Below are 72,089 nucleotides of genomic sequence, written 5' to 3' on the forward strand. Positions count from 1 at the left end.
ACCCTTGGAGAATTGGTAATATATGTACCATTTTTAAAGAAAACATTAGTGAGCAGGCAAAACACATTTATTTTATTTCTTATGGGATTCATCTTCAACTGTAGGTCATAACAGAATGGCACAATCATAAAACAAAACATGGAAACAAATAAAAAAATGAAATTATCCTTGTTTAAAAGTCTGCATACCCTTAGTTCTTAATACTGTGTATTGTCCCCTTAAGCATCAATGACAGCATGCAGTCTTTTGTAATAGTTGTCTATGAGGCCCCGAAATCTTGCAGGTGGCATAGATACCCATTCGTCTTGGCAAAATGCCTCCAGGTAATGCAAAGTATTTGGTCGTCTTGCATGAACAGCACGTTTGAGATCTCTCCAGAGTAGCTCGATGATATTAAGGTCAGGAGACTGTGATGGCCACTCCAGAGCCTTCACCTTTTTGTGCTGTAACCACTGGAGGGTCAACTTGGCCTTGTGCTTAGGGTAATTGTCATGCTGGAGAGTAAAAGAGCGTCCAATGCGCAGCTTTCATGAAGACGAATGCTAATCCTCTGCGAGCATTTTCTGATAACATGCTACATTCATCTTGTCATCAATTTTCACAAGATTCCCCGTTTCTTTAGAGCTCACCCCCCCCAACACATCAGTGTGCCACCATCATGCTTTACAGTGGGTATGGTATTATTATTATAATTTATTTGTATAGCGCCGCCAAATTCCGTAGCGCTGGTTCTTTTCGCTATAGGACTTGTTGACCCATCTCCAAACATAGTGCTTATGGTTGTGACCATAAAGCTCTATTTTGGTCTCGTCACTCAAAATTACAGTGTGCCAGAAGCTGTGAGGCATGTCAAGGTGTTGTCAGGCATATTGTAATCCGGGCTTTTTTGTGGTATTGGCACAGTAAAGGCTTCTTTCTAGAAACTCGACCATGCAGTTAATTTTTGATTAAGTATCCTTGTATTGTGCTCCTTGAAACAACCACACCACATTTTTCATGAGCAGCCTGTATTTATCCTGAGGTTACCTGTGGGATTTTTCTTTGTATCCCAAAACATTCTTCTGGCAGTTGTGACTGAAATCTTTCTTGGTCTGCCTGACCTTGGCCTGGTATCAAGAGATCCCCGAATTTTCTACTTTTTAAAGGAATAGTCTAGTCAAAATTAAACTTTCAAGATTCAGATAGAGCATGATTTCTAATTTACTCCAATTATCAGTTTCTTCATTCTCTTGGTATCTTTATTTTATTGTAAGCTTAGAAGCCGGCCCATTTTTTATTCATCACCTGGGTAGTGCTTGCTGATTGGTGGCTACATTTAGACACCATTTAGAAAGTGCTACCCAGGTGCTAAACCAAAAATGGGCCAGCTCCTATGCTTACATTCTTGCTTTTTCAAATAAAGATACCAAGAAAACATAGAAACATTGATAATAGGAGTAAATTAGAAAGTTTCTTAAAATTGCCTGCTCTATCTGAATCATGAATGTTTAATTTTGACTTGACTATTCCTTTAATAAATGATTGAACAGTAGTGATGTCGCGAACTTAAAATTTTCAGTTCGCGAACGGCGGACTCGAAATTCCGCAACTGTTCGCGAACGGGTGAACCGGGCAAACCGCCATTGACTTCAATAGGCAGGCAAATTTTAAAACCCACAGGGACTCTTTCTGGCCACAATAGTGATCGAAAAGTTGTTTCAAGGGGACTAACACCTGGACTGTGGCATGCCGGAGGGGGATCCATGACAAAACTCCCAAGGAAAATTACACAGTTGATGCAGAGTCTGGTTTTAAGCCATAAAGGGCATAAATCACCTAACATTCCTAAATTGTTTGGAATAACGTGCTTTAAAAAATCAGGTATGATGGTATGATTACGCGCGCTTCACAGTGACAGACCAAACTCCCAATTTTAACGCCCCGCAAACAACCACAAACAGTCCATTTGCACAACCACGAGATAGATTTGATAGATAGATAGATAGATAGATAGATACATAGATTACATAGATCAATAGATGCAATATACATTTGATAGATATGATTGATAGTTAGATAGATTTGATAGATAAATAGATAGATTTGATAGATATCTAATTTCCCAGACAGAGAAATACACGACGTGTGGTCTGGGACCCATGGTAAGGTTCCCAGAGGCAGTTGCAGCGCCAGGGGAGGTGTATATGGCATGGATTTTAGGAACCGGGAGATGGAAAAAGATGCTTGTTCAGTCCTCCTACTTCAAATTTGGGGCACTGCGCATGCAATCTACTGTGGCACCAGATATGAGTGGTGTGTTAAGTAGTACTATTCTGATCAGTTTAATACCTGTTACTCCCCTATCGGGGGAGGTGTATATGGCATGGATTTTAGGAACCGGGAGATGGAAAAAGATGCTTGGTCTGTCCTCCAACTTCAAATTTGGGGCAGTGCGCGTACAATCGTGGCTGGACTTTTAGCAGATGGCAATTTGGCTGACGGACATTTGTCTGACGGACATTTGGCTGAAACACAAGTGGCTGTCACAAAACAGTCCGGCCACAAGATAGATTTGATAGATAGATACATAGATTACATAGATAAATAGATGCAATATACATTTGATAGATACAATTGATAGTTAGATAGTTTTGATAGATAAATAGATAGATTTGATAGATATATAATTTCCCAGACAGAGAATTACAAGACGTGCAGTCTGCGACCCATGGTAAGGTTCCCAGAGGCAGTTGCGGTGCCAGGGGAGGTGTATATGGCATGGCTTTTAGGAACTGGGAGATGGAAAAAGATGCTTGGTCGGTCCTCCTACTTCAAATTTGGCACAGTGCGCGGGCAATCGTGGCCGGACTTTTAGCCGACGGCCATTTGGCCGACGGACATTTGTCCAACTGATATTTGGCTGAAACACAAGTGGCTGTCACAAAACAGTCTGACCACGAGTTAGATTTGATAGATACATAGATTACATAGATCAATAGATGCAATATACATTTGATAGATACGATTGATAGTTAGATAGATTTGATAGATAGATAAATAGATAGATTTGATAGATATATAATTTCCCAGACAGAGAATTACAAGACGTGTGGTCAGGGACCCATGGTAAGGTTCCCAGAGGCAGTTGCGGTGCCAGGGAAGGTGTATATGGCATGGACTTTAGGAACCGGGAGATGGAAAAAGATGCTTGGTCGGTCCTCCTACTTCAAATTTGGGGCACTGCACGTGCAATCTACTGTGGCACCAAATATTAGTGGTGTGTTAAGTAGTACTATTCTGATCAGTTTAATACCTGTTACTCCCCCTATCAGGGGAGGTGTATATGGCATGGATTTTAGGAACCGGGAGATGGAAAAAGATGCTTGGTCGGTTCTCCTACTTCAAATTTGGGGCACTGCGCATGCAATCTACTGTGGCACCAGATATGAGTGGTGTGTTAAGTAGTACTATTCTGATCAGCTAATACCTGTTACTCCCCCTATCGGGGGAGGTGTATATGGCATGGATTTTAGGAACCGGGAGATGGAAAAAGATGCTTGGTCGGTCCTCCTACTTAAAAATTTGGGGCACTACGCGTGCAATCTACTGTGGCACCAGATATGAGTGGTGTGTTAAGTAGTACTATTCTGATCAGTTTAATACCTGTTACTCCCCCTATCCGGGGAGGTGTATATGGCATGGATTTTAGGATCACAGAGATGGAAAAAGATGCTTGGTTGGTTCTCCTACTTCAAATTTGGGGCAGTGCGCGTGCAATCGTGGCCGGACTTTTAGCCGACGGCCATTTGTCCAATGGATATTTGTCCGACGGACATTTGGAGAAACACAAGTGGCTGTCACAAAACAGTCCAGCCACAAGATAGATAGATTTGATAGATAGATAGATACATAGATTACATAGATCAAAAGATGCAATATACATTTGATAGATACGATTAATAGTTAGATAGATTTGATAGATAAATAGATAGATTTGATAGATATATAATTTCCCAGACAGAGAATTACAAGACGTGTGGTCTGGGACCCATAGTAAGGTTCCCAGAGGCAGTTGCAGCGCCAGGGGAGGTGTATATGGCATGGATTTTAGGAACTGGGAGATGGAAAAAGATGCTTGGTCGGTTCTCCTACTTCAAATTTGGGGCACTGCGCATGCAATCTACTGTGGCACCAGATATGAGTGGTGTGTTAAGTAGTACTATTCTGATCAGCTAATACCTGTTACTCCCCCTATCGGGGGAGGTGTATATGGCATGGATTTTAGGAACCGGGAGATGGAAAAAGATGCTTGGTCGGTCCTCCTACTTAAAAATTTGGGGCACTACGCGTGCAATCTACTGTGGCACCAGATATGAGTGGTGTGTTAAGTAGTACTATTCTGACCTATCCGGGGAGGTGTATATGGCATGGATTTTAGGATCACGGAGATGGAAAAAGATGCTTGGTTGGTCCTCCTACTTCAAATTTGGGGCAGTGCGCGTGCAATCGTGGCCGGACTTTTAGCCGACGGCCATTTGTCTGATGGATATTTGTCCAACGGACATTTGGCGAAACACAAGTGGCTGTCACAAAACAGTCCGGCCACGAGATAGATAAATTTTATAGATAGATAGATAGATGCATAGATTACATAGATCAATAGATGCAATATACATTTGATAGATACGATTGATAGTTAGATAGATTTGATAGATAAATAGATAGATTTGATAGAGATATAATTTCCCAGACAGAGAATTACAAGACGTGCGGTCTGGGACCCATAGTAAGGTTCCCAGAGGCAGTTGCGGCGCCAGGGGAGGTGTATATGGCATGGATTTTAGGAACTGGGAGATGAAAAAAGATGCTTGGTCGGTCCTCCTACTTCAAATTTGGGGCACTGAGCGTGCAATCTACTGTGGCACCAGATATGAGTGGTGTGTTAAGTAGTACTATTCTGATCAGTTTAATAACTGTTACTCCCCCTATCGGGGAGGTGTATATGGCATGGATTTTAGGAACCGGGAGATGGAAAAAGATGCTTGGTCGGTCCTCCTACTTAAAAATTTGGGGCACTACGCGTGCAATCTACTGTGGCACCAGATATGAGTGGTGTGTTAAGTAGTACTATTCTGATCAGTTTAATACCTGTTACTCCCCCTATCCGGGGAGGTGTATATGGCATGGATTTTAGGATCACGGAGATGGAAAAAGATGCTTGGTTGGTCCTCCTACTTCAAATTTGGGGCAGTGCGCGTGCAATCGTGGCCGGACTTTTAGCCGACGGCCATTTGTCCGATGGATATTTGTCCAACGGACATTTGGCGAAACACAAGTGGCTGTCACAAAACAGTCCGGCCACGAGATAGATAGATTTTATAGATAGATAGATAGATGCATAGATTACATAGATCAATAGATGCAATATACATTTGATAGATACGATTGATAGTTAGATAGATTTGATAGATAAATAGATAGATTTGATAGATATATAATTTCCCAGACAGAGAATTACAAGACGTGCGGTCTGGGACCCATAGTAAGGTTCCCAGAGGCAGTTGCGGCGCCAGGGGAGGTGTATATGGCATGGATTTTAGGAACTGGGAGATGAAAAAAGATGCTTGGTCGGTCCTTCTACTTCAAATTTGGGGCACTGAGCGTGCAATCTACTGTGGCACCAGATATGAGTGGTGTGTTAAGTAGAACTATTCTGATCAGTTTAATAACTGTTACTCCCCCTATCGGGGGAGGTGTATATGGCATGGATTTTAGGAACCGGGAGATGGAAAAAGATGTTTTGTTTGTCCTCCTTCTTCAAATTTGGGGCACTGCGCGTGCAATCTACTGTGGAACCAGATATGAGTGGTGTGTTAAGTAGTACTATTCTGATAAGTTTAATACCTGTTACTCCTCCTATCTGGGGAGGTGTATATGGCATGGATTTTAGGAACCGGGAGATGGAAAAAAATGCTTGGTCGGTCCTTCTACTTCAAATTTGGGGCACTGCGCGTGCAATCGTGGCCAGTCTTTTAGCCGACGGACATTTGTCCAACGTGCATTTGGCCGAAACACAAGTGGCTGTCACAAAATCGTCCGGCCATGAGATTACATTTGATAGATATGATTGATAGTTAGATAGATTTGATAGATAAATAGATAGATTTGATAGATATATAATTTCACAGACAGAGAATTACAAGACGTGCGGTCTGGGACCCATGGTAATGTTCCCAGAGGCAGTTGCGGCGCCAGGTGAGGTGTATATGGCATGGCTTTTAGGAACCTGGAGATGGAAAAAGATGCTTGGCCGGTCCTCCTACATCAAATTTGGCACAGTGCGCGTGCAATCGTGGCCGGACTTTTAGCCGACGGCCATTTGATAGATTTGATAGATACATAGATTACATAGATCAATAGATGCAATATATATTTGATAGATACGATTGATAGATTTGATAGATAGATAAATAGATAGATTTGATAGATATATAATTTCTCAGACAGAGAATTACAAGACGTGCGGTCAGGGACCCATGGTAAGGTTCCCAGAGGCAGTTGCGGCACCAGGGGAGGTGTATATGGAATGGATTTTAGGAACCGGGAGATGGAAAAAGATGCTTGGTCGGTCCTTCTACTTCAAATTTGTGGAACTGCGCGTGCAATCTACTGTGGCACCAAATATGAGTGGTGTGTTAAGTAGTACTATTCTGATCAGTTTAATACCTGTTACTCCCCCTATCAGGGGAGGTGTATATGGCATGGATTTTAGGAACCGGGAGATGGAAAAAGATGCTTGGTCGGTTCTCCTACTTCAAATTTGGGGCACTGCGCATGCAATCTACTGTGGCACCAGATATGAGTGGTGTGTTAAGTAGTACTATTCTGATCAGCTAATACCTGTTACTCCCCCTATCAGGGGAGGTGTATATGGCATGGATTTTAGGAACCGGGAGATGGAAAAAGATGCTTGGTCGGCCCTCTTACTTAAAAATTTGGGGCACTGCGCGTGCAATCTACTGTGGCACCAGATATGAGTGGTGTGTTAAGTAGTACTATTCTGATCAGTTTAATACCTGTTACTCCCACTATCCGGGGAGGTGTATATGGCATGGATTTTAGGATCAGGGAGATGGAAAAAGATGCTTGGTCGGTCCTCCTACTTCAAATTTGGGGCAGTGCGCATGCAATCGTGGCCGGAATTTTAGCCGACGGCCATTTTTCCGATGGACATTTGGCCCGAAACACAAGTGGCTGTCACAAAACAGTCTGGCCACGAGATAGATTTGATAGATAGATACATAGATTACATAGATCAATACATGCAATGTACATTTGATTTATACGATTGATAGTTAGACAGATTTGATAGATAAATAGATAGATTTGATAGATATATAATTTCCCAGACAGAGAATTACAAGATGTGCAGTCTGGGACCCATGGTAAGGTTCCCAGAGGCAGTTGCGGCGCCAGGGGACGTGTATATGGAATGGATTTTAGGAACCGGTATATGGAAAAAGATGCTTGGTTGGTCCTCCTACTTCAAATTTGGGGCAGTGCGCGTGCAATCGTGGCCGGACTTTTAGCCGACGGCCATTTGTCCGATGGATATTTGTCCGACGGACATTTGGAGAAACACAAATGGGTGTCACAAAACAGTCCGGCCACGAGATAGATAGATTTGATAGATAGATAGATACATAGATTACATAGATCAATAGATGCAATATACATTTGATAGATACGATTGATAGTTAGATAGATTTGATAGATAAATAGATAGATTTGATAGATATATAATTTCCCAGACAGAAAATTACAAGACGTGCGGTTTGGGACCCATAGTAAGGTTCCTAGAGGCAGTTGCGGCGCCAGGGGAGGTGTATATGGCATGGATTTTAGGAACTGGGAGATGGAAAAAGATGCTTGGTCGGTCCTCCTACTTCAAATTTGGGGCACTGAGCGTGCAATCTACTGTGGCACCAGATATGAGTGGTGTGTTAAGTAGTACTATTCTGATCAGTTTAATAACTGTTACTCCCCCTATCGGGGGAGGTGTATATGGCATGGATTTTAGGAACCGGGAGATGGAAAAAGATGCTTTGTCGGTCCTCCTTCTTCAAATTTGGGGCACTGCGCTTGCAATCTACTGTGGCACCAGATATGAGTGGTGTGTTAAGTAGTACTATTCTGATCAGTTTAATACCTGTTACTCCCCCTATCTGGGGAGGTGTATATGGCATGGATTTTAGGAACCGGGAGATGGAAAAAGATGCTTTGTCGGTCCTCCTTCTTCAAATTTGGGGCACTGCGCTTGCAATCTACTGTGGCACCAGATATGAGTGGTGTGTTAAGTAGTACTATTCTGATCAGTTTAATACCTGTTACTCCCCCTATCTGGGGAGGTGTATATGGCATGGATTTTAGGAACCGGGAGATGGAAAAAGATGCTTGGTCGGTCCTCCTTCTTCAAATTTGGGGCACTGCGCTTGCAATCTACTGTGGCACCAGATATGAGTGGTGTGTTAAGTAGTACTATTCTGATCAGTTTAATACCTGTTACTCCCCCTATCTGGGGAGGTGTATATGGCATGGATTTTAGGAACCGGGAGATGGAAAAAAATGCTTCGTCGGTCCTCCTACTTCAAATTTGGGGCACTGGGCGTGCAATTGTGGCCAGTCTTTTAGCCGACGGACATTTGTCCGACGTACATTTGGCCGAAACACAAGTGGCTGTCACAAAACCATCCGGCCACGAGATAGATAGATTTGATAGATAGATACATAGATTACATAGATCAATAGATGCAATATACATTTGATAGATATGATTGATAGTTAGATAGATTTGATAGATAAATAGATAAATTTGATAGATATATAATTTCACAGCAGAGAATTACAAGACGTGTGGTCTGGGACCCACGGTAAGGTTACTTCCTTTTGCACAATCGAGTACAGGTTGGGGATTGCCTTTTGTGCAAATAAATTTCGGCTGGGTACCTTCCACTGCGGTGTCCCCTATCAGGGGATGTGTATATGGCATGGATTTTATGAACCGGGAGATGGAAAAAGATGCTTGGTCGGTCCTACTACTTCAAATTTGGGGCACTGTGCGTGCAATCTAATGTGCCACCAGATAGGAGTGGTGTTTTAAGTAGTACTATTCCTATCAGTTAAATCCTGTTAAGTGCCTTTTTTTTAGTTTTGTTTTTGAAGCCACAGTGCAGCACCAGAGGCCAGAAAAATTTGGCATATACACATGCCTGAAAAATTAGGTATTGTTGCAGCCGCTGCTGTAGCAGCGGCCAGAAAAATTGATGTTTGTTTCCCAGGCAGAAAGTTCCCTAAAACATTACGGCTTGAACCCTAGTTAGTGGCGGATAAGTCACGCAAGTCATCCGGCATTTGAAGATAAAATACAACAGTGTGTGGACCATTTTTAGCCCAAGGCAGCTCATGTCATCAGGCCTTCTTTACTCAAATGTATCGCCTAATGTCAGTCCCTTCGGAATCCTTCTCTCATTCATCTTAATAAAGGTGAGGTAATCTAGACTTTTTTGACCTAGGCGACTTCTCTTCTCAGTGACAATACCTCCTGCTGCACTGAAGGTCCTTTCTGACAGGACACTTGAAGCAGGGCAGGCCAGAAGTTCTATTGCAAATTGTGATAGCTCAGGCCACAGGTCAAGCCTGCACACCCAGTAGTCAAGGGGTTCATTGCTCCTCAGAGTGTCGAGATCTGCAGTTAAGGCGAGGTAGTCTGCTACCTGTCGGTCAAGTCATTCTCTGAGGGTGGACCCCGAAGGGCTGTAGCGATGCGTAGGACTTAAAAAACTCTGCATGTCCTCCATCAACAACACATCTGTAAAGCGTCCTGTCCTTGCCGACGTGGTCGTGGGAGTCGGAGGATTACTTTCAGCTCTTCCCCTGTTCCCGTTGTGCTGTGACATCACCCTTATATGCTGTGTAAAGCATACTTTTTAATTTATTTTGGAAATGCTGCATCCTTTCTGACTTGTTGTTATTCGTTAACATTTCTGGCACGTTATGCTTATACCAGGGGTCTAGTAGCATGGACACCCAGTACAGGTCGTTCTCCTTCAGCTTTTTTATACGAGGGTCCCTCAACATGTATGACAGCATGAAAGACCCCATTTTCACAAGGTTGGATGCCGAGCTACTCATGTCCCGTTCCTCGTCCTAAGTGATGTCACTGAAGGTATCTTCTTCCCCACAGCCACGTACAGCACCACGGGTACCAGATAGGTGACAACGAGCACCCTGGGATGCCTGTAGTGGTTGGTCTTCCTCCTTCTCCTCAAAGCCACATTCCTCCTCTGACTCCTCTTCCTCACAATCCTCTTTCAGCGTTGCCACAGGTCCAGCAAGCGATGCTGATAAAGCTGTTTCTGGTGGTGATGGTGACCACAACTCTTCCTCTTCACGCTCATCTATGGCTTGATCCAGCACTCTTCGCAGGGCACGCTCCAGGAAGAAAACAAATGGTATGATGTCGCTGATGGTGCTTTCGGTGCGACTGACTAGGTTTGTCACCTCCTCAAAAGGACGCATGAGCCTACAGGCATTGCAGAGCCTGTCCTAGCACCCCGGTCATATAAATACTTGTTAACGGCTTTTTCTTGTTGGAGCAGGCGGTCGAACATTAGGAGTGTTGAATTCCAACGTGTCAGGCTGTCGCAAATCAAGCGCCTCACTGGCATGTTGTTTCGCCACTGGATATCGGAAAAGTGCACCATGGCCATGTAGGAACGCCTCAAATGGCCACACACCTTCCTGGCCTGCTTCAGGACGTCCTGTAAGCCTGGGTACTTATGCACAAAGCGCTGTACGATCAGATTACACACATGTGCCATGCACAGCACATGTGTCAACTTGCCCAATTTCAATGCCGCCATCAAATTACTTCCGTTGTCAGAAACCACTCAGAAACCACTTTGCCGATCTCCAGTTGGTGGGGAGTGAGACACTGATCCACCTGTGCGTTTAGGGTGGACAGGGGTGCTGGTCCGTTGTGACTCTCTGCTTTCAGGCAAGTCAACCCCAAAACGGCATGACACTGCTGTATCCGGGATGTGGAATAGTACCTGCGGAGCTGGGTGGATGCCATTGATGTGGCGCAAGACGCACCAGCAGAAGAGGACTCAGCTGAGGAGGTTATGGAAGAGGATGGAGTAGGAAGAGTAGAGGAGGTGGCAGCAGGCCTGCCTGCAAGTTGTGGCGGTTTCACCAACTCCTCTTCTGCAGAGCCACGCATTCCATGCTTGGCAGCCGTCAGCAGGTTTACCCAATGCGCAGTGTAGGTGATATACCTGCCCTGACCAAGCTTTGCAGACCAGCTATCAGTGGTCATATGGACCCTTGCCCCAACACTGTATGCCAGACATGCCATTACTTCCTTTCACACAATCGAGCACAGGTTGGGGATTGCCTTTTGTGAAAAGAAATTTTGGCCGGGTACCTTCCACTGCGGTGTCCCAATAGCTACAAATTTTTTAATGCCTCAGACTCCACCATCTTGTATGGTAAAAGCTGGCGGGCTAAGAGTTCAGACAAGCCAGCTGTCAGACGCCGGCCAAGGGGGTGACTTTGTGACATTGGCTTCTTACGCTCAAACATGTCCTTGACAGACACCTGACTGTGGGGATATGAGCAGGAACTGCTCCGGAAGAGAGACGGAGTGGCAAATGGTTGAGAGGGGGCAAGGAGGACAGCAGTGGTTGACGTGGCTGAAGATGCTGGACCAGGAGGAGGATGGCGGTTTTGAGTTTGTGTGCCACTTCTACTCATGTGTTGATCCCATAGGCGTTTATGATGTGCGATCATGTGCCTTCGCATAGCAGTTGTACCTAGATGGGTGTTGCCCTTCCCACAACTCAGTTTCTTTTGGCACAGGTTGCAAATGGCATTGTTGTTGTCAGAGGCAGACACACAAAAAAAATGCCACACTGCTGAGATCTGCGATGACGGCATTCTGGTGGTGGCAACAGCATGCGTTGATTGGCATGTTGTCTGGCTGACCCTGGGTGCCGATGCATGCTGTCTGACTGTGCCACTAGCTCCTTGCAATGAACTCCCCCTGCTTCCAACTCGTCTCCTCCTCCTCCTCTCTGTCTCCCCATCTGAACTTTCCCCCTGTTCTTCTTCTCTTCTAGCGGGCACCCACGTGACATCCACGGACGCATCGTCATCATCAACCGCTTCACTTGTATCTAACAAATCATCAAAGGAAGCAGCAGGGGGTACAACATCATCATCATCACACCATATGTCCATGTGTGTAATTCTGCCTGACTGAGACATATCACTGTTATCTACATCCTCTGTCAATGATGGTTGCGCATCACTCATTTCTTCCAACTGATGTGTAAAAAACTCCTCTGACACATCAAGTGAAGCGGCTGTGGTGCTAGTGTTGGTGGTGACGGCAGGCGGGTGAGTGGTGGTAACTTAAGAGGTTCCCGAATATAATCTGGAGGAGGGTGGTGCATCAAGGTTTTTAGCGGAAGCTATAGAAGATGGGGTGTCCTGTGTTAAAAAGTCAACTATGTCCTCCTCAGAATTTTTCGAGTTCATGGGACGTGGCCTCTGAACACTGGGCATTATTCTACGGCCAAAGGGAATCACAGCACCACGACGGCACCTGTCGGGTGGCCTGCCTCTGCCTGTCATTTTTATTTAAATGTACACTTAAACTATTATTAAACAAGATATGAGTGGTGGCACTGGGCAAGTGGGCACAGCATACGCTGTGAGCCTGACACAAAAAAGCAGACTGATGTTTCACAGTCCAAAAAGTTTTTATTTTTTTAAATGTACACTTACACTACTATTAAACAAGATATGAGTGGTGCCACTGGGCAAGTGGGCACAGTATACGCTGTGAGCCTGGCACACACGCTGGCAGGCAACTGCAATTAGATTACACTAGCAGACTGATGTTTCACAGTCAAAAAAGTTTTTTTTTAATTTACACTACTGTTACAACAGATATGAGTGCTGGCACTAGTTGGCAAGTGGGCCTGGCACACACACTGGCAGGCAGGCAACTAGAATTCGATTACACTAGCAGACTGATGTTTCACTGTCAATTTTTTTTTTTAAATTTACACTACTGTTACAACAGATATGAGTGGTGGCACTGGGCAAGTGGTCCTGGCACACACGCTAGCAGGCAGGCAACTGCAATTAGATTACACTAGCAGACTGATTTTTCACAGTCAAAAAAGTTTTTTTTTAATTTACACTACTGTTACAACAGATATGAGTGCTGGCACTAGTTGGCAAGTGGGCCTGGCACACACGCTGGCAGGCAGGCAACTAGAATTCGATTACACTAGCAGACTGATGTTTCACAGTCAATTTTTTTTTTTTAATTTACACTACTGTTACAACAGATATGAGTGGTGGCACTAGTTGGCAAGTGGGCCTGGCACACACGCTGGCAGGCAGGCAACTACAATTAGATTACACTAGCAGACTGATGTTTCACAGTCAAAAAAGTTTTTTTTTTTTTTAAATTACACTACTGTTACAACAGATATGATTGGTGGCACTTAGTAAGTGGGCCTGGCACACACGCTGGCAGGCAGGCAACTGCAGATAGATTACACTAGCAGGCTGATGTTTCACAGTATATAAAAAAAATTTTAAAAAATTTACACTACTGTTACAACAGATATGAGTGGTGGCACTAGTTGGCAAGTGGGCCTGGCACACATGCTGGCTGGCAGGCAGGCAGGCAATAGCTACTAGATTACACTAGCAGACTGATGTTTCACAGTCAAAAACATTTTTATTTTTTAAATTTACACTACTGTAACAACAGAAATCAGTGGTGGCACTTAGCAAGTGGGCCTGGCACACACGCTGGCAGAGAGGCAACTGCAATTAGATTACACTAGCAGACTGATGTTTCACAGTCAAAAAAGTTTTTTTTTTTAAAGATTTAAACTACTATTACAACAGATATCAGTGGTGGCACTTAGCAAGTGGGCCTTGCACACACACTGGCAGACAGGCAACAGCAATTAGATTACACTAGCAGACTGATGTTTCACAGTCAAAATGTTTTTATACATTTTTGTTTACACTACTGTTACAACAGATATGAGTGGTGGCACTAGTTGGCAAGTGGGCCTGGCACACATGCTGGCAGGCAGGCAACTGCTATTAGATTACACTAGCAGACTGATGTTTCACAGTCACAAATAATTTTTAAAAAAATTTACACTACTGTTACAACAGATATGAGTGGTGGCACTAGTTGGCAAGTGGGCCTGGCACACACGCTGGCAGGCAGGCAACTACAATTAGATTACACTAGCAGACTGATGTTTAACAGTCAAAAAAGTTTTTTTAAAAAAAATTTACACTACTGTTACAACAGATATGAGTGGTGGCACTTAGCAAGTGGGCCTGGCACACACACTGGCAGGCAGGCAACTGCAGTTAGATTACACTAGCAGACTGATGTTTCACAGTATATAAAGTTTTTTTTTTACAACATTTACACTACTGTTACAACAGATATGAGTGGTGGCACTAGTTGGCAAGTGGGCTTGGCCCACACACTGGCAGGCAGGCAACTGCTATTAGATTACACTAGCAGACTGATGTTTCACAGTCAAAAAAGTTTTTTTTTACAAAATTTACACTACTGTTAAAACAGATATGAGTGGTGGCACTAGTTGGCAAGTGGGCCGGCACACATGCTGGCAGGCAGGCAGGCAGGCAGGCAACTGCAATTAGATTACACTAGCAGACTGATGTTTCACAGTCAAAAAAGTTTTTTTAAAAAAAAATTACACTACTGTTACAACAGATATCAGTGGTTGCACTTAGCAAGTGGGCCTGGCACACACGCTGGCAGGCAGGCAACTGCAATTAGATTACATTAGCAGACTGATGTTTCACAGTCAAAAAAGTTTTTTTTTTTTTAAATTTACACTACTGTTACAACAGATATGAGTGGTGGAACTAGTTGGCAAGTGGGCCTGCCACACACACTGGCAGGCAGGCAACTGCTATTAGATTACACTAGCAGACTAATGCTTCACAGTCAAAAAAGTTTTTTTTTACAAAATTTACACTACTGTTACAACAGATATGAGTGGTGGAATTAGTTGGCAAGTGGGCCTGCCACACATGCTGGCAGGCAGGCAACTGCTATTAGATTACACTAGCAGACTAATGCTTCACAGTCAAAAAAGTTTTTTTTTACAAAATTTACACTACTGTTACAACAGATATGAGTGGTGGAACTAGTTGGCAAGTGGGCCTGGCACGCATGCTGACAGGCAGGCAACTGCAATTAGATTACACTAGCAGACTGATGTTTCACAGTCAAAAAAGTTTTTTTAAAAAAAATTTACACTACTGTTACAACAGATATGAGTGGTGGCACTAGTTGGCAAGTGGGCCTGGCACACACACTGGCAGGCAGGCAACTGCAATTGGATTACACTAGCAGACTGATGTTTCACTGTAAATTTTTTTGTTTTTTTTAAATTTACACTACTGTTACAACAGATATGAGTGCTGGCACTTAGCAAGTGGGCCTGGCACACACGCTGGCAGGCAGGCAACTGCAATTAGATTACACTAGCAGACTGATGTTTCACAGTCAAAAAAGTTTTTTTTTACAAAATTTACACTACTGTTACAACAGATATGAGTGGTGGCACTAGTTGGCAAGTGGGCCTGGCACACACGCTGGCAGGCAGGCAACTGCAATTAGATTATACTAGCAGACTGATGTTTCACAGTCAAAAAAGTTTTTTTTAATAAAATTCAAACTACTGTTACAACAGATATGAGTGGTGGCACTGCAGGCAGGCAACTGCAATTAGATTACATTAGCAGACTGATGTTTCACAGTCAAAAAAGTTTTTTTTTTTTAAATTTACACTACTGTTACAACAGATATGAGTGGTGGAACTAGTTGGCAAGTGGGCCTGCCACACACACTGGCAGGCAGGCAACTGCTATTAGATTACACTAGCAGACTAATGCTTCACAGTCAAAAAAGTTTTTTTTTACAAAATTTACACTACTGTTACAACAGATATGAGTGGTGGAACTAGTTGGCAAGTGGGCCTGGCACGCATGCTGACAGGCAGGCAACTGCAATTAGATTACACTAGCAGACTGATGTTTCACAGTCAAAAAAGTTTTTTTTAAAAACATTTACACTACTGTTACAACAGATATGAGTGGTGGCACTAGTTGGCAAGTGGGCCTGGCACACACACTGGCAGGCAGGCAACTGCAATTGGATTACACTAGCAGACTGATGTTTCACTGTAAATTTTTTTGTTTTTTTAAAATTTACACTACTGTTACAACAGATATGAGTGCTGGCACTTAGCAAGTGGGCCTGGCACACACGCTGGCAGGCAGGCAACTGCAATTAGATTACACTAGCAGACTGATGTTTCACAGTCAAAAAAGTTTTTTTTTACAAAATTTACACTACTGTTACAACAGATATGAGTGGTGGCACTAGTTGGCAAGTGGGCCTGGCACACACGCTGGCAGGCAGGCAACTGCAATTAGATTACACTAGCAGACTGATGTTTCACAGTCAAAAAAGTTTTTTTTTTTACAAAATTTACACTACTGTTGCAACAGATATGAGTGGTGGCACTAGTTGGCAAGTGGGCCTGGCACACACGGTGGCAGGCAGGCAACTGCAATTAGATTATACTAGCAGACTGATGTTTCACAGTCAAAAAAGTTTTTTTTAATAAAATTCAAACTACTGTTACAACAGATATGAGTGGTGGCACTGCAGGCAGGCAACTGCTATTAGATTACACTAGCAGACTGATGTTTCACCATCAAAAAAGTTTTTTTAACAAAATTTACACTACTGTTAGAACAGGTATGAGTGGTGGCACTGCAGGCAGGCAACTGCAATTAGATTACACTAGCAGACTGATGTTTCACAGTCAAAATTACACAGGTAAAAAAAAAAAAAAAGATGTTCTAGCCCTAAAAAGGGCCTTTTTGGGGTGCTGTCCTTATAGCAGAGATTAGATGAGTCCTTCAGGACTGTAGTAGACACTGAATACACTAGCCTAGCTATCAATTTCCATATAAAATCAGCAGCAGCTACACTATCCCTCCTCTCACTAAGAATGCAGGATCAGAATGAATCTAAAATGGCTGCTGTCCAGGAGCTGGGAGGGTCTGGGAGGGAGTGTCTGCTACTGATTGGCTGAAATGTGTCTGAAGACTGTGAGATACAGGGTCAAAGTTTACTCAATGTTGACGAATAGGGGGCGGATCGAACATTGCATATCTTCGCCCGCCGCGGCTAATGCAAACAAGCTATGTTCGCCGGGAACTATTCGCCGGCGAACTATTCGCTACATCACTAGTGTTAGGGTTAAGGTTAGACTTAGACTTAGGGTTATGTTAGGGTTAGGGTTAGGTTCAGGGGTTAATATATTTATGCAAAGTTAGTGATGTGGGAGGTCAGAGGTTTAGGGGTTAATAATTTAAGTATATTTCATTGTCGGGGGCTTGCGGTTTAGTGGTTAATAGGTTTATTATAGCGGCGGTGTGGGAGGACGGCAGATTAGGGGTTAATAATCTTGAAATAGTGTTTGCGATGCGGGAGGGCGGTGATTTAGGGGTTAATAGGTTTATTTTAGTGGCGACGATGTTGGGGAATGGCGGAATAGGGGTTAATAAATTCATTTAGTGGCAGCGATGTCGGGAGCGGCAGATTAGGGGTCAATAAATTTATTATAGTGTTTTTGGTTTTTGATGTGGGAGGGCCTCGGTTTAGGGCTTAATAGGTAGTTTATGGGTGTTTAGTGTACTTTGTAACACTTTAGTTATGAGTTTTATGTTACAGATTTGTAGCGTAAAACTCATAACTACTGACTTTAGATGGCGGTACAGATCTTATGGTTTTAGGGTGTTCCGCTCACTTTTTGGCCTCCCAGGCAAACTTGTAATACCGGTGCTATGGGAGTTCCATTGAAAAAGGACTTTTTTTAAAGTGCGGTACTGACGCTGCGTGACGGCCAAAAAGGTGTGCGGTACACCTATACCAACCAGACTTGTAATAGCAGCGTTAGGGAAAAAGCAGCGTTATGAAGCATAACAATGCTTTTTCACTCATAACGCAAAACTCGTAATCTAGCGGAATATTAAACATCTTAAGTTATTTACTAATGTGAACTGAACATGCACAAAAAAAGTATCTTGATAAATAATGTTTTCAGAGGTCAAAGATGTTGAATTTGCAATTTAGTAGTATATATGATTTCAAATGAAGAATTTTAAAGGGACACAAAAGTCAGAAATGAACTTTAATGATTCATATAAAGCAAACTTTTTTAAGAGCATTATTCAATTGACTTCTATTATCGAATGTAGGCAAAGCAATGCTCTACTGGGTTCTAATTGTGATTGATGGCTACAAACATATTCCTCTTATGTCATTGGCTCACCATATTTGTTCACCTAAGTCCCAGAAGTACATTGCTGCATTGGGGCTGAATTTAACCAAATATTTACACCAATAAAAATTAGCTGAATCAATAACTAGGGATGGGCGAATGTTTTTCAACATTCAAAAATTTAAATAAATTTTAACACGTTTCTGCGTTTCAACTTTCAAATGTTTGCACAACATTATAACATTCGTTTTATGTAGTAGTTTTTATAATGTTTTCTTTAAATGTAATATTCAATTTAAATTGTTCTTTTAATTTGATTTGAATAATGCAATACTCATATTCGGAAATTCAAATCTACTGTATATATTTGTAATAGTATTTATAATGTTTTCTTTAAATTTAATATTCAAATTTAAAAAATTAGAATCTATATATTTGTAATAGTATTTCTAATTTGAAATTTTTTTATCTTTATGTTTGTATTAGTATTTTTAATGTTCTCTTTAAATGTAATATTCAAATTATGCAATATTCAAAATAGAAACATTCAAATTGACATATTTGTATCTATTATGTATCAATTTACTAAATTCCCCACCACATGAACTATTGAACTTCTGAATAGTATTTGTTAAATCAAATGTTACATTCCAAATTTCGAATGTGGATACTCAATTTCATTATGAACATTCGAAAACAAATGTAACATTCGATTACCGAATTTTAATGGATTTTAATTCTTATCAACAATTGATTGTCCAAAACGAATGTCCACAAGACTATTCGTTTGACCAAACGAATTACACTTTCAGCACATTCGCCGATCTCTATCAATAACCCCACAAACACACATGTTCACTATAGAAACAATGCCCATGTTCAAATGCATACATACATATCTGTATGTTTTTGGTGCTCAACATGATAATTGCACACATATCACGTATTAGCATCATTACACATTATTAAAAAGGATCAATCAACATACAGGACCTTCAGCCTGTGATGGAATCACTAAACACCTGAAATAATCATTTTGTTTGACATTAAACATGCCAATTGGTTTTTAGATTATGACATCAGAAGATAAACAATGCAGATAATGATTTTGTATTAGTCTTGGATGTAACACGGTTGAGCTACAGAAGTATTAACACCTGAAGCATTTTGTGATTGCGATCACTGGAAAAACACTATCACATTATCTACTAAAAAGAAGGGCGAGAATGTGATCAAACCTATTGTTTTATTATATAAAGTAAACTACCTTGTATTAGCTAAGAAAGAACAGATTTTTTTTTAAATGAAACAACATGTGAACATCTGTTAAAAATCTTCTTACATAATTTACTCTTCTCATAAATTAGCAATCGCCTCCCACAGTTTCATCGGCCATATATCATTGATTGGCCCAAAATGTATGATTGTCACGAACCCAAACTTAAAGTTAATGTAAATTTTGATGCTAAAGTGCCCGGTTTTTAAAAATTCAATTAAAAACAGTGGCACTTTAATTCATAAAAATTTACATTTCACTTGTGAAAAAATACTTACCTTTTAAATTTGACAGCCGCTCCAGCTTCCCCCGGTTGTCGCAAGCCATTTCTGACATCAGAAATGATGGATCGGTCATCCTCCAATCACTGCTTCCCCCCAGCGGAATCAGTGTCTGATTCAACGTCGTGATTGGAGGAAGCCGGATTCCTCATTTTAGACCCAGGAAGAGGCTTTGCGACGGGCGGAGGAAGCTGGAGCGGCTGTCAATATTAAAAGGTAAGTATTTTTCCACAACACGAGTGAAATGTAAATTTTGATTAATTAAATTTTTAATTTTTAAAAACTGGGCACTTTAGCATCAAAATTTACATTCACTTTAAGTTTAAGAAAAAGAGAACATTTTGCTGCTGGCCTGAAGGGGATGGAAAAACTTTAGGAGGGCTTCCGATCAAGTAATTTTAAAGGGACACCAAATTCAAAAAGCTTAATGATTCAGATAGACATGCAATTAAAAAAACAAAAACTTTCCATTATCATAACATGCAAATTTATTTTATATGTACACTTTCCGAGGCTCCAGCTCCTACTGAGCATGAGTAAAAGTGCATAGTATATATGTATATGAATTTTGTGGTTGGCTCATTGCTTTTACATGGTTAACTTAACATTTGCCAGAAAACATTATTTTAAATTTAAAGTACCATTGTTCAAATCTACTGTATTAAAAAGTCCATTAAGGACCATTTAGTTTGTTTTTTAAATAATTACTTTTTTAATTTGGAAATTAGATGATTTGGGGTTATTTGAAATGGGGAGAGAGTATTGAAGAAGGAGGTACTTAAAAAAGTTAATATTTTTATCCATAAATCCTTTTTTCTACTTATTGAACAATATTTTGTCTATATTAAACAGTTAGGGCCAGATTATGAGTGGAGCACTATTTAGCACTTTCGCTAGAGTGCTAATTGTGTTAGAAGTATTTTTTTTACATGTGTCAGTTTGCGCTGGTATTACGAGTTTAAAGTAAAACGTGCTAACCCAACGCACACAAAAAGCCGAACTTAGAATATCACATGCGCAATAACCTATTCCCCCATAGAAATCATTGGAGAAAAAAGTGGAAAAAACGTGATCGCATATTCTCACATGTGCGCTAACTCGACATGAAAATATAAATATTTCACATTCCAATGTTGTTCACATAGCTGAATATGTTCTATAAATATTTATATATTTATCTAATGGTATTTTGGTACAATATATATATCTATAACTATATAAAAAAATAAATATATATATATATATATATATATAACCGGCAACGTGCCCTCCAAACCTCACTGGGAATAGCCTTGGGTGCAGCAAACAAAGTATGCAGTACTGAAGAAAAAAGCGCACTCCACTTTAATATGTGAACGTTTTCGAGCTGAGTCAGCTCGTCCTCAGACTGACAAGAAATCATCAGTTTCACTTATCACCACCGTGACTTTATACCCAGTGTAACCAAACAAACACGCTCTACACATTAGACACACCCCCTGGGGGAGGGGTAGTCAGCCGTGTCAATGTAGTATCGTATTGGTGTAACCCAAAAGTGACATATATATAGCATATAAAAAAAACATCTAAGTAAGCAATATGCATACTAACTCTAATGCGAAAAAACCACAAATGCAGCAAACAGGCACAAGGGGAAACAGGATACAAAATATAATGGGCATATATGTAATAGGCAAATCTGACCGGGTAACCATGGTAACAAACAACAAACCCGTGAGCAACTACAAGCTGTAAAGCACACAGCATTTAAATGCACTCAAACGAAGTCGGAACCATAAGGTGAAAGCAGTCAGACCTGACAACACATGCCCAATGAGACAGTAGGCAAATTATAGTCAAATTCTAAGCCAAAAACGACTGGTATCGGACCCGGTAACCATGGCAACTGACAGGGGAGCCGTAATTGGCCAAGAGCTAGAGCTGCGAAACAAGGCTCGTAAACAAGTCAGATCCATGTGAAGACCGTGGTCAGAGTAACCAGTACTTAAAAAGGAACAGAGATAGCCATAACATGAATATACCAGTCATCGGTACAAAAGCACCATAGTTTAAAATAGAAGTGCCATAGTTGAAACAGAGAATGCTACCAGAACCCCAGTAGAGGGTGTAAGGGACATCACGTAAAAAGACTGAACAGGGAAAACCCTGATATACAGATCAAGACATATGATCGCAGTCACACAAACCCCAATCAATCTGGGTTCCCAATAGTATTGTCAATACTTAAAATTATAATAATAGAGGCCAATCTAATCCCATATAAGTTAGGGAATCACAAAGCACCAGGAGGGGCAATGAGAAAGTCAGGATCCTACAGCCATAGGAAAAACAGGTCTATATACCTATGGAAAAAATACAAGTTTAGAAAAACAAACCATAGAAGGGCATATTAGGAACATCATACAAAAATCACCAAAAAGCCTAAACTAAACTAAAACATAAGTAAAGATTGTATGGAAAGAATAAACAGCCATATAAGGGATAAAAAACCACAATGGCAATGTTTAAAGCTAAACTAAATGGATAGTGGCTCTCACTTAATCTGGATGTAATAGGTCATAGGAACACCTGCCAGTCCAAGTATGCGTTCAATCCTTTCGGTGTCACGGTTTCCAACTTGTACATCCAGCGTGCCTCTCTTTGAAGTAGTACTTTATTCCGGTCACCCCCTCTAGCCAGAGGGCGGACATGATCTATGATGGTGTATTTTAGATCAGCAACCTTATGCTGGCAGTCCACAAAATGCTGTGCTTCTGGCTGTTCAGAGGTCCCCTGTTTTAGGGCAGTCCGGATGGCAGAGCGGTGGTTTGCCATCCTCATCCTAAGATCATCAGAGGTCTTGCCCATATAGTACAGACCACAGGTGAAGTGTAACAAGTACACAATGTAGGTCATGGTACATGTAAGGCAAAACCTATGTTTAAATGTCTGTCGTCTATGTGGGTGCATAAAGGAAGTCCCCGTGATGAATCCACTACAAGTAACACAGCCCAAGCATCGAAAGACTCCTACTTTTTTATTATCGAGCCATGTCGAATGCCTGTATGACACAATTGGGTCCGTCCTGACAAGGAAATCTCTCAGAGATTTTGCTTGGCGGAAACCCAGTCTTGGTGCTGGTACTTCAGTAAATGGGAGAGCTCTATCAGTCCTGATGAGGTTCCAATGTTTCTTAAAAACTTCTGCAATAGAATTCTTGTCACCTGTGTATGTTGTGACAAATGTTGTACAATGATCGGTGCTTTGTATCTTAGATCTGTCCATCTGGGCTGAAATAGGTCTCTGACCAGTTATTAGGTCCTGAGGGTAATCCCTCATTTGAAACCTGAGAGACATCTCGTCCAGTTGTTTAATTTTGTTGTCCTCTTCAGTATTGTTCCTCTCGACTCTTAACAACTGTGATTTGGGCAGTGATCTTTTGGTCGCAGGGGGATGACAACTCGTATAATGTAGCAGTGTGTTCCTATCTGTGCTTTTGCGGAACAGTGTAGAGTGTATCTGGCCTTGTTTCTTATATAGCCGGACATCCAAGAAGTCCACTTGGGTATTATCATAATGAATCTTGAATTGCAGAGCTGGATTGGCTTTATTCAGTTGTTCAAACCAATCATCCAACTCTATCACCGACCCCGACCAGAATAGAAGCAGATCGTCTCTGTATCTCCTAAAGAAGATAAACTTTTCATGTCTAAAGAGATCCGTCTCAAACTCCTCAAAACACGCCATAAACAAATTGGCGTACGATGGGGCCACACTGGACCCCATCGCCGTCCCGGTCAATTGCAAATAGAACAGCTGTTCGAATCTGAAATAATTTGTAGTTAAGCAAAATTCTAGTAGATGGAGTAGAATTTCAGGCGGTGGTCCTATGTAAGGAGTCCTGGACAACTGGAACTCAACTGCTCTTAGCCCCTCTTGATGAGGAATCACAGTGTACAAGCTTGTGACATCCAAGGTTACAAGCAGTACCTTCTCATCCAATGGACTCAGCCCCGTGAGCAAATTCAATAGTGTAGAGGAATCTCGGTTGGAGAAAGGCATCAACAAAAATTGCCAACGGTTGTTGCAGGGAGCCTATAGCCAAAACTATAGGTCTCCCCGTCGGGTTAGTTAGTCTTTTATGGATTTTGGGCAACGTATAGAACACTGGCGTCCGAGGATAGCCAGTGCTAAAAAAATCACGTGTGCCCTTTATCGATAAACCTAAACATTGATCCGTAGGATATATTGGTAATTCTGTCTTTTGAATGATGTAGTAGGATCATGACTCAGTGTTCTGTACATCTTGTTATCTGTTAATTGTGACAATACTTCGTCCCTGTAATCACTATAATTTAGAAGGACGATGGCACCTCCCTTATCCGCTTCACGGACAATAATTGATTTATTTTCCTTTGATGCCACCAAAATGATTCCTGAAATATTGTGGTTAATCTGAGCGACCATAACTTAACGGACCTTGAAAATAAGATTTTGAATAAAGGTCTGACTTATATACCCACATGTAGAACTGACCCCTTTGATCTACTTATCGATGTAAAGAAGTTTCAAAGACAACACACAACATACACAGGTGACAAGAATTCTATCTCAGAAGTTTTTAAGAAACATTGGAACCTCATCAGGACTGATAGAGCTCTCCTGTTTACTTAAGTACCAGCACCAAGACTGGGTTTCCGCCGAGCAAAATCTCTGAGAGATTTCCTTGTCAGGACGGACCCAATTGAGTCATACAGGCATTTGACATGGCTCGATAATAAAAAAAGTAGGAGTCTTTCGATGCTTGGGCTGTGTTACTTGTAGTGGATTGATCACGGGGACTCCCTTTGTGCACCCACATAGACAACAGACATTTAAACATAGGTTTCACCTTACATGTACCACGACCTACATTGTGTACTTGTTACACTGCACCTGTGGTCTGTACTATGTGGGCAAGACCTCTCATGAACTTAGGACGAGGATGGCGAACCACCGTTCTGCCATCTGGACCGCCCTAAAACAGGGGACCTCTGAACAGCTGGTAGCACAGCATTTTGTGGACTGCCAGCATAAGGTTGCTGATCTAAAATACACCATCATAGATCATGTCCCCCCTCTGGCTAGAGGGGGTGACCGGAATAAAGTACTACTTCAAAGAGAGGCATGCTGGATGTACAAGTTGGAAACCGTGACACCGAAAGGATTGAACGCATACTTGGACTGGCAGGTGTTCCTATGACCTATTACATCCAGATTAAGTGAGAGCCACTATTCATTTAGTTTAGGTTTAAACATTGCCATTGTGGTTTTTGATCCCTTTCATTCTTTCCATAAAATCTTGTTTAAAAATTTTGTTTATCTTTTTGGCTTTACTTATGTTTTAGTTTAGTTTAGGCTTTTTGGTGATTTTTGTATGATGTTCCTAATATGCCCTACTATGGTTTGTTTTTCTAAACTTGTATTTTTTCCATAGGTATATAGACCTGTTTTTCCTACGGCTGTAGGATCCTGACTTTCTCATTGCCCCTCCTGGTGCTTTGTGATTCCCTAACTTATATGGGATTAGATTGGCCTCTATTATTAAAATCAGCCAATAGGAATGAGAGCTGCTTAAATCCTATTCAATGTTTAAATCAGCCAATAGGATTTAAGCAGCTGTCAATTATATTGGCTGATTTAAATTTTTCAGCCAATAGGAATGCAACTGTACCCCAATATAAAAGGGGTACCTTGCACTGAATCCTTATTGTGCGGCGGACGGTCGCATGAAGAGGACCTCCAAGTCGGACTGATGGACCTCCACCTGGACCTTTGCCTCTGCACATCCATCGACTGCTCTGTCTCCGCTGGGATGAAGATAGAAGATGTCGGTCCCGCGATGGATACAGATGGATGAAGACACTTCACCACTGGGATGAAGATCTTTCGCCCGACTTCAGCAACTGTAAGTACCAATTTTGGGGTTAGTGTTAGGTATTTTTTTTGGGAGGGGGTGTTTTTTTTTTAGATTACGGCTTTTTTATTTTAAGGGCAGTAAAAGAGCTGAAAGAGGGCAATGCCCAGACAAATTCCCTTTTCAGGGCACTGGGGAGATTAGGTTTTTTTTGTTAGTTTTTTTTTATTTTGTGGGCTTGGGTTTGGGGGGTGGGGGTTTGTAATGTAAGGGGGTGTTGGTTTTTATTTGTTTGCAAAAGAGCTGTTAACTTTAGGACAATGCCCTACAAAACTCTTGGTAGTTTATTATAGATTAGGGTATTTTGGGGGGTTAATTTTAAAAATGAGGTATAAGAATAGGAATAATTTTTATTATTTTGGATAATTTTGTTATTTTTTTAATGGTGTTTTTTTATTTTTTGTAATTTTAGTGTTTATTATTTTTTGTAATTGTAGTTTAATTTTTTTAGTAATGTTAGGTTTTATTATTTTTAGTAATGTTTGATTTTAATAAAGTAAGCTTAGGTTTTATTTTTATTTCACAGGTAAGTTTGTATTTATTTTTAAATAGGTAGTTATTTAATAATTGTAACTTTAATTTAGGTCTATTTTAATTATTTTAAAGTTAGGGGTGTTAGGTTTAGGGGTTAATATAGTTTAATTTAGGTTGTTGCGATATGGGGGCTGGCAGTTTAGGGGTTAAAAGGTTAAGTTAGTGTTGGCGATGTTTGGGAACAGCAGTTTAGAGGTTAATAAGTTTAGTTAGTGTCGGTGATGTCGGGGAACTGCGGTTTAGGTGTTAATAGGTTTAGTTTGTGTTGGCGATGTCGGGGAACAGCGGTTTAGTTTTTTTTTGGTGATTTAGTTAGTGTTGGCGACGTCGGGGAACTGCGGTTTAGATTAGAACAATGAAAAATTCAGAATATGAATAAAGAATGGATCTGATAAATCGGAAACTGATTTATTAATTTTCAGTATTTTTCGGGGTTTTAGTTATGGTGCCAATTCAGAAATTTGGATTCATTCGAATCTCCGAATCGGCCAAAATTTGTCCGAAAACTAAATTTGGTTGAAACGAATTGCACATGTCTAACTTATATACACATATGAATACATAAATACATCTGTACACATATATAAACATATAACTTATATACATATATGAATACATAAATACATCTGTACATATATATATATATATATATCAATCTTTAGATTTGTATTTTAATGTTAAATCCCTTTGCCTGCCTTTTTTTTCTAGCACCTGAGACCTCATATCTTTTTGAGCCCTTATAACTTTTTTGTGCAATATTGTTTAGAAATAATTGTTATTAGATGTTGTTATTATGAGTGTAACTGTACTTTGTAATGTATATTTATTAGATAGTGTTATTATGAGTGTAACTGTACTGTGTAATGTATATTTATTAGATAGTGTTATTATGAGTGTAACTGTACTGTGTAATGTATATTTATTATATAGTGTTATTATGAGTGTAACTGTACTGTGTAATGTATATTTATTAGATAGTGTTATTATGAGTGTAACTGTACTATGTAATGTTTATTTATTAGATAGTGTTATTATGAGTGTAACTGTACTGTGTAATGTATATTTATTAGACAGTGTTATTATGAGTGTAACTGTACTGTGTAATTTATATTTATTAGACAGTATTATTATGAGTGTAACTGTACTGTGTAATGTATTTTTATTAGATAGTGTTATTATGAGCGTAACTGTACTGTGTAATGTATTTTTATTAGATAGTGTTATTATGAGTGTAACTGTACTTTGTAATGTATTTTTATTAGATAGTGTTATTATGAGTGTAACTGTACTGTGTAATGTATATTTATTAGATAGTGTTATTATGAGTGTAACTGTACTGTGTAATGTATATTTATTAGATAGTGTTATTATGAGTGTAATTGTACTGTGTAATGTATATTTATTAGATAGTGTTATTATGAGTGTAACTGTACTTTGTAATGTATATTTATTAGATAGTGTTATTATGAGTGTATCTGTACTGTGTAATGTATATTTATTAGATAGTGTTATTATGAGTGTATCTGTACTGTGTAATGTATATTTATTAGATAGTGTTATTATGAGTGTAACTGTACTGTGTAATGTATATTTATTAGATAGTGTTATTATGAGTGTATCTGTACTGTGTAATGTATATTTATTAGATAGTGTTATTATGAGTTTATCTGTACTGTGTAATGTATATTTATTAGATAGTGTTATTATGAGTGTAACTGTACTTTGTAATGTATTTTTGATGTGTTTTGTGACACTTTTTTGTTTCACATAAGTTAACCACAGGTCTGAGGATGTGCGCTAACTTGAATTGCACAAAAGTGATTGTGCTTACTTTCAACTTGTAATGCCAGCGCAATTTAACCTGAACGCAAATTATCCCAAAAACTTGCGCTTCACTTGTAATCTGGCCCCTAAAAGGCAATATTTAATTACATTTTTTTTTATAAATAATACTAGAATACTCATTAAAAAATATCACATTTGTCTTATGCCACTTGTATTAGGTAATGTTTTTATTATTTGGGTACACATATTTATATTTCCAGATAGCTAATATACCTACATAGTGTCTGCCACCAACAATGCTAACATGAACTGCATTTGAAACTATTCAAATGTCACAGTATCAAGGATTTATGTCAATAAAAACGTTAACATTTATTTAACATTTCAGGGATCAGTCATCCCCTGGTTCTGATAAAGGAGACAACAGATCCCCTAAACGAGAAATAAAGTTTAACCTTTTGAATAACAAACATCCATAAAAGTGCTATTCTTGAATAGTGATTTTTGTATATATGCTTTTAAAGTCACTGAAACCTAGATTACGAGTTGTGCGTTATGAGTCAAATAGCAGTGTTGTGGCCCATAAAGCCTATTATCAGCTCTTTAACCTGTAAAAAAAGACCCCCAATAGTAAAACCCACCACCCAACCAACCCCCCATAATAAAAAAAACTAATTCTAAAAAAAGCTAAGCTACCCATTGCCCTGAAAAGGGCATTTGTATGGGCATTGTCCTTAAAAGGGCATTTGGCTCTTTTACTGCCCAGACCCTAAACTAAAAAAAAACCCACCCAAAAAACTCTTTAAAAAGCCTAACACTAACCCCCTGACGATCCACTTACAGTTTTTGAAGTCCTGCTTGAACGATCTTCATCCCGGAGTTAAAGTCCTAATCCAGGTGGCGAGAAGTCTTCATCCAGATGGCTTCTTCAATCTTCATCCCGGCAATGAAGTCTTGATCCAAGCGGCGAGAAGTCTTCATCCAGACGGCCTCTTCAATCTTCATCCAGGTGTCATCTTCTATCTAGATTCCATAGACACAGAGTAGGTCCATCCTGAAGAGCATCCTCTTCATATGGTCTCCGCCATGCACTGAATCTTCAATGCAAGATACGCGATTCAAGATGGCGTCCCTTGCATTCCTATTGGCTGAAAAATATGAATCAACCAATCAGAATTAGGGCTGCTAAAATCCTATTGGCTATTCAAATCAGCCAATAGGATTTAATCAGCTCTCATTCTATTGGCTAATTCGAATTAGCCAATAGAAGCAGCCAATAGGATTTTAGCAGCCCTAATTCCTATTGGCTGATTCAAATTTTTCAGCCAATAGGAATGCAATTAAAAGCCATCTTGAATTGCTTCCCTTGCATTGAAGATTCAGTGTATGGTGGCAACCGTATGAAGAGGATGGTCCACGCAGGATGTCTTCTGGATGGAACCGCTCCGCGCCTCCGGGATCAAGATAGAAGATGCCATCTGGATGAATATTGAAGAGGCCTTCTGGATGAAGACTTCTCGCCACTTGGATCAGGATTTTCCTGCCGGGATGAAGATTAAGGAGGCCACCTGGATGAAGACTTCTCGCCGCCTGGATGAGATCTTCCACGCAGGGATTAAGATCGTTCAAGCGCGACTTCACAAACTATAAGTGGATCGTCGGGGGTTAGTGATAGGCTTTTTTACGGGTTTATTGGGTGGGTTTTATTTTTTAGTTTAGGATCTGGGCAGTAAAAGAACTAAATGCTGTTTTAAGGGCAATGCCCATACAAATGCCCTTTTCAGGGCAATAGGTAGCTTAGGTTTTTTTAGATAGTTTTTTTTTATTTTGTGGGTTTGAGGGGGTGGGGGTTTGTAATGTTAGTGGTTATTTATATTTTTATTTCATAAACAGAGCTGATTTCTTTAGGGCAATGCCCTACAAAAGGCCCTTTTAAGGGCCATTGGTAGTTTTTTCTAGATTAGGTTTTTTATTTTGGGATGGTTTTTTTTATGGGTATTAGAATCGGGGTAATTTTTTATTTTTGATAATTAGTTTTTTTTTATTTTGTGTAATATATATTTTTAGGGGATGTTATTTTTTAACAAAAGATCTGTTTAACTTAGGGCAATGCCTTACAAAAGGCCCTTTTAAGGGCCCCCAAAAGGACCTTTTAAGGACCCTTGGTAGTTTGGGGGTGTGGGTTTATATAGTGTTAGGGGGTGTTTGTATTTTTTTATTAGCAAAAGAGCTGTTTAACTCAGGGCAATGCCCTATAAAAGGCCCTTTTAAGAGGGCCCTTGGTAGTTTATTCTAGATTAGGTTTTTTTTATTTTGGGGTGTTTTTTTTTTTTTTAATGGTATTAGAATTGGAATAATCTATTTTTTGTAATGGTGTTTTTTTTATTTTTTGTAATGGTAGGTTTTAGTGTAAGGTAGTTAGGTTTTATTTCACTGGTAAGTTTGTATTTATTTTAACTAGGTAGTTAGTAAATAAGTATTAACTATTTACTAACTAGTCTACCTAGTTAACATAAATACAAACTTACCTGTGAAAGAAAAAAAACCTAAGCTAGCTACAATATAACTGTTTGTTATATTGTAGCTAGCATAGGTTTTTATTCACAGGCAAGTATGTATTTAGTTTTAAATAGGAATTATTTAGTTAATAATTGTGAATTTAATTTAGATCTAATTCTAAATTCATTATGTTAAAGTTAACAGGTGTTAGGGTTAGGGTTAGGATTAGGGTTAGGGTTACATTAGGGTTTAGGGCTTAATATAGTTTAATTTAGGTTGTTGCGATGTGGGGGGCTGGCGGTTTAGGGGTTAATAGGTTTATTTAGTGGTAGTAATGTGGGATGCCAGAGGTTTGGGGGTTAATAACTTTATTTAGTTGTGGCGATGTTTGGGAGCGACAGAATAGGGGTTAATAACTTTAATATAGTTGCGGCGATGTTGGGGTGTAGCGGAATAGTGATCAATAACTTTAGTATAGTGGCTGTGATATCGGGAGCAGCCCATTAGGGGTTAATAACTGTAGGCAGGTGTCTGCAATATCAGGGGCAGCAGATTAGGGGGGTTTATGTTAGGGTGTTAGGTTTAAACTGTATTTCCTTTTTCCCCATAGACATCAATGGGCTGCATTACAGAGCTTTTTTTTCCACGATCGCAGGTGTTAGACCTTTTTTTTTGCCGGCTGTCCCCATTGATGTCTATGGGTAAAGCATGCACGAGCACGTCAAAACACTGCTTGTTTTTGGTGTGGTATGGAGCTCAAAATATCTATATCACTTGTGCAAGCCGGGGTTTTTTAAACTTGTAATGGCAGCGCTATAGGGGGTTAAATAACACAACTTTTGTTGTGTTCTTTACTTTCCCTATAGCGCTCAAAACTTGTAATCTAGGTGTGAGCTTTTTAGTATGATCTGATGTACTATTGTCAATGTATGCTTATGACTATGTGCTGAATTTTATTCACCTGATAGTATATGTGTGTGTGTGCGTGTGTATATATATATATATATATATATATATATATATATATATATATATATATATATATATATATATATATATATATATATATATATATATATATATATATATATATACTATTAAAGCTTATTTTACACATACATATTTCTTTAAATAGAAAATGGGACACCAGTGCAGCAACAGGAAGTTAGTATGCAAAACATAAATAATAATGTACAGCAGTCAAAGGCTGTGAGGACTGTGGTATCTATGCTAAACATGTTTTGCCTGGAGCTAAGAAATTTGAAAGATGATATGATACCATTTTGTATGGATTCTCCAGTGGACCACAATAAAATTACTTGGTCTGTTAAAATCAAATTCACTCTACTTGTATGAGACAAACATAAAAGAACTAGCCAGAAACCTCACTTTGTGAAATGGATAACTAATATTACAGTTTCAGTGAAGTGAATGAAATAATAAATATTCCTGGGTTAAACATTATGGTACATGTATATTTTTTTCCCTATACTAAAACTGAACACTGTTATATTTCATATTCTGTGATGGATAAAGTGAATCTTCTTGTTCCCGTAGTCATTAATAAGATAGCCCTTATACTGCTAAAGGGAAATAAAATACAGCTGTTAGGAATCAGACTTTCATGATGCAGATAGAGAATGTAATTTTAAACAATTTACTTTTTTTTTTTTTTTAAAAAAGCTTTATTAAGACATAATTTAAAGGGCCATTATACACTCATTTTTTCTTTGCATAAATGTTTTGTAGATGATCTATTTATAAAGCCTATAAAGTTTTTTTTTTTTTTTTTTTAAATGTATAATTTTGCTTATTTTTAAATAACATTGCTCTGATTTTCAGACTCCTAACTAAGCCCCAAAGTTTTATTTGAATACCGTCAGCTACCTTCTCCAGCTTGCTCCTGTTTGTGTAAAGGGTCTTTTCATATGCAAAAGAAGGGGGGAGGGGGGGTGGCTTATTTCCCACTTGCAGTGTGCTTTCCAACTGCCTTTTCAACAGAGCTAAACTGAAAGCTTCTAAGTAAGTTTTTAAACCATTTTACACTGGATTTTTATATCAGTATCTGTGCATCTTATTCTTTATAGTAGTGTCTATTACATGTAGTTATATGAAAATGAGTGTATACTGTCCCTTTAAGTAACAGACTTGGCTCTTGTTACAATGTGTGCCTTCCGCCATTCCCACAGCAGTAAGAAAAATACAGAATATTGGCTTGCTAACAATGGCCTAGATTTGGAGTTTGGCGTTAGCCGTGAAAACCCGCGTTAGAGGCCCCTAACGCTGGTTTCTTACGGACTCTGGTATTTCGAGTTCAGTTACCGACACTCCAAAATCACCTAACGCTCAAATATCTACCGACACCTCAGACCCAGTAGTAAACATATACCGACAAAATAAACATCCACGAATCACAAAACAAATATTACACAAACTACACTTACACTCATACAAACACTACACTATATTTATTTTTAAGATTTAATAATTTTTCATCAAAATACAAAGGATTAAAGTTGCGAGATCTCGGGTGTTAGAAAAAAAACAACACAAATCCATTTTCCCATTGACTTACATTGACACACGGGAAAAGACCCTCATATACCTACATCTAACTAATAACATTATCACAAACATACACTCATCGATGCATACAAACAATATACACCACATGACATACACAAAATATTTATTTATCACAAAAAGAACACGATTTAGTTACTTTTTCACACAAGCTCATGACGTCACTCACTTTACGAGGAAAACCAGTCTTAGAAAAAAAAAATTACCAATTTTTAGAGCCTCCATTGACTTCTATTGGGAAGACGTGCTCGTGCACGCAAAACCCTCATTTCCCTAATGCACGCAAATAGCGTAGACAGAAAAACTCCAAATACCAGCGCTAGAAAAGACATGATTTCATGCGTTAGACCCAGCTATGATAAATAGATCAAGAAATGACTATTTCCCTATGGTGGATTTATGGATTTTACTGTTCGAATATTCACAACATTAAATTGTTTCAGACTTTTATATTACATCAACTACAAATCAACATCACTAGTAACAAACTTTTATTTAAAAAAATATTACATTTAAACGGACACAAAAATAATGTCAACTTTTCAGGATTCACAAACACTACACAATGGGAAACAATTCTCATTTACCTTTATTATTGCATTTCAGTTATTCAACTCATATGCTTGAAGCAACAGCATATCTACATAGGCTTAACACATGATCACTCATGGATGCACATACATTACTTTTAACATTCACTCATACATGTGCATTCAAATGATGGGGAAAAACACATTACATTCTCTATAGGAATCACAAAACAGAACATATGGATTTTACTGTACTTTTAACATCATGATTCCATCACAATAAACCATTAGGAATTACGTACAACAAGAACATCATTACACCAGATTACAGATGTCACTTTATGGGAAGGAACAACAATGCCAGACCGCTATATAGAAGTCAGCATATGTGGGACACAATCACAATATATACGTATATGTACATAACACGCATCACCCATCACGCAACCACAAAGCACACATTTAGATTTTATTCAGCACACAATAACAATGTAGTCAAATACAACAACACAATGAGGATTTCAGAACTACATAGGCAGGGTAGTAATATCATGACGTCATTAGAAGATTCAACCATACACATCACAGATTCACGACTGTACTACCCCTTTCTGAACTTTAACACTCAATACTACAATACAACATATACGTAAAGAACAGTTTGGAACAGCATTATTAGGGCGATTTCAATGGGACAATTAATAAATATTGTCAGATCGCAAATCACTTATATATATATAATACTACAGATGACAGCCGGAAGTTATTCAGTATTAGTGCCATTTCAATGGGACGCATACAATATTGACATCTCGGCAATCACTTATATATACAATACTACAGATGACAGCCGAAGTTATTCAGCATTAGTGCGATTTGAATGGGACGCATACAATATTGACAGCTCGGCAATCACTTATATATACAATACTACAGATGGCAGACGGGAAGTTCGGAATTATTATTGCGATTTGAAAGGGACACATACAATATTGACAGCTCGGCAATCACTTATATATACAATACTACAGATGACAGCCGGAAGTTATTCAGCATTAGTGCGATTTGAATGGGACGCATACAATATTGACAGCTCGGCAATCACTTATATATACAATACTACAGATGGCAGACGGGAAGTTCGGAATTATTATTGCGATTTTAAAGGGACGCATACAATATTGACATCTCGGCAATCACTTATATATACAATACTACAGATGGCATACGGGAAGTTCGGAATTATTATTGCGATTTTAAAGGGACGCATACAATATTGACATCTCGGCAATCACTTATATATACAATACTACAGATGGCAGACGGGAAGTTCGGAATTATTATTGCGATTTGAAAGGGACGCATACAATATTGACAGCTCGGCAATCACTTATATTTACAATACTACAGATGGCAGACGGGAAGTTCTGAATTATTATTGCGATTTTAAAGGGACGCATACAATATTGACATCTCACCAATCACTTATATATACAATACTACAGATGGCAGATGTTACTGTTATCGTTTACAAACAATATTGCAGCAACATTGATCGATCACATTCGATGCACATTATACACAACTATGCACTTTCATTCATGTTAGCCTGGACGTGTGCTTTTTACTATAAGATCGCGTTTAAGAAATATTGATTACGCATATGATCAAACATTACAAACATGCACTGTATGTGTGATATTTGACACTTTCACATTGAGAATCATTGTTGGAAAATAACATTTCAGCAAACAACAAATAAACGCCCACTGTGAAAGCATTCGCGCCGCTCACATACAAACAAGTGAATACAATCAGCAATCATTACAAACTCACTACCATTGGACTAATTATACTATAAATCCCCCAAACAACATGGCCAAAGCATCACTTGTGATCCACATCAGATCAAGTGCATACCTTGTTACGCTGTTTTGAAAGATGGATGACGATGACATGGTAGACGCTGCTGGTGCTGCTATTGGCGAACTAGCTGTTGGTCGAATCAGGCAGCCTCGGCGGCTCAGACTGAGACGAAGGGGTCGTCTGGTTCACGGTCCTCCTGTCTACAGGGTGAGACCCACCTTGGAAAACATGAGCGACTTTGAGGTTTATGATAAGTATCGGCTCGATCGCGAACAGCTCATTGGCCTTTACGATCTTCTTAAACCTCATTTGGAGCCACGTATAAGAATAAGGACTGCTGTCCCCGCCATGAGTAAGATGCTAAGCTGTCTATACGTCCTGGCCTCCGGGAGTTTTCAATCCGGAGAACTGTACATGCATGGCCTGGCTCAAGGTACATTCTCTGTGGTGTTTGATAACTTTCTGGACGCCATGGTACGTATCAGTAAGCATTACATAGGATTCCCACAAAATGATGGTGATTGGAGGCGCCTGAAGCGGGAATTCTTTGATATTGCTCAATTGCCCAATGTCTTGGGAGCCATAGATTGTACCCACATTGCGCTGCGTGCTCCAATTGATGACTTGCCCTTCAGAAATCGCAAACATTTTCATAGCCTCAACGTGCAGTATGTTTGTGACGCACGGATGAGGATTATGCATGTGTGTGCGAATTTTGGAGGGGCTAGTCATGATGCCCGCATCCTCTCTCTGTTGTCCCTGTGGAAACCGTTTGAGGAAAGACAAATGCCCCCTGGTTATCTAGTTGGTGAGTATTTGTGCACAACATGGTTAATTAGTTTGACAATTGCCACTGTAGTTTTAAAATGTTAGTGTAATGTTCAGCTATAGGATGCAATTTAACCATATATTTTCCCCCCGCTAATGTCTACTTTTAGTTCAATGCAGATATGTAGCATGTCTTACCTTAAATGCTCAGATAGAGAATGCAATGTAACCATGTAGTTTGCATTTTACACAAGGTTTGAATATGGAGAAATATGCATATGTAGCATGTCTTAGTTGAATTGGGAAGATATTAGCTAATGCAATTTAACAATGTCATTGTCTCTTTCCGCTAATGTCTTTTAGTTCAATGCAGATATGTAGCATGTCTTACCTTAAATGCTCAGATAGAGAATGCAATGTAACCATGTAGTTTGCCTTTTACACAAGGCTCGATTTAGGAGAAATACGCATATGTAGCATGTCTTAGCTGAAATGGGAAGATATTAGCTAATGCAATTTAACCATGTCATTGTCTCTTTCCGCTAATGTCTTTTAGTTCAATGCAGATATGTAGCATGTCTTACCTTAAATGCTCAGATAGAGAATGCAATGTAACCATGTAGTTTGCATTTTACACAAGGTTTGAATATGGAGAAATATGCATATGTCGCATGTCTTAGCTGAATTGGGAAGATATTAGCTAATGCAATTTAACAATCTCATTGTCTCTTTCCGCTAATGTCTTTTAGTTCAATGCAGATATGTAGCATGTCTTACCTTAAATGCTCAGATAGAGAATGCAATGTAACCATGTAGTTTGCCTTTTACACAAGGCTTGATTTAGGAGGAATACGCATATGTAGCATGTCTTAGCTGAAATGGGAAGATATTAGCTAATGCAATTTAACCATGTCATTGTCTCTTTCCTCTAATGTCTTTTAGTTCAATGCAGATATGTAGCATGTCTTACCTTAAATGCTCAGATAGAGAATGCAATGTAACCATGTAGTTTGCATTTTACACAAGGCTTGATTTAGGAGAAATACGCATATGTAGCATGTCTTAGATGAAATGGGAAGATAGAGAATAATATTGAACTAGATTTTGTAATTTTAAAATAAACATTTGTTACTGGATTATCGTGTACAAAACTTTTTATTGGACTCAAAATACTATTTTGAGGATTCGGTTTGAATTATGTTCTGTTCATAATTTATAGGTGATTCTGGGTACATGAGCCGGCCTTGGCTCATTACCCCCTTGCGTAGCCCGACTGATGTGTCTGAGGAGCGCTACAATAGGGCTCATAAGAGAACCAGGGCGGTGGTTGAACGGATGTTCGGGCTCCTGAAGATGAGGTTCAGGTGCCTGGACAGGTCGGGAGGAGCCCTCCAGTACAACCCAAAGAAGGTGGCTAAGATCGTTGTAGCCTGTAGCGTCCTGCATAATATTGCACAGCAGGCTGGGATGCTGCAGGCCGTCCGGCCGGACAGAAACCTCCTCAGAGATGAGGAGGATGATCCTGTTCTAGAGGGGCCATTCCGGGACGAATGTAATTTTGATTAAACTTTTTCTGCCATTAGGGAGCTGACTTAATCTAAAGACTGAAAGGGAAGAATTAGAAGCCTGACAGTGAAGATTGCCCAGACTGACAGTGGAAAAAGCCAAGATTGAAATTGAAGTATACCAATGGTATCATGTCTGGCATTATCTTTCAAATCTGCTGACCTTGAAAACCATACAAAGACAGGTTCACATGGTAAGTGCCAACTATTTGATAGAATAAGGCTGTGGAGGCATCCTATTGGAGACACTTAGATGATTTTCTAATTTTTAGATGCTATTTCACAGTCCTCTATTTTTGAAATGATGCATAAGACACCTATTGAAGATCAACTGTTTAGCCCTGAATTGACTTTCAAAGACCATGCATTATCCAGGTTGGTGTACCAATGCATGCTAGTTAAGAATCACAGGAAGAATGTTGAATATTAGTAGCTTACATACATTAGTCATATTTAGTTCTTAATTAGATATTTAGGGATCACAATCAGACACTTAGATGATTTTACTTTTTTAGATGGGATTTCACAGTCCTCTATTTTTGAAATGATGAATAAGACACCTATTGAAGATCAACTGTTTAGCCCTGAATTGACTTTCAAAGACCATGCATTATCCAGGTTGGTGTCCCAATGCATGCTAGTTAAGAATCACAGGAAGAATGTTGAATATTAGTAGCTTACATACATTAGTCATATTTAGTTCTTAATTAGATATTTAGGGATCACAATCAGACACTTAGATGATTTTACTTTTTTAGATGGGATTTCACAGTCCTCTATTTTTGAAATGATGAATAAGACACCTATTGAAGATCAACTGTTTAGCCCTGAATTGACTTTCAAAGACCATGCATTATCCAGGTTGGTGTACCAATGCATGCTAGTTAAGAATCACAGGAAGAATGTTGAATATTGGTAGCTTACATACATTAGTCATACTTATTTCATCATTAGATATTTAGGGATCACAATCTGAAAAATGAATACATATTATAGTTGATATAGAGGTATTTGAATGGACATGAAATATGACATTTATGTTCAACATATATATTATTGAAATGTGATATACATTATTATGTATAATTAGAAAATCTGATATTTTAATTTATTTTTTATTACACAATATAATGGTGTATTTTTTTATTTTTTATTTAATTAATAATTAAATTAATTGAACAAAGTTAGAGCATAGACACAAGATGATTGTAAATGTATTTTATGAATATTTGACAACGTGTGTATTAACTTTGTTAAAATTTTGTTTTTTAATTTCAGATTGGCATCTGATGACTTCCAGGAATATTTTTTTGTTTTTGTTTCAGAAACTTTTAATTTTTTAAATGGTAATAATAAACATTTTATTATTAAATACACTCTTTTGAACAGATTATAATAAATATCCATATAATCTGTCAATAAAAAACAATTTGACTCCCATGACTGGTAGTTGTCTATTTGACAAGCACATGCATAAGATCAAATAATGCATTAATTTTAGAAAATCCACTGATTCCGAGAATATTACATTAAACTATCTTTTTTAACATTAATTGGGGAGTGAGATCCATCGATGCTTTTCTTTTGAAATTCTTAGATGTTAAAATAATTTCGGATATGTAGTCAATTTCTCATAAATTATTTGTTTTCACTTTTAAGAAGGGGAAGTGGTTCAATTACATTAAAGTGACAGTGTTGTTGAATGTAAAATTAATTTTATAAGATCTTGTATCTTCCTTAGGTATCTCAAAACATTATTTGCTAAATTATTTTAATTTTTACATTTATAAATGGTAGGTCATTTAACTTGATATTTTTCACAAGCTAGTTATTGGATGCCAGGTTAATCGATTTTATTTTCTAGTGGAGTCATTTAACTATAGTTATTAATATTATGTATTTTTCAAAATCTTACCTCTTGGGTTAGACATCACATAACTATATATAATTTTCATTCCCCTTTAGTTTATTTTGACAATGTTAAATCAACATTCAAAATGTTTTGGTCCTTAAAGGGACATTCACAAAGTATATTGTGTATTGATTTTTAAATAATTCATAAAAGAATTTAAACATATTTAGAAAGTACTATAGAATTACATTCAGTCTTTAAATATACTTTGAAAAAAATACATCAATGCACATATCTTAGTCAATTACATAAGGCATCTATGTGCAAACAACAATCAGCATCAAAATAGCCTATGTAGATATGTATTTAATCCAAAAATATATATAATTACAATCTAATGATTGAATACCAAAACATATTAAGTTGTTCAAATATTATAATCTTATCCAAAATGCATACATAACATATAGCTTAATGTCCCTCTAAGCTGAAGACTCCGAAATACCTCCTTTACAATATATATTTCAGTCAGTGTGTAAAACAATCCAGAAGTTAATCTAAATTTGCTTTACTCATATGTTATACTAATTTTGCAAAAGGAAGGTGCCTAGGTTTCTGATATTTCAAGCATTATTGTGAAATGTTTATTTAAAGGGACATGAACTCAAAATATACTTAAAGGGAGACAGTTAAAAAATTAATGATTTATACATTCTGAATGAGTATTCTATTTTAAGCAACTTTAAAAATTGTCTCATATTATGAATGCTCCTTGTGATGTTGCTATCATTACTTAAAAAATAAGGCATTAAATAGATAATTTATTTGCTTCAGTACTCTGGACAGAACTTGTTTTTTTGTGGTGGATTAATTGATCCAACAATCATCAAGGACAACCCAGGTTTTTTGCAACAATTGTCCGTAATCTAAAATATCATTATTGATTTGCAAAGAAAGATAACAAGATAATTCTTAACATTTGAGAATCGGATTAAATTATAAAGTTGATTAACATTTCATGCTCAATCTGAATCACCAACGCTAAATTTGTTTGGACAGTGTCCCTTTAAGAGATTTAAATAGTGTATTTACTTCTCTTCCTATCTTGACATACTTTGCTTGAAAATCATATCGAGATAGGCTCAGTAGATGAAGATTGGTAGATGCACAGAGATGCCTTATGTGATTGGCTCAACCATGTGCATTTAAATTTCTTCTGTTGAGGATATCTAAATACTAATATAAATTTATTTACATTTTAAAGTCTAAACAATTTTCTATCTCTACAGATCATTTGATACAATTGTTTGTTTGTAATATCTATTTAAAAATAAAGATGCCATTGCACAATAACATATATGAGCACTTCAGACAAATACAAGCTCGAGGTTTATTTACTAATAACAAACAAACCTGTAGTTTAACATTTATAAACAGATTATCCAAGTTACTGACATTATAACCAGAATTTGAACATTCAGAAATATTGCGTGGGAAACGCATCTTGAAACACCAGATTAGCATCTTTAAACATTAGAGTCTAATGTCACGCAATAGCACACAATAAATGTGCATTATGAAATACATTTAATAGAGCAATATCAATACTTCACAATAAGTCAATAAATGGATTTTATGAACAATAAAGACATACAATATTAAATGTGTATTTGTATTAAAGAAACAGACCGTTATTAAACCGAGAAATGTCTACAACATTTAATAATGTGACAGTATTAGATTTTAAAGAGAATTTAATCATTAATATTTAACGGATCACGGATATTAAATCTGCGTCACACATATCCGCATGACAGGCCCATGAGTTACAAATAAGTCTACATGAAAAATGAAGTTACAGCACCACCAGGAGGTATGTGTAAGGAAGTTACTAAGATATGAAACATTAAGGAACGGCCAATCAGAGTTCATCACACAAACACAACTTGAGTCAGGATGGTCTCACAGACATTCTAACAATATTTCAAACTTTTATCCAATCAGATGTACAGATAACTTGTCCCATGATGCATCTCATGTTTACTTCACCATATAAAAGTCCATTACACGTTGACATCTTTGTCAGTTCTCTAATGCCTGCAGGCAGTATATCTGATTTTGTTATAAACAAAAATCTACAACCCAGCAGGCATGTCAGCTCCCAGGTTCACCAAGGAGGAGAGCGCTGCACTGGTCCACGCCGTCAAGGACTTTTATCCCCAGCTGTTTGGGAACAAGAGGAGTTTGACAGATGCACATGTTAAGAAGGCCCTCTGGGAGTCTATCACCAATGTGGTTAGATTGGTGTGTGACGTCCAGAGGACCCAGGATCAGATCATGAGGAGATTCAGAGATATGAGGTTGCGGTTAACAAAAAAAGTCAAACTCATAAGGGACTGGGTACAAGCCCGTAAAAGAGGTGGCAAAAGAGAGGCCCCACGGAAACTGTACCTACTCCCTTATGAGGTGACTTTATGCGAGCTCCTCAATCTCCGGGTCCCCAAAAGATTTAGATCCTGGCCATCCTCGGCCTCCTCTTCTTCCCTCCCAGCTGCGGGATCTGAAAGTCCTGACGCGGGGGCCAGGGCAGCTGCTTCTCCGTCCGGTGGCCTGGGAGGAGATGGAGAATCTGAACCAGGTAATTATCCAACTTCATATAATATCTTAATATTTGTTTTTTGAAAAAAAAATGTGTATATAGTCAGATACTAAACCTATACAGATCTCACAACATACACTACATATGATGTTTAGATATCTGATTTTAGATTAGTGACATATGAAAAAGGAATGATGTGTCTTGCGCTCTACAGAATATGCGTCACAGAGCGAAAATGGAATAGCGCATACACGTTAACATGGATTAGCTGTAAGTGGCATTGCTTTATACATGTTGGTCAAATGACGGATGCGTAATTCCACTTTGAATCATTGCGCAATGATCGCGAAAATGGAATTTCGCATACACGTTAACATGGGTTTGCTGTAAGTGGCATTGCTTTATACATGTTGGTCAAATGACGGATGCGTAATTCCGCATGGAATCATTGCGCAATGATCGCGAAAATGGAATTTCGCATACACGTTAACATGGGTTTGCTGTAAGTGGCATTGCTTTATACATGTTGGTCAAATGACGGATGCGTAATCCCGCATGGAATCATTGCGCAATGATCGCGAAAATGGAATTTCGCATACACGTTAACATGGGTTTGCTGTAAGTGGCATTGCTTTATACATGTTGGTCAAATGACGGATGCGTAATTCCGCATGGAATCATTGCGCAATGATCGCGAAAATGGAATTTCGCATACACGTTAACATGGGTTTGCTGTAAGTGGCATTGCTTTATACATGTTGGTCAAATGACGGATGCGTAATTCTGCATGGAATCATTGTGCAATGATCGCGAAAATGGAATTTCGCATACACGTTAACATGGGTTTGCTGTAAGTGGCATTGCTTTATACATGTTGGTCAAAATGAAATGTGAATTATTATATATGTGAAGAATACAGTATTCTTATTTTCAATATTATACATAATAAAAAAAGAAGAATCCAAATAAATTATAACATATGCCCATCAATTGATGAGAATGAAATAACACAAAAAAATAATTAAAGCTACAGTAAACAACACAACTGATTGAAAATAAGAGTACAGGATATATTTATCATGAATTGAATTGAGGAAACAATTAACTTATGGGACTACCAAAGGATTAATATTTTTAAATTGATTTGCTAATAATGTAAAGATTTTAAACATGGCATGATTTGTATTAATGATATCCAATCCTCATTTAATATATTACAGATATGGATGTTGCTGCTGGATCCTTAAGGCAGGGCTTGTCACAGTATGGTATGTCTCATTTTAATTGACATTTGTCTTAGAAACATGGACAGAACATTACATACTAAATCCACATTGTTCAATATTTATATGTAATGTCCCTTTAATAGATGAAAATTAAATAATTCTTCGGATATCCTTAAATAACATATTAGATTGGAATTGCATGCTCAATCCCATTCATTACATCAACATATGGAGTAGAGAATTCATTAACACCAACATTGTCAAATCAATATAATTTTATATTAAAGGGATACTGAGCTAAAATTATTAATGTTGTCATTCAGATAGAGTATGCAATATTAATAAACATTTAAATATAATACTATAATCATATGTGAAATATTCTATTGCTAAATGTATTTTAAAATCAAGAATGTACGTTTATCTGCAGCTCAATTTTGGTTGACCAACCTGGGTTTTGATTGATGATTGGTGGATACCTTCAACAAACAATATTTATTGAATCCAATATTGCTTATCTGCCTTTAAGATTAAAATGTAGCAACATTCAAATTATATTAGGAGTCAATGTTAAATCATTTGGAACAGTTTGAACAGTGAAATCAATGATTTAAATAAATCATGTCAGTGTCCCTTTAATAAACAATAGATTCATTCATCTTTACATTCTTTGGATTAAACAATATTGATATATAATTCACATATTCACTGTTGGAGTTACTTTATAGATATCAGCATACTCTAACAGCACCATGATTACATATTTGTACTAATCAATTTGGTTTTGTATTGTGATAAATATGTGTTGTGTCCTAAACAAGATTATTGTACATTGCACAAATGGCTCGATGTGCCACATGTCTTAGTTTATATTTGTCAACAGCTGTTCTTCAAAATGTGGTTTGTGTGTATTCTTTTAAGAACATTGATCAATGGGTATATTTAGATATGCAATAGCATCGTATGAGATGAGTTTGATGTCTAATATAGTCAGAAATTAAACATATGTTCAATACATATTTTTTAACAGAATCCCCTTGATTCAATCAAGCATTTTTTGGTTTAATGACTGCTCTATTCTTCACATTTTCAAGTTGATTATTCTTAAAATTCGTTACAGATGTGATTTAGTGATATCCCAAATGTGTTCACTAATATATATCTATATCATTCATAGAGAGAGTTGGTGTGGGGAGCCCACAGGAATCCAGCAGTGACACAGAGCCGCCTTTGCGGTCTCCTGGTAAGTCCATTGACTCATTTATATGTCATTGAAGGTGTATTGGTAATCAATATTATGAGCATGATTCTGATGAAGCATAATAACATTTGAAACAAACATATAATTTTCTCCTCTGATTATATATTAATTTTCTTTGAATATTGAAAGATTAATAATTAAAACTTTATTAGTCTACACATTTGTTATTCAGAAGATGTATAGCATATGTTTGTTTCCATGTTCATTTTTGACAACAGTCATCAAGTGATACACACATGAGAAATCTTAAATGTTCTATGTACTATGCTTTTATGATTTTTAAATTAATACAAACAATACATCGAAAATATGAATAATTGAGAATAACAAATCTAATGTAATTTGTATGCTCCATCAAAATGATGTAAATCATAACTTTGGGTGTGTATATCTTTAATGCAACATTGATGTGTGTCTTTGATCAACAGTAACATATGTTATAATATGTGATCTTAACGTGTACACAACATGTTATGTTTTACAGAGATTGATGTAACATGTGTGATGGAGGAGGAAGAGGCTGCCTTGAAGTCTGATGGTATGTGAAATATATCTATCATGTTTCCAACATGTTGCTTTATTGGAAATCATTTTATTGAAGACATTCAAAGTCTACAGCTTTTGCACTTTAAAAAGGAAGATTATTTGTTTATTCAAATACACTACTGCCCCCTTTCTATATCAGGCAGCATGACAAAAAAATTTATTTTTTACTTAATTTTTAAATTTATAATTCATGCCATCATTATGTCACATGCATAGTCCAGGCCAAAACACAATAATAATGTTATAATTGTACAGACAGTCATTGATATTCATCTGAGTGCCTATATGCATACCATATCCTCATTTCATAATTGTTTAGAAATTCAAACACACTTCGAAGTATATTGAAAACATAATCAATTTGAAATGCGTTGATTTGATTTCATGATGTATGAGATGTTAATATATTTGGATTATTTTTTTCAGATGGATCCTCCACCTCTGGTCATCTGGTTTCCGCCCCTGCCCAGTCCCCTGACCAGTCACAGACCCCTGCCCATGCCCAGACCCCTGCCCATGCCCAGACCCCTGCCCAGGCCCAGACCTTTGCCCATGCCCAGACCACTGCCCAGGCCCAGACCCCTGCCCATGCCCAGACCACTGCCCAGGCCCAGACCCCTGCCCAGGCCCAGACCCCTGCCGGCCCTTCCCATTTGTCATTTCCTGTCCCTCAAAAAAAACGCCCCTTCACCACCCTTCGCAGCTCTCCCCGTATTATGGGCCGTACAGCTGCCCAGACCCCAACTCACCACTCCCCAGCTGTACGGCCTACCCCGGAGCAGCAGCTCATCCCTCCCCAAGCCAATCCCATCCCTCCCCAACACAATCCCATCCCTCCCCAACACAATCCCATCCCTCCCCCTGTCTCAACCTTCATTGTCCTGGGTGTCAGATTGTCCTTCCCAGGCACAGCTGTAAGTATCATTCAAAATCAACATTATAAGATACCTAAAGGTACACTGAAGGAAAAAAAATTCTATTGTGATTCAAATAGAGCATGCAATGTTAATCAAATTTATAATTTACTACTCTTATGAATTATTCTTCATTCTCTTGCTATCTTTATTGAAACAAAGAAATGCCTAGAATTAATTTTAAATTGAAAATAATTGTGGACATCATTTCTTTATTGTTGGATGAATGTATCCATCAACCAGCAGGGACAACCAAAGTTGATAAACAAATATGGCCTGCCCTAAAAACCTACATTCTTGCATTCAAAATCTAGCTAGAGAAATCTAACATTTAAAGAATATGTTTAATTTTTTAATATTTGTAATGTCATGCTCTATCTGAATCAGTCAATTAAATATTTAGGTTCAGTTTCCCTTTAATTTGATATCACTACATATACCAATCACCACTACTTGGATCCAACAATTTATGTACAAATGTTGATACATTATCTCTTGTCTAACCCAGTGGGAATGTAATTTCTTCAGGTTGCTATGTTTACACAGCTTGTCCTCAACGCCAACATGTTTAAGGATAGGTGTGCCTACCACAGTATAATTAAAATATTTAAATTGCTAATGTAAGTACAATGTAAATCCTTTAACAAGATTTGATACACTCAAGCTATATAAGTGGATCATCGAAAACCAATTAAAGGGGACAACATGTTTGAGTAAACTGTCCCTTTAATGATTTTGGTCTGTCTGAATAACATATTTCATGTGTAAAGAATCAATTTAAACTAATTGATGTAAAGAATGATTTGTCTTTATGATGACAATGAATCTTTGCTTATTTTTTCTTCTGTTGTGTAATTATCCTTAATATTTTATTTATTCTTTATTTTAGGCTGTGACTCAGCATGGCTCATGCTAGAAGGTATAGCACGAGTAGAGCAGGCCGTGTAGAGGAACGCAGCTGTCCTGAGAGGGATGAACGACACCATACAGGCCCAGCTCCGGGTTCAGGACTTGACTCTGCGTGAAATCATGCAATTATCTTCAAGGCCTGAATCTGGAGCTGGACATGCACAGGACGATGAAGAGGATGACCAGTAAGTGGAGGATCTGGAGATGCTCCAAGGTTGCAGATAAGAATCCTCCGTCCACATGTTGATGTTTTTTTTATTGTTGCCATTTGGCCTTTTTCAAAGTTTATTGTTGTGCCTGTTGCACTCTTTTACCTTGTCATATGTCTCCAATGGGGCTATGGTGGCCCTTGGCAACTCTCTTCATGGACTGTGATGCACTGTGTTACCTTGTCATATGTCTCCAATGGGGCTATGGTGACCCTTGGCAACTCTCTTCATGGACTGTGATGCACTGTGTTACCTTGTCATATGTCTCCAATGGGGCTATGGGGGCCCTTGGCAACTCTCTTCATGGACTGTGATGCACTGTGTTACCTTGTCATATGTCTCCAATGGGGCTATGGTGGCCCTTGGCAACTCTCTTCATGGACTGTGATGCACTGTGTTACCTTGTCATATGTCTCCAATGGGGCTATGGTGGCCCTTGGCAACTCTCTTCATGGACTGTGATGCACTGTGTTACCTTGTCATATGTCTCCAATGGGGCTATGGTGGCCCTTGGCAACTCTCTTCATGGACTGTGATGCACTGTGTTACCTTGTCATATGTCTCCAATGGGGCTATGGTGGCCCTTGGCAACTCTCTTCATGGACTGTGATGCACTGTGTTACCTTGTCATATGTCTCCAATGGGGCTATGGTGGCCCTTGGCAACTCTCTTCATGGACTGTGATGCACTGTGTTACCTTGTCATATGTCTCCAATGGGGCTATGGTGGCCCTTGGCAACTCTCTTCATGGACTGTGATGCACTGTGTTACCTTTTCATATGTCTCCAATGGGGCTATGGTGGCCCTTGACAACTCTCTTCATGGACTGTGATGCACTGTGTTACCTTGTCATATGTCTCCAATGGGGCTATGGTGGCCCTTGGGAACTCTCTTCATGGACTGTGATGCACTGTGTTACCTTGTCATATGTCTCCAATGGGGCTATGGTGGCCCTTGGCAACTCTCTTCATGGACTGTGATGCACTGTGTTACCTTGTCATATGTCTCCAATGGGGCTATGGTGGCCCTTGGCAACTCTCTTCATGGACTGTGATGCACTGTGTTACCTTGTCATATGTCTCCAATGGGGCTATGGTGGCCCTTGGCAACTCTCTTCATGGACTGTGATGCACTCTGTTACCTTGTCATATGTCTCCAATGGGGCTATGGTGGCCCTTGGCAACTCTCTTCATGGACTGTGATGCACTGTGTTACCTTGTCATATGTCTCCAATGGGGCTTTGGTGGCTCTTGGCAACTCTCTTCATGGACTGTGATGCACTGTGTTACCTTGTCATATGTCTCCAATGGGGCTATGGTGGCCCTTGGCAACTCTCTTCATGGACTGTGATGCACTGTGTTACCTTGTCATATGTCTCCAATGGGGCTATGGTGGCCCTTGGCAACTCTCTTCATGGACTGTGATGCACTGTGTTACCTTGTCATATGTCTCCAATGGGGCTATGGTGGCCCTTGGGAACTCTCTTCATGGACTGTGATGAACTCTGTTACCTTGTCATATGGCTCAAATATTCCTTATTTTTACAAGATTATTTCTAAACGTTGTTGATGTTTTCTTACATACTAATAAAAGACATGTCATTGCACGATTCTTTGTCCTCATTCTTCATGTTATTTTTTGAAAGCTCTAGTTTATCTGGTTGATCCTTAAAGGGACCTACCAAAAATAATGGTTTTTCAAAAATCATATATGTAAGACAATTGTAAATGACTTTAAGATTAACATCTCCAATGTAATCTTATTATTTGTCTTTATATATTTTTCTCAAAGCTTTATCATTGCATGATTATGATTAGCATAGTAATTGTTTTATATATGTATATATAGATTGTTATTTGTGTATATATGTATATTTCAATTTTCACATCCATGTGTGTATTTAGAAACTCTGCATGAATTGATGCACCTTTAACAAATGATCTGAGGATTGATACAATGATATAATCCCTGTAAAGTGTTCATTTTATTGAAATAGTATTGTCTATGTGTATCCTCTTTTTAAAAACAAAATAATGTCCCTTTAAGTGATGGTGAGCACAATTGTTAATGAATGTATTTCCATTTCTAAAGCGTTTTTGTCCTTTTTACATGAACAAGGACATATAATCTTATTAATAAACAATCTTATTGTAATGTTGACAGCACATGTATTTCATTTTCAATTCTATCTTATTGTAAAAGTGTAACCAAATAAATCTCTGTGTGTAATGCAAATATTTTAGATGATGAATATTTTTTATCAAATATGTTAACAAAATACTTCTCCTCCCATATATGGCTATAGGTAGGCTGACCATATTTAAACTTGAATAAATGACACGTTTAATCAATACATGTATCATTATTGTTATTCCAAAACAATCCAAACATATCTTAAAACATCAATGGCATATGTATTTCTCATGTGTATCTTTTAAATGTTAAAGATATACACCATAGCTATAGTTCAAGGGACAGTCAAGTCCGAAAAGATGATTCATGATTTCGTGACATTCCTAGATAGCAATCTAGACACATACTAGTTCCTAAAATATAAATACGTTTCTTAGTGATATGCCAAGCTGTCAACTGAGTCCTTGGATTGGCTGAGGTTTTTCAGCGATCTCGGATGCGCCATGTTGCTTAAGACGTCACCTGCCAGGCTGTCCAATGATTCCTTGTATTGACTGACGTTCTTACGTGATCAAGAATGTGCCTTTTATTGGATGGCGTTTTGACGCGATCAAGGATGCGCCTTTTATTTGGGGCGTTCTTACGTGATCAAGAATGTGCCTTTTATTGGATGGCGTTCTTACGTGATCAAGGAAGCGCCATGTTAAGACGTCACATGCAAAGGTAAAAAAAGTCTGATTGTATTACGTAGTCCCGCAATATTTGTTTGTGCACGTTAAACACGTTTGTGACTGCAGCCAATTTTAAAAACCTTGCGAATATGTATTATTTGCATCATGTTACATTGTTGACCCGTAGCTGATAAAGACCACCACATTCTCTTTTGCTGGATGTCTGGTTGAATAAACGAACGAAAGAAAAATGTTTTCATGCATATGATATTTCGAGGCAAGTGCAAATCTCTATAGTCCATGTTGTTTAATATGTTTGTCAACAATATGTTCCTTTTTCAGAAAAATGACTGTTGTGTTTAATGTTAAAGATATCTAATTAATAAATATGCGCTATTGTGTTAGAATAAAGTAATCAATATGCATTTAGCTTTATCATATGCTAAATATATGATGCCGACTTCTTCTAAATGTAATTTCGTTGTATATTTTATTAAAGGTTCATTAGACACTCACATTATAAATGAAATCTTTTAATTTGGTCTCTAGTTAGATAGTCCATTGTTTAACAAATACACGTTTCATTTTGCTTCTGTTCAAATAAAATGTAATTCATTATCAGACTCCTCGCCAAGCCTCTAAGTTTCATGTGAGTACCATCTCCAGCTTTCTCCTGTTTTGTGTATGATGGTGTATTGTCTTGTTTTACGGTTGTAATGGTGGTTCATCTATATTTTCAATAGAGCTAACCCGATTTTCTTTGAAAGTGTTTGAAGCTTTGTAATATTGATATCAGTATATGTTAATCTTGTTGTTTGTAGTAGTGTCTATTACATACAGTTCTGTTAAAAATATAGTATACTGTCCCTTTAATGCAAATGTTGATTTTTGTATCATGTATGAGTTCCACATTGGTTAATCTTCAAATATATTATTGTTAGCATATTTTCACCCCCCACTCCTAAAAGGACTTTAAACCATATTCATTGTTAAAACAAATGTCTTTCTAAAAATAAATTAACACAATAATGTGTTTTTAAGAAAATAGACTTTATTTAACACGTCAATATAAATCTGATTTCAATATTTATTGTTGGAACAAGTACATGTAGATATACCAACAATCTTCAAATATATGTTAGCATATGTAATTTTGTTAAAGGGACAGTTTAGAAAACAAATAATGTTTTGCATTATTCTAAAAGTCAATTTTGTAATATCAAATGTTTCTCACCAATTAATCATTTGTCTGTGTTTATTTAAATTTGCTAGCTAAATCTATGAGGTTCGTGTGCTCATTTCTTCGAGCTTGAAGAGTGCATGTAATCATTATGCAATTTGACCACTAGAGGGCATTTGGATAGCATTTGTATATGTAAAACCTTGTGCTCATACAGCATATTATTTACCATGTATTGATCATTGATATCTAAAATGTTGTTATGTCAGAACAACAAATAAGTGGTAATTTTTCATAGTCAGAGATACAAGGGTAAGCACATAAGTCACACGTATTTCTCCATGTTTTGTTGTTTCCAACTTGATAATGCATAATACAGTGTTTTTTTTGTAATCAATAATTTTCTGACTGTCCCTTTAAGCTGTGTTATTGGCATTCAAACAGTAATATGCCATCATGGATAATTGTAATGGTAATTTTGTTTGCGATTCGGGAAACAGTTTGGACATCACATCACAGAAACCAATCAATATCCTGAACAAGGATAGGTATGTGATGATGTGGTTTTCACACACTTATAACCCACACTCTGCAAACAATCTGCCTCCATCGACCCGGTCCCATAGAAGTAGATTAGATACAGAGTGTGGTCCACAAGTGTATGAAAACCACATCATCACATACCTATCCATTACACATTAAATAAAAAAAAACATTAAACATGAAAACAAATACTTACTTCCTCTTCCTTCCCTTCTTCCCACGGGGCTGAGGCTCTGGGAGGGGCAACTGCCGACTCCGAAGAGTTCTCCTTGGAGATGTTGTGGGAAGAGTGGAAGGAAGAGTACTGGGACGACCAAGGTGAGGAGGAGAAGATGGCTGAGGAGGAGAAGATGGCTGAGGAGGAGAAGATGGCTGAGGAGGAGAAGATGGCTGAGGAGGAGAAGATGGCTGAGGAAGAGAAGATGGCTGAGGAGGAGAAGATGGCTGAAGAGGAGGAGATGGCTGAAGAGGAGTAGATGGGCCGGCAGGAGGAGATGGGCCAGCAGCAGGAGGCCCAGCAGCAAGAGGCCCAGCAGCAGGAGGCCCAGCAGCAGGAGGCCCAGCAGCAGGAGGCCCAGCAGCAGGAGGCAGACCAGGAGGCAGACCAGCATGCGCCTCCCGGAAAAAATTGAACATCTCTTGGTGTAGATTAATGATTGTGTTTTCCCTTGTTCGATTCTATTAAGTATGTTTATTATTTGGTTTTGGCCTTCAATTATTTGATTTTGTCCATCAATAATTCGAGTTCGGCCTTCGATATTTTGTATCCGGAAGTTACGCATCTGGTCTATGTAGTCCAGTAGAACCCGCACCTCCGCTATTTCCTCTTGTTGTGCTTGTGCGGGTCCTTGAGGGGCCTCTGGTTCCGCGGATTCCTCCTCTGCTTCCGGGGCCTCTTCATCTGCTTCCGTGCCCTCTTCGTCACGGGGGGCCTCTTCCCTCCGAAGTGGAAATTCCTCCCCACCACTCTCATCCCGGGGAGATGGAGGAGGCTGTATTTCTTGTGCTGCCTCCTCCCCAGACTCTGTATATTAGAAAAAAAATAAAAAATGTATATATTAGCATATTTGCAAATCAAGCTTTAAATGACTTAGCTTACGATACAATTACAAATGCAGAATCATTAATCCACTTTGAAATCTAACAATCAATACGATTTCCGCATTTTCTAAACCGTGTTTGTGATATCTGTGGTCAATCTGAATGTTTTAGCGTTTGTTTTCAGTCTGTTTAAATGCACACCTAACCTATAGCCTAGATACTGATGTAACCGCAAAGTAATTGTGAATGCGTGTAAACAGCGTAATATCATTAATCTGATCCTTAAAGGGACATGAAACCCAATGTTTTATCTTTCATGATTTAGAAGCATACATTTATAATCAACTTTCTAATGTACTTTTCTTATCTAATTAGCTTCATTCTCTGGATATTCTTTGCTGAAAAGCATATATAAATATGCTTATAAGATGCTGATTGTTAGCTGAATATAGCTACCTCCTGTGATTGTTTCACCGTGTGCATGGCTATTTCTTCATTAAAATATATCTCAAGAATGATTCCAATTAGGTAATATAAGTACATTAGAATGTTTTGTAAAATTGTATTCGCTACCTTAATCATGAAAGTAAAGGTTTGCGTATAGTGTCCCTTGAAATACATTCGTATGTCAATTTAGTCTTAAATGAGCTTACCGTCAGATGAGAATGGCAGGTTCTCGGTATCAATTCCTCCGATACAGACTACATCCACCTCGGAGATGCTGAGCCGCAACATTTCCTCCCATCGGCAGTACTCTATTTCCAGGGCAGGTCCGCCACCGGTTCCTGTGGCATGTCGGGCCTCCAGGCTTAACTTTTTCTTGAGATCCATCTTACAGTCCCGGTAGCGATGTTTTATCGAATCCAGATCTCTGTTCCGGCCACCCACTGCATTGACTGCATTCCTTATCTCATTCCAGAGCCTCCTCTTGTCAGTCGGGGTAGTCTTCTGGTGCTGCAGCCTCCTATACCTGGCCATATAGGCCTCTACGAGGGCCTCCTTCTCCTCCATCGAAAACCTCGCCTCCCTAGTCGCCTTGGCCTTCCCCTGTGACGATGCCCTCTGTTTCCCGGACTGTGAAGCCCTACTCTGTCCGCCACTGGGCCCAGCCACTTGTTCATCTTGAACCAAGTGGCTGGGTCCACCCACCGCTTCCACCCCCGCTTCCTGCCCCCCTTCCTGCCCCCCTTCCGGCCCTGTTCCTCTCCCCCTCCCTCTCCTCCCCCCTCTACCTCTCCCCTGCCTGCCCTCCATCTGTTCCCTAAACTAAACCCCAAATAATCAAACAAAAAGTGAGTGTGATGAAATGAAAGGGGGTCAAAATAAAGAACTAAAAAGACAAAAAAAGTGCTGAAAGTGTGAGAGGGATGTAAAAAAACAAAGAGGGTAAGGAGTATTTAAATAAACCAAAAGAAGAAGAAGACTAAAAGGAGGATATGTAAACTAAATGTAACTAGGGGATGGGTATGGGATGGGGATGGGGTATGGGATAAGAGTAAATGGGATGAAAGGGAATGGGACTACAGGGAATGGGGTATGGAGTGTAGTATGAGGGGGTAGGGGGTATGGAGTGTATGGAGTGTTATTGATAAGTGTATGTATGTATTGAATGTGTTTGCGTGTAAATGTGTTAAGTGTACAGAAAAATCACTCGCTCGCTAACTCACACTACTACTAATTCTCACTAACTCACACTCCCACTAACTCTCAATAACTCACACTAGCACTAACTCACGCTCCCACTAACTGACTCTCTCACACTACCACTAACTTTCACTAACAACTCCCACTACCACTAACTCACTCACGCTCCCACTAACTGACTCTCTCCCACTCCCACTAACTCCCACTCCCACTAACTCACTCACGATAACACTAACAACTGACTCTCTCACACTAACACTAACTCACTCACAATAATGCACAAACTCTCTAATCTTAAACCTCCAATCTCCAAAGACCCACCAGCAACACTGTCAAAGAAGCCATGCTTGTGTGGTGCTTATATACCCTGTGTAAATGTTTAATGATGTACCAATTTCCGTTGTAAATTGTGTTCAGGTGTGCTTTATTAGCAATTAATATTTGTGCAATGTGTATTAGGTGTGTGAATTTGCGCATGCTCATTTGGAGTTAGTATTTGTGGAATGTGTAGAATGCGATGATGTCATAGTGGTCGTTTGCTCTAACATTGTCCAATAGTATTCTGTTTAAATATGAATTTGCGATGGTGTGGTATTAGTGAAGTGTTGTATATGTATGTTTGTCCTAATATATAGTGATATTGAATGCGATTATTTTTCTAGTGTATGTATATATTTTTTATTCCTTGTTGTTATTTTGCGAATTTCCGCATCTTAAAGTATATGCGTATTCCCCGTATTAAAAAATTTTTCAAATCCCCCTGCTTGTGAATATGTAATGCTTGTGTGCTTTGTTGATTGATTGTTGTTGTGACATTTGCGGCGTGTTATTGTTGTGCATGATGTGGTATGCGTCATATGACCGAGCTGTGCGTATTCTCGTGAGATCGAGTGTTAGGTGAAAAAAGCTATTTTTTTGCTTTTCCATTGATCTCTATGGGAGACTGTCTAACGCGGGCAGGATTCCGCGTGTGCCATACACGCATTAGGAGCATCGTTAGATGGTCTTTTTTGTACTCTAAATACCGGAGTTAAACAATGCCGTGCGTTAGACATAAAACACGCGTGGCGTTAGCAACCCATCTACCGCCAAACTCCAAATCTAGCCGAATGTGATTTACCAAGTCTTATTCAAAACAATGATAATATTAACAAAGATAAACTTTACTTATGTTGATGATGTAATAACGCACACCAAACAATATATACCGGTCCATAAGTGTACCAAATCCTCAGCACACCGGAGTCATTATTGCATGTGGTAAGATATAAAGGAGAAAGACGGAAAAAATGTGAAAGAGAAGGTTGAAGAGAAAAAAAAAAAAAAAAAGGGGGGGGGGAGAAAGGCGGGATGGACGGGGGGAGGGATGAGCAATGTAGTTAGTCATGTGTTTTGTGCCTATGCATTCAGGTGTATATAGGTTTCCATAGCTCAAGCATATACTCATGTAATTCGATCCTATCGTCTCTCCAGTACCTGAAACGTTCCAATTGCAAGTCCCTATTTACATGTTTTTTCCAGTCAGGGTGGGTACCCTCGTAGTCTTCCAATTTTTGGGAACAAGAGATTTAGCGCTATTAAGCATTATGTATAAGAGTTGTTTCTTGGGCTTATCGATAATTTTAGGGAGGTCATGAAAAAGCAGTGAGTTAGGGCTCCTGTTCAGCGTGATTTGTAAATTGTTATCTATTGTGTCTAGAATATTCTGCCAATAAGTCTTGATCAATCCGCAGTGCCACTGTATGTGTGAAAGAGTCCCCTGTTCCCCGCATTCCTCTCCAACACTTTCCATCTGTTTGTTTATAAATCTTTTGTAACCTGGTGGGTGTAAGATACCACCGGGATAGATACTTATAATTAGACTCAAGCCTTCTAGCGGAGACATAAGCCCATTCTACCTGATGTTGTAGGTTAATTGCTCTTTTAAACAGTAGTAGATTGGGAACCCCCAGTCCTCCCCTCTCCTTCATCTGATACAATGTGCTTCTTGCTACCCGTGGTCTACCGCCTCCCCAAATATACTCCTCCATTATGCACTGTAGACGTTGTAAATAATTTGTTGGGAAAGGGACCGGAAGGGTCTGTAGATAATACAGAACTCGCAGAAGCACGTTCATTTTAATTATCCCGATCCGTCCTAACCAGGATATTTTTTTGTTTTTCCATGAGGATAAGTAGCATGTTATTGAGTGTAGCAAATGTGTGTAGTTGACCTCATACAGGGTTCAGGTGATGCTGTTATATTAATTCCCAGATACTTGAGTGTGCGGGTTTGTAATGGCAGTGAGCATGTGTCCGAGAGTTGGCACAATGCCGCTTGAGTAAGGTTTATATTTAAGATTTCCGATTTACTGTGATTCAAATAAAAGTTGGACACTTTGCCGTATTCTTCGAATTCCCTTAGAGATTCTGGGAGTGATACTAGTGGGTTGGATAGTGATAATAGAACATCGTCCGCATATAGTTACAGTTTATGTTCCTGTTGGCCTATCAGTATCCCTGATATTTTATTGATTTCCCTAATTCTCTGCGCCAGTACCTCGATTGTCAGGGCGAAAAGGAGAGGGGACAGTGGGCAACCCTGCCGGGCGCCATTGCTAATGTTGAAGGGCTCAGACAATATATTGTTTATTTTAATTTGCGCTGTGGGTGCTGTGTAAAGAGAGAAAACCTCTCTCATAAATTGGCTTCCAAAGTTCATCTTCGACAGGGTGGCCCTAAGAAAGGGCCAGCTCACCCTGTCGAAGGCCTTCTCGGCATCTGTAGAAACCAAGATGGATGGTATATTATTGCAGTGAGCATAGTTCACTAGGAGGGTAGCTTTTATGGTGTTGTCCCTAGCCTCTCGGCCTGGGACAAATCCAACCTGATCTGGGGACACTAATTTTGGTAGGAACTTATTAAATCTCGCTGAGAGTACCTTTTAGGGCGGGTTTCTGGTTTACCCGGCTTAGGAATGGCGGTGACATGAGCTAGAAGCATAGTTGAGGGGAATGATTGTGTTATTCCTATTTCATTAAATAGAGTCGTCAATTGTGGAGTAAGTATATGTTTAAACAATTTATAATATTTAGCACTGAACCCATCAGGGCCAGGGCTCTTACCCGCTGGAAGGCCATCAATGGCTTTAGCCACCTCCCCTGTAGTAATGGGTGACTCTAGCTCCTCTGCTTACTCCTGTGAGAGGGAGGGTAATGTGATGGAGTTAAGATATGAGTCGATCGCCTGCAATCGCGTGTTTGTATCCTCTCCTTCATATTCCTCATCTACACTCTGTATGTTGTATAGTTTATGGTAATATGTTTTCAGGACTTCTGCAATGGCAGGGCTATCCGAGCAGGGTCTCCCCCCACCATCAAGGACAGTGTGTATATGTGTTTTTAGCTGTCTTCCCTTCAGGGCCCTTGCCAAAAGTTTACCTGGTTTGTCCCCGAATTCGTAGTATTTTTGTTGGAGTTTTAGTGCAGTCCTTTGGTGTTCTATGGAGTGTAAATTTTGTAGTTCCTCCCTAGCCTGAAGTAAGTCCGATTTGAGGGAACTGTCGGTTGGGAGTCTCTTATGTCGTTTTTCCAAGTCCTGTATTTTGGTCAGTAAAGTTATATATTTTATTCTGGTTTGTTTAGACATCCGGGACTTTTGTTTGATGAGCTCACCCCTGAGAACGCATTTATGTGCTTCCCAGATAGTGTGAGTTTGCGATTCGGGTATATTATTATGTTGGAAATATTCTTGAAGTGTGTTTTATATTTGTGTTTTAACAACTTGGTTATTAAGCATAAAGTCATCAAATCTCCATATGAATGGTTGTGTTGGTACTGTGGGCCAATTCATTCTGCAGATTACTGGGGCATGGTCCGACCATGTCATTGGAAGTATTTGTGTGTCCGTGACTAGTGCTAATGTGGATTGGTCTATGAATATGTAGTCTATTCTTGTGAAGCGGTTGTGGGGGTGAGAGAAAAAATGTGTAATCCTGCCTTATAGGGTACAAGGTGCGCCATACATCATGAACTGCCAGTTCTTCCAGCCTATTGTTACATTGTTTAATCACCCTTTTTGAAAGAAGCTGTAGCTCTCAACGTATCTAACTGGGGATCTAGTGGTGTATTAAAATCGCCTCCAATTTTTAGCGCTCCCTTACGTAGTTCTAGAATTTTATTTGTGAAAGCGGTCACAAATTTGTTCTGATGTTGATTTAGGGAGTATGCATTAACCAAAGTGACCATCCTGTTGTGTAGTGTGCCTATTAGTATTAGAAATCTGCCCTCCGGATCTCTCTCTACATGAACAGTGCACCAAGGAGAGGATTGTTTGATCAGTATTCCAACCCTGTTCTTTTTCTGACTACTTGAGGCAAAGTAGGAGGTAGGGAACTTAGAGCTGTACCAGCGCGGTTCTTTGCCCCTTTTAAAATGGGTCTCTTGCACAAATAATATGTCACATTTTAGCCTATTAGCGTCTCTCATCAAATGTGTCCTTTTTTCTGGCATATTTAGTCCCTTTTTGTTCAGTGTCAATATTGACAATGTATGTCGTATGTAGTGGCAGTTTGGTGAGGAGGAGGGGAGGGGGAAAAAAAGGTGGGGGGAGGGGGAAAGAGGGGTGCAGTAAGGAAATCTAAAGGGGGAGGAGAAATAGAAGATAAGCGAAGACAGGTAAAAAGAAGAGACGGTATGTACACCTCGTTAAGTCCTATCGTATGAAAGAGGTCAGTAGTACCCTAGTGTCTCTAGGTGTCTCACAAGGTGTATAGGTAAAGAGAAAAAGGAGAATAGAAATATCCTAAAGCGGTTAGGTTAACCTGACAAATTAGTTAGGAGTAGAAAAGAGTGTCAGGTAAAAGAGTGTGGAGTCAGTATCCCCACATCCAAACTATTTAGTAGAGTAAAATCGCCCGGTAGTGTCTGAACCAAGGGGTCAGTGTGAATTTGTGTTCAAACATGGTGCCATTAGTACCCTGGTATAAACATGAATTCAAGTAATACATTATATGACAAACCTACAGTATATAAATTTAAGCAACTCTTTAACACAACATAAACATCAACTCAAACTGATAACTGATAAGTCCCGTTGCTCAGTTGAATAATAGAGCCGGCACAAGGACCATATTTGCAAGTTTAAACTTAAAACATTATTTCCCCCCTGTGCCATTACTAGCCTGGGTTAGGCCAGAGTGGTGCAAAAAACATCAAAATGTATATAAAATGTGCAGCTCACGATGAATAACTTTGCTGCTTAAGTCTCTAGCATACCATCCCAATAAGGGAGCAGCCCCCCAAATACATACACAGTAAGAAAGAGTCAATCAGGACATTTCAACATGTTGTGAAAGGTTATTTAAGCCTTGTGGTGCATATCAGTTAGTTCAGTGAAGTCTTACTCATCATAAGTTCTATGTTGTGCCCCACCACCATACTCTTATTTGTTAAGGCTCTACATACTACATGACTAACCTACAGTATATACATTTTAGCAACTCTTTAACACAACATAAACATCAGCTCATAATAATGAATAATAAGCCCCGTTGCTCCGGTGAATGATAGATCCGGCACAAGGTCCATATTTGCAAATTTTTTTTTTTTTTTTTTTTAAATTATATTTTTATTGAGGTTATGAGGAATGTACAGCATAAATGAGATAACATAAACCATAAATAACAAGAACACAAGAGACCTTTTCCAAGAGTAATATAACACAATGTTTTTTTCTTTTTCTCTCTTCTTTTTTTTTTTTTTTTTCCTTCTCATTTTAAACTAGCATTTGAAACCTCTTTTTTTTAAAATAAGTTTTACAATTGATTCCTCTTTGGTTTAAAAGGTCACTTTTGGACCTATGCAGACTAATGAAAACTATAGGGAGGAAATTAGGTTCTGGAACGGTCACTTTTGGACCTAATTGGAGGGTGGGGGGGGGAAATCAGCAGACAAGAGCTGCTCTGTAAAAAGGTGGGAAGGGAGAAAAAAGGGTCTTAATATAATATTAGGGGCAGGATGGAGTAATTTTAAACAAAACTCTATAACAGAGGACTAGTATGCTCAGATAGCCATATCTAGGTACATGGGTAATAAATAAGTCTAGGAGGGAATCAATGGGGTGGCGAGATGAAAAAAAATAGTAGATCACTGGCAGAAAAGGCATCTTTCTTTAAAGTAGTGCTTAGGGAGGAAATTGGCGGCTATAGGGGTTTATAAAAAACAAAACAAAAAAACAGTATCTTGTACTTCTAATTTTATAAACTCTGTCATGCCTAGTACTGGAGGTTTAGCTATTCATAGAGCATGTGGGTAGTTCAAAGCTCTCATGGTAAGTGGGATAGGGAGTGAGGTATGTTAGAACACTAAAGTCTTGGGGAGTATGTTATCTAAGTTGACATGGGGAAACTTACCGGGAAGGGGTCATTCAAAGGGAGAACGAGAGCATGAACATCCAAATGACACAAAGGCCATTAGTGGCTGCAACTAAAAACTAAGATCACCAGTCACTGTATTAGCTATATATTATACTATCACACCTCATCTACATCTAAATCAAATTTAGTCCTATAATATACCTAGAAAAAAGCCACAGGATTCATAGGGGAGTTAAGATGTAATTGGCATACCATAGTACACAAGGTACTTGTTTAAGGCAGATCTAAATTCTCAGGGTGAGTGTGTGGAGTGTCTATCCAATTAGACTAAGCCCTGGGATAACATACCATAACTTGTGCCATGAAATGTAGGGAACAAGTGGAGTGGAAGACTAAGCAAAATGTCTCCAAAGGCAATTTCTGATGAAGTATCATAGATGTGATGCGCATGTGCAAGGAGTTATACAGTCTGACCATGGATTCTATCTAATGATAATTTTGCGTACATGTCTACTAGTAGTTTTCTCCCTGCATAAGAGCACAATTAAATAGATATATATGCATGTTAAGAGGCAGTCTGTCAGCCCGCCACACATTAAGGCAAATCAAACATTGCGACCAAAAAACAAATAACGTATGATAATACAAAAACAGATGCAAATGTCCACATTCAAAGGTTAACCCTTAATTTTGCACATAACATGTATAACTAAGCTGTTCTTGAGTCTAACCCACACCGGAGCGGATCCGGTCTGGTCCGCTATAAAATATATCCCACTCTTTGCTAAATCTAGTATGCAGACTAATGAAAACTATAGGGAGGAAATTAGGTTCTGGAACGGTCACTTTTGGACCTAATTGGAGGGTGGGGGGGGGGAAATCAGCAGACAAGAGCTGCTCTGTAAAAAGGTGGGAAGGGAGAAAAAAGGGTCTTAATATAATATTAGGGGCAGGATGGAGTAATTTTAAACAAAACTCTATAACAGAGGACTAGTATGCTCAGATAGCCATATCTAGGTACATGGGTAATAAATAAGTCTAGGAGGGAATCAATGGGGTGGCGAGATGAAAAAAAATAGTAGATCACTGGCAGAAAAGGCATCTTTCTTTAAAGTAGTGCTTAGGGAGGAAATTGGCGGCTATAGGGGTTTATAAAAAACAAAACAAAAAAACAGTATCTTGTACTTCTAATTTTATAAACTCTGTCATGCCTAGTACTGGAGGTTTAGCTATTCATAGAGCATGTGGGTAGTTCAAAGCTCTCATGGTAAGTGGGATAGGGAGTGAGGTATGTTAGAACACTAAAGTCTTGGGGAGTATGTTATCTAAGTTGACATGGGGAAACTTACCGGGAAGGGGTCATTCAAAGGGAGAACGAGAGCATGAACATCCAAATGACACAAAGGCCATTAGTGGCTGCAACTAAAAACTAAGATCACCAGTCACTGTATTAGCTATATATTATACTATCACACCTCATCTACATCTAAATCAAATTTAGTCCTATAATATACCTAGAAAAAAGCCACAGGATTCATAGGGGAGTTAAGATGTAATTGGCATACCATAGTACACAAGGTACTTGTTTAAGGCAGATCTAAATTCTCAGGGTGAGTGTGTGGAGTGTCTATCCAATTAGACTAAGCCCTGGGATAACATACCATAACTTGTGCCATGAAATGTAGGGAACAAGTGGAGTGGAAGACTAAGCAAAATGTCTCCAAAGGCAATTTCTGATGAAGTATCATAGATGTGATGCGCATGTGCAAGGAGTTATACAGTCTGACCATGGATTCTATCTAATGATAATTTTGCGTACATGTCTACTAGTAGTTTTCTCCCTGCATAAGAGCACAATTAAATAGATATATATGCATGTTAAGAGGCAGTCTGTCAGCCCGCCACACATTAAGGCAAATCAAACATTGCGACCAAAAAACAAATAACGTATGATAATACAAAAACAGATGCAAATGTCCACATTCAAAGGTTAACCCTTAATTTTGCACATAACATGTATAACTAAGCTGTTCTTGAGTCTAACCCACACCGGAGCGGATCCGGTCTGGTCCGCTATAAAATATATCCCACTCTTTGCTAAATCTAGTGCCATGGGCTATAAATACCCGGGATATCTCTGTCTTGAGCCCATCTGGAGTAATAAACATCAAAGTCTCTTTCTGCTCCTGCGATGACTCGGGGGCAGTGTGGCTGTGAAGAAACCCCAGGTGACCCGGGCAGGAGCCGGCCGCATCTCCCGACCAGGACACTGGGGATGGGAGGGAGCTTAGCATTTCCTGTATTGGGGTTGAAATAGAGATAGATGGTGGAGGGCAAGTCAAGCTTTCCGTGTCTGAGAGCAAAATAGTGCTCGAAGTCCCAGGTTCCTGCGAGGCTATATCAGAGTGGAGCAAATGGTCTGCTATAGACGCCTCCGAAGTACGTGTGAAGAGTCCTGCTGCGATAACGTCCGGGGTCTGTATAAACTCGTCCGGTCGACTGGGGGGGGGCTCTGATTGTCTGGTAGGTGATGCGTAGGTGATGCGTAGCTGGGTTAGGGGTAGCAAACTTAGCTTGTGGAGATCGGGGGAGGGTAGATGATGAGTTATAGGCCGTCTCCTTATCCAAGCCGGTATATGAAGTAGAAGTCCGAGATGCGCAGGCTTATAACAGTAGAGTCCTCTGATTCAGAAAGTTCTCCAGCTACACACTCGGGTTGCCTAGCGTAGATCTCGAAAAGGCTGAAGGAGATAGTGGAGGATCAGATGCAGAGAACGGCCAAGAAGTTGTTACTGGCTAGTTCAGGTCCTGGGTAATAGCAGAAGCTCATCTAAGTTCAGTTCAGGGATACCAGATAAGAATGAACAAAATGCTGTGAATAAAGGGTAAAATACTAGCCGTATAGCATGTAAAACTTGTAAAATTAGATGTATAGTCCCAGGAGCTTCATGAAAAGCGACCGATCATGGCCTCTTCCTAGCCACGCCCCCCCATATTTGCAAATTTAAACCTAAATCATTATTTTCTCTCTGTGCCAATACCAGTTTGGGTTGGGTCAGAGTGGTGCAAAAAACCTCATAATATATATAAAATGTGTAGCTCACGCTGAATAACTGTGCTGCTTACCTCTCTAGTATACCATCTCAATAAAGGAGAAGCCCCCCAACACATACACAATAAGAAAGAGTCAATCAGGGCATTTCAGTATGTTGCAAAGGGTTATTTAAGTCTTGTGGTGCATATCAGTTAGTTCAATGGAGTCATTCTCATCAGAAGTTCCAAGTTATGACCCACCACCATTCTATTATTTGTTAAGGCTTTATTCAAATTAGACATTTACTATGTATAGTTACCACTTCCTGCATCTTATTCATCCTGAGATGCCGATTCTTGTTCTGTGCATGAAATGTCCAGGTCTAGTATTTTACAAAAATCTGACAGATCGGCTGGCGTTCTGTAACTGGCTTGTTTTCCATTTCTGGTGGCAATGATACACACTGGGAATCCCCATTTGTATTGGATGCTGTGTTTCTGGAAGTCGCTGGTGATGAATTTTAGGTCTCTCCGCTTCTAGAGTGTAATTTGGCTCAAGTCAGAAAAAAATTGGATCTGGATGCCTGCGTGGGTCACAGTTCTCAGAGCTCTCGCTTTTTGTGATATAAGTTCTTTGTCTTTATAGCTCAGAAATTTGACTATAATGTCCCGTGATGGTGCTTTAGGTGAAGGTCTTGGGCGTAGTGCCCTATGCGCCCTTTCCAGAGGGACTTCAGGAGAACTTGGTGTCCCTTTTATGGTCCGAAAGAGGTCTTGCAGGTATCCCTCTATAGCGTTGCTGTTTATTGTTTCAGGTACTCCCCTGATCCTCATGTTATTGCACCTTCCCCTGTTGTCTAGATCCTCAATTCTAGCCAACAGGAATTGTATATCCCCCTCATGACTTTGAATGTGTTGGGAGTTTGTGTCAACTTGCTTCTCAACTTGCTTCTTCTTGATTGACACTGCTCAAAACTTTTTTTAAGTCCCCAAAAAGTGACCTCATTTCAGTCAATACAATATTAATGTCAGCCTTAGAGGATATTGGCCTCTAGTTATTAACCCCTTAATGACCACAGCACTTTTCCATTTTCTGTCCGTTTGGGACCAAGGCTATTTTTACATTTTTGCGGTGTTTGTGTTTAGCTGTAATTTTCTTCTTACTCATTTACTGTACCCACACATATTATATACTGTTTTTCTAGCCATTAAATGGACTTTCTAAAGATACCATTATTTTCATCATATCTTATAATTTACTATAAAAAAAATGATAAAATATGAGGAAAAATGGAAAAAAACACATTTTTTCTAACTTTGACCCCCAAAATCTGTTACATATCTAAAACCACCAAAAAACACCCATGCTAAATAGTTTATAAATTTTGTCCTGAGTTTAGAAATACCCAATGTTTACATGTTCTTTGCTTTTTTTGCAAGTTATAGGGCCATAAATACAAGTAGCACTTTGCTATTTCCAAACCATTTTTTTCCAAAATTAGCGCTAGTTACATTAGAACACTAATATCTTTCAGGAATCCCTGAATATCCCTTGACATGTATATATTTTTTTTTAGTAGACATCCCAAAGTATTGATTTAGGCCAATTTTGGTATATTTCATACCACCATTTCACCGCCAAATGTGATCAAATACAAAAAATTGTTCACTTTTTCACACATTTTTTCAAAAAACTTCGATTTCTCACTGAAATTATTTACAAACAACTTGTGCAATTATGGCATAAATGGTTGTAAATTCTTCTCTGGGATCCCCTTTGTTCAGAAATAGCAAACATATATGGCTTTGGCGTTGCTTTTTGGTAATTAGAAGGCCGCTAAATGCCACTGCGCACCACAAGTGTATTATGCCCAGCAGTTAAGGGGTTAATTAGGGAGCTTTTAGGGAGCTTGTAGGGTTAATTTTAGCTTTAGTGTAGTGTAGTAGACAACCCCAAGTATTGATCTAGGCACATTTTGGTATATTTCAAGCCACCATTTCACCGCCAAATGCGATCAAATTAAAAAAAACATAAAATTTTTCACAATTTTAGGTTTCTCACTGAAATCATTTACAAACAGCTTGTGCAATTATGGCACAAATCATTGTAAATGCTTGTCTGGGATCCCCTTTGTTCAGAAATAGCAGACATATATGACTTTGGAGTTGCTTTCTGGTAATTAAAAGGCCGCTAAATCCTGCTGCGCCTCACACGTGTATTATGGCTAGCAGTGAAGGGGTTAATTAGGGAGTTTGTAGGGAGCTTGCAGGATTAATTTTAGCTTTAGTGTAGAGATCAGCCTCCCATCTGACACATCAGACCCCCTGATCCCTCCCAAACAGCTCCCTTCCCTCCCTCACCCCACAATTGTCCCCGCCATCTTAAGTACTGGCAGAAAGTTTGCCAGTACTAAAATAAAAGGGTTTTTAAAAAAAAAAAAAAAAAATTGTTAGCATATTTACATATGCTACTGTGTAGGATCCCCCCCTTAGTCCCCAACCTCCCTGATCCCCCTCCCAAAACCGCTCTCTAACCCTCCCCTCTGCCTTATTGGGGGCCATCTGGCTGTCTGCCAGTACCCAGTTTGCAATAAAAAGTGCTTTTTTTTTAATTGTTTTTATTTTTCTGTAGTGTAGCTTCCCCCCCCCCCCCCACACAGACAAACCCCCACCACTTTGCTGATCATTTTTTTTTTTGACATTTTTTAAAAAAAATTTAACATTTTTTATTTTAGCATTTTCTGTAGTGTAGCAGTTCCCACCTGCTCCCTCCCCGTGCACGCGCCCGCCCCCACCCTCCCGTGCACGCGCGCGCGCCCGTGCGCGCCCAAGCCACCCCCGCCCATGATCCCGCCCCCCTTCACATCGCCAGGGCCATTGATGGCCGCCTCCCGGTCCGGCTCCCACCCACCAACGCAGTAAGCCACCGATCTCCGGTGCAGAGAGGGCCACAGAGTGGCTCTCTCTGCACCGGATGGCTTACAAAGGTTATTGCAGGATGCCTCCATATCGAGGCATCACTGCAATAACCGGAAAGCATCTGGAAGCGAGCAGGATCGCTTCCAGCTGCTTTCCACACTGAGGACGTGCAGGGTACGTTCTCAGGCGTTAACTGCCTTTTTTCTGAGGACGTACCCTGCACGTCCTCAGTCATTAAGGGGTTAACGACCAAGGACGTACGCCACACGTCCTCAAAAAAAATACAGTTAATGACCGAGGACGTGTGGCGTACGTCCTTGGTCTGGAAAGCAGCTGGAAGCGATCCTGCTTGCTTCCAGTTGCTTTCCGGTTATTGCAGTGATGCCTCGATATTGAGGCATCCTGCAATAACCTTTTTTAGCAATCCGGTGCAGAGAGAGCCACTCTGTGGCCCTCTCTGCACCGGACATCACCGGCTAAATCCGTTGGTGGGTGGGAGCCGGTTCGGGAGGCAGGTGGCGGCCATCGATGGCCCTGATGATGTGTAGGGGGGCGGTATCGTGGGCGGGGGTGATCGGAGGCACGCACGGGCGCGCGCGTGCACAGGAGGGCGGGGACGGGCGTGTGCACGGGGAGGGAGCGGGTGGGAACCGCTACACTACAGAAAAATTATGTATTAAAATTTTTAAAAAGTAGTTTTATTTATATAAAAATACATTAGTCAGGGGGTGGGGGATTGGTCTGTGGGGGGGGGAAGCTACACTACAGAAAAAGAACATAACAATAAAAAAAAAACATTTCTCTTGCAAAGATGGCCCCCAATAAGGCAGAGGGGGGGGTTAGAGAGCTGTTTTGGGGGGGGATCAGGGAGGTATGTAAATATGCTAAAAATGTATTTAAAAAAAAAATATTTTAGTACTGGCAGACTTTCTGCCAGTACTTAAGATGTCAGGACAATTATGGGGTGGGGGAGGGAAGGGAGCTGTTTGGGAGGGATCAGGGGGTCTGATGTGTCAGTTGGGAGGCGGATCTCTACACTAGAGCTAAAATTAACCCTGCAAGCTCCCTACAAACTACCTAATTAACCCCTTCACTGCTAGCCATAATACACGTGTGATGCGCAGCAGCACTTAGCGGCCTTCTAATTACCAAAAAGCAACGCCAAAGTTATATATGTCTGCTATTTCTGAACAAAGGGGATCCCAGAGAAGCATTTACAACCATTTGTGCCATAATTGCATAAGCTGTTTGTAAATAATTTCAGTGAGAAACCTAAAATTGTGAAAAATTTAGCGTTTTTTTTTTAATTTGATTGCATTTGGCGGTAAATGGTGGCATGAAATATACCAAAATGGGCCTAGATCAATACTTGCGTTTTGTCTACTACACTACACTGAAGCTAAAATTAACCCTAGAAGCTCCCTACATGCTCCCTAATTAACCCCTTCACTGCTGGGCATAATACACGTGTGGTGTCGCATTTAGCAGCCTTCTAATTAGTAAAAAGCAAAACCAAAGCCATATATGTCTGCTATTTATGAACAAAGGGGATCCCAGAGAAGCATTTACAACCATGTATGCTATCATTGCATAAGTTTTTTGTAAATAATTTCAGTGAGAAACCTAAAGTTTGTGAAAAAGTGAACATTTTTTTTTATTTGATCGCATTTGGCGGTGAAATGGTGGCATGAAATATACCAAAATGGGCCTAGATCAATACTTTGGGATGTCTTCTAAAAAAAAAATATATACATGTCAATGGATATTCAGGGATGTCCCAATGTAACTATCGCTAATTTTGAAAAAAAATGGTTTGGAAGTAGCAAAGTGCTACTTGTATTTATTGCCCTATAACTTGCAAAAAAAGCAAAGAACATGTAAACATTGGGTATTTCTAAACTCAGGACAAAATTTAGAAACTATTTAGCATATGTTTTTTTGGTTGTTGTAGATGTATAACAGATTTTGGGGGTCAAAGTTAGAAAAAGTGTGTTTTTTTCCATTTTTTCCTCATATTTTATAATTGATGGACAGAAAATGGAAAAGTGCTGTGGTCATTAAGGGGTTAAAGGGACAGTCTAGTCAAAAATACATTTTTATGATTCAGATAGGGCATGACATTTTAAACAACTTTACAATTTACTTTTATCATCAAGTTTGCTTTGTTCTCTTTGTATTTTGAGTTGAAAGCTAAACCTAGGAGTTCATATGCTAATTTCTTAGCCCTTGAAGGCCGCCTCTTATTTGAATGCATTTTGAAACTTATTCACAACTAGAGGGCTTTAGTTCATGTGTGCCATATAGATAACATTGTGCTCATGCCCGTGGAGTTACCTAGGGGTCAGCACTGATTGGTTAAAATGCAAGTCTGTAAAAGAACTGAAATAAGGGGGGAGTCTGCAGAGACTTAGATACAAGGCAATCACAGAGGTAAAAAGTATACTAATATAACTGTTGGTTATGCAAAACTGGGGAATGGGTAATAAAGGGATTATCTATCTTTTTAAACAATAACAATTCTGTTGTAGACTGTCCTTTTAAAGGGATAGGAAAGGCAAATTTAAACTTCAGAGTTTAGATAAAGAGGGATATTTATTAAGCCATCAACCGCAAATACACTGGAATTCTGCTGTGTAATTGTGGCGAGCTTGATTCAACCTATTTATCAAAGCCTACAGCCCGGCAAAAGTTGAAATTTGTGACGTAACATACGATCCGCCGGTCTCAATCCGACACAGATCGATGCTTACGTCATTACAGATGTTCCGAATACAAATTCGGCACTATCAGGCAACTTTTTCCATTTATCAAACTTCTATCAGGTACGCTCACCACTATTTCGGCCCAGCGTACCTGGTTTTCAATCCGCCACCCTGGAGGCCGCAGATGCCATAGGAATCAATGGGAGTCTGATGTTCGATGCTGCCAGATATCCCATTGATTTCTATGGTAGAAAACACCTAACACCCTAACATAAGCCCCGCGTCTAAACACCCCTAATCTGCAGCCCCCGACATCGCCGCCACCTACATAATGTTATTAACCCCTATTCCGCCGCTCCCGAACCCCCACGCAACTGCCACTCCCCGACCCTGCCGCCGCAACCTAAACAAATGTATTAACCCCTATTCCGCCACTCCTGGACTCCGCCGCAACTAAATAAATGTATTAACCCCTATCCCACCGCTCCCAGACCCCGCCGCAACTGTAATAAAATTATTAACCCCTAAACCGCCAGCCCCCTACATCGCCATAAACTAAATTAACCTATTAACCCCTAAACCTAACAAGCCGCTAACTTTACATTAAATATTAACTCATCCCTATCTTATAATAAATTTAAACTTACCTGTAGAATTAAAAGAAACTATATTAAACGATTAATTAACCTACCCTATTATACTAAAATTACATTAAACTAACAAATTAACTATATTACATATTTAAAAACCTAACCCTACTCAAGTTATTTAAATCTACTATTAAAAATTACTAAGTTACAAAAAAATAGCAACTAAGTTACAAAAAATAAAAAACACTAAGTTACAAAAAAGAAAAAAGAAATTATCAAATATTTAAACTAATTACACCCCGCCCCAAAAAAAATAAAAAAACCCTAGCCTTCAATAAACTACCAATGGTAATTAAAAAGGCCTTTTGCGGGGCTCTTTTACCTGTAAAAATAAAATACAAAAACCCCCCAAAAGTAAAACCCACCACCCACACAACCAACCCCACCAAATAAAAACCAAAACAAAAACAAAATAAAAAACTAATCTAGAATAAACTACCAATGGCCCTTTTGTAGGGCATTGCCCTAAAGAAATCAGCTCTGTTTATGAAATAAAAATACAAATACCCACTAACATTACAAACCCCACCCCCTCAAACCCACAAAATAAAAAAAACGATCTAAAAAAACCTAAGCTCCCCATTGCCCTGAAAAGGGTATTTGTATGGGCATTCCCTTAAAAAGGTCATTTAAAAAGCTAAAATTAAAACCCACCCAATAAACCCTTAAAAAAAACTAACACTAAACACAGATGATCCACTTACAGTTTTCAAAGACCGGACATCCATCCTCATCCAAGCATGGCAGAAGTCTTCATCCGAGTGGGGAAAAGTCTTCATCCAAGTTGGAAGAAGTCTTCATCCAGACGACATATTCTATCTTCATCCATCTGGCGCAGAGCGGGTTCATCTTCAAAAATCCAAAAATCCGCTTCTTACGACGTCTCTTGAAGAATGAAGTTTCCCTTTAAATGACGTCATCCAAGATGGCGTCCCTTACATTCCGATTGGCTGATAGAATTATATCAGCCAATAGGAATTAAGGGGGAAAAATCCTATTGGCTGTTGCAATCAGCCGATAGGAGTGAGCTTGCATTCTATTGGCTGATTGGAATAGCCAATAGAATGCAAGTTCAATCCTATTGGCTGATAGATTTTCCCCCTTAATTCCTATTGGCTGATATAATTCTATCAGCCAATCAGAATGTAAGGGACGCCATCTTGGATGATGTCATTTAAAGGGAAACTTCATTCTTCAAGAGACGCCGTAAGAAGAGGATGCTCCGCGACGGATGTCTTTAAGATGGACCCGCTCCGCGCCGGATGGATGAAGATAGAAGATGCCATCTGGATCAAGACTTCTGCCAGCTTCACTGAGGACTTCTGCCACTTGGATGAGGATGGATGTCCGGTCTTCGAAAAACTGTAAGTGGATAGTCGGTGGTTAGTGTTTTTTTTTTAAGGGTTTATTGGGTGGGTTTTAATTTTAGCTTAGGGACTTTGGGCAGCAAAAGAGCTAAATGCCCTTTTAAGGGCAATGCCCATACAAATGCCCTTTTCAGGGCAATGGGGAGCTTAGGTTTTTTAGATTTTATTTGGGGGGGTTGGTTGTATGGGTGGTGGGTTTTAATGTTGGGGGGGGGTGTTTGTATTTTATTTTTACAGGTAAAAGAGCTGATTTCTTTGGGGCAATGGCTGGCAAAAGGCCCTTTTAAGGGCCAT

The sequence above is a fragment of the Bombina bombina genome, chromosome 4 (genome assembly GCF_027579735.1).
Source record: "Bombina bombina isolate aBomBom1 chromosome 4, aBomBom1.pri, whole genome shotgun sequence".
In the NCBI taxonomy this organism is placed as follows: Eukaryota; Metazoa; Chordata; class Amphibia; order Anura; family Bombinatoridae; genus Bombina; species Bombina bombina.